At 44.8% G+C, this 72,089-nt stretch overlaps 1 protein-coding gene and 1 pseudogene across 1 annotated transcript; both read right to left on the bottom strand.

Moving 5' to 3' along the window:
• Positions 1–3,481: 3,481 nt before the first annotated feature.
• LOC140193137 (uncharacterized) lies at positions 3,482–24,874 on the bottom strand. The gene is made up of 2 exons (XM_072250548.1): positions 24,414–24,874; positions 3,482–12,872 (listed from the first exon to the last, which is right to left on the bottom strand). Exon 2 carries the CDS (start codon positions 12,171–12,173, stop codon positions 10,740–10,742), a length of 1,434 nt encoding a protein of 477 aa, XP_072106649.1. The 5' UTR covers positions 12,174–12,872; positions 24,414–24,874; the 3' UTR covers positions 3,482–10,739.
• A 4,546-nt stretch (positions 24,875–29,420) lies between these two features.
• On the bottom strand, positions 29,421–52,042 carry LOC140193138 (uncharacterized; annotated as a pseudogene).
• Positions 52,043–72,089: the final 20,047 nt, after the last annotated feature.

Raw genomic sequence — 72,089 nt, forward strand, 5'->3', positions numbered from 1 at the left:
AAATCTAGTACAATTAGTATCCTCAGTTCCAAAACGATTAAAAAGTGTTATTAAAAGGAAAGGTGATGTAACACAATGGCAAACATGCCTCTGTCCCAACTTTTGTTGAGTGTGTTGCAGCCATCAAATTCTAAATTTGTGTATGTTTACAAAATAGAATTAAGTTGGTCAGTAAAACTATTGAAAATCTTTTCTTTGTACTTTTGTCAATTATATAAAGGTTCACGTGAATTAACATATCACAGATTTTTGTTTTTATTGCATTTTGGAAAATATCCCAACTTTTCTGGAAATGGGGTTTGTACATCAGGTTCTAAGATATCGTGAACATAGTATGTCTCTAAAGTGACGCTGGGCACAGGGGTGTCTGTACATGAGGTGACTCACAGGAGTTTATGAAGTTGTGGTGATTGGGAGCGTGGAGGGGTGGGTTAGTGTGTGGAGGTGTTGATCAGCCTTACTGCGGGGTAAGTAACTGTTTTGGAGTCTGGTATTGCTGGTGTGTAGCATCCTCACTGGTGGGAGTGGGTCCAACAGTCCATGAGCAGGGTGGGTGGGATCCTTCATGATGTTACTGCACATTTCTGAGTACCTGCCCTTGTTGGTGGGTCGGCTGGAGCCAGCGATGGATTGGGCAGTTCTGACTTCCCGTTGTAGAGCTTTCCTATCCGCCGCAGTGCAGCTTCCGTACCGTGCAGTTAGGGTCTTGAGATATTTACAAGAAAATAATGAAATACAATAAAATTTATTTTAAACTACATAAACAAAGACTGACAAATAATCTGCAAAAGAACAGATTGTGCAAATAAATAATAATAACACTGAGACGTGAGTTGTCGAGCCCCTGAAAAGGAGTTTGAAGATTATGGAATCAGGTCAGAGTTGAGATGAGTGAAGTTAACAATGGTTCAGGAGCCTGATGGTTAAAGGTAATAACTGTTCCTGACATGGTGGTGTGGGGCAAAGGCTCCTGTACCCACTTCCAGATTGTAGCAGTGAGAAGAGAGCATGGCCTGGATGGTGGGGTCCTCGATGATAGAAGGTTCTTTTTGCTCGATGGGTGGAAGGGCTTCACGTGTGATGGACTGGGTGGTAGCCTCCTCTTTCTTTCTGTTAACACACATCAAAGTTGCTGGTGAACGCAGCAGGCCAGGCAGCATCTCTAGGAAGAGGTACAGTCGATGTTTCAGGCCAAGACCCTTCGTCAGGATGAAGTGTGTCGGCCCGAAACGTTGACTGTACCTCTTCCTAGAGATGCTGCCTGGCCTGCTGCGTTCACCAGCGACTTTGATGTGTGTTGCTTGAATTTCCAGCATCCGCAGAATTCCTCCTGTTTGCGTCTTTCTTTCCGTTCCTGGGCATTGGTGTTTCCATACCAGGCCATGATGCGATCAGTCTGGATGAGGAAGGGCTGTGGTCCACGTATGAGATGATTGGACTCGGCAGGATTATAGTTTGGCAGAGACTAGATGGACCAAAGGGCCTGTTTGTGACTCTAAATACAAGAGGAATGTGCAGAAAAGGCCAGGATCCTTAGTAGCAATGATGTACAGAGGGATTGTGGGGTGAAAACGGCAACACAAACGGGTAACCTGATGAAGTACGGTGTACTTGTCTTCTTCAGCTGGGCATCAGGGATAAAAGCTGGGGTCCCACTGCAGCTTTAGGGTTGGCCCCGATTGGAGTATTGTGGGGAGATCGAGTCGCTGCACTACAGGAAGGACGTGGGGGCTTTGGAGAGAGTGGAGAGGAGGATGATGAATGAGTTAACTGGACTGGAGTACATGAGATATAAGGGGAGGCTGGACCATCTCAGACTGTTTTGTCTGCAACCTCAGAGGTGGAAGGGCACCCTGATGGAAGTTTCTGATATCAAGAGAGCCGTAGATAGGGATGATCGAGTCTTTTTCTGCAGGGTAGAAACGTCAAATGCAAGAGGGTGTAAGGTTTAAGGTGAGAAAGGGAACATTTAAAGGAGACGTGCAAAGCTCATCCTCTCACACAGACCCCAGGGACAGGTTGCCTACTCCCGTGATCTATCAATGAACATTTCAGATTTGGGGTTCAAAGGATTAATTTTAAAAACACAAAGCAGTAAGCCATGGGGACTGGTTAGGGTGAAAGAGGGTGGTGGTTTTCCTGGGTTCAGGGCATCAAAGCCATTGGTCCCAGATATTCCCCATTTCCTGGGTCTCTGGGCCCTGTGAGATTTTAAACTGTTCCTCTCCCCAGCTCTTTTCAACATTGAACAATAAAGGAAACTGACTTCTCAAGGGCTCGGGGTTACTGCACCACAGGGTCCTCAAGCAGGGGGAAACATGATTGGAATGTGGTCTGAGAGCGGAGTGAGGGCCCATCTCATTCCTGTCCATTGACTGTCAGAGCTAGAGAGGGATGGGATTAAACATGGAAGGAAATTTACCCCATGGTGTGGGTGTGTGCATGTGTGGTACGGTGGGGTGGAGAAGGGAATCGTATGACATAGGAGCAGAATTAGGCCGTCAAGCCTGCTTTCCATTCCATCATGACTGATTTATTATCCCTCTCAAAGTCATTCTCCTGCCTTCTTCCAATAACCTTTGACCTCATAAATCAACCTCTGCTTTAAATATACCAGTGTCTTGGCCTCCACAGCGTCCGTGGCAATGAATTCCACAGATTCCCCATCCTCTGGCTAAATACTGTAAATTTCTTCTCATCTGTGTTAAAAGGTATATCCTTGTATTCTGAGTCCTTGTCCTCTGGTCCTAGACTCCCTTCTTATTCAAAACATCTTTCAATGTCCACTCTGTGAAGGTCTTTCAATATTCGATAGGTGTCATTGAGACATTCCGCACCCTCATCCCCATTATTCTAAATCAATTGTAATCGCTGACTTGGATTATAAAAAATTCCAACATGTCAGTTCACGGCCTCTCGTGGCAGAATGGTGCCACTCTCTGGGTGGTGGAGCAATGCCTTATATTCCTTCTGGGTAGCCTCCAACCTGGTGCGATGAATATTGATTTCTCCTTCAGTAAAAAAAAAACCCTTCCCCTTTCCTCCTCTTCTACTCTCTGGCTTCTTTTGTCTTCTCATCTGGTCTTCCTCGTCAGGTCCACTCTCCTCTCCTATCAGAGTTCTTCCTCTCCAGCTCTTTACCTTTCCCGCCCACCTGTCCTCACCTATTCCTTCCCCTCCCCCTCTCCACCTTTTTATTCTGGTGTCCTTCCCCTTCTTTCCAATCCTGAGGAAGGGTCCCAGCCCAAAACGACAAACGGTTCATTTTCATGGATGCTGCCCGACCTGCAGAGTTCATCCAGCTTTTTGTGTGTTATATAAAATTTGCTGTTTTGCATTTATTTCTCTCTCTCTCTCTCCCTCTCTCCCTCATCCCTCCCTCCCTCTACCCCCTCCCCCTCCTCTTTCCTTTTCAAACTTTTGTATCAGCCAAAGAGGTAGCAGCTGAAAGCAACAATTTAATATGATTTTTAATTCACTTAAGAAATAAAGTTAATCAAATAACTTGTACTTTTAACAAAAACCATTTCAGTTACGGCAACAATTTACATTCACCTGCATTTACAGGGGATTCTGACATAACACTGTAACAAGGAAATAGAGGCAAGGTGGCAATTGGTGCCTGCTCCACCTTTCAATAATATCATGCCTGATCAGCAAATTTGTGATGATGCCCAGATCGGGGGTCTAGTAGACAGCGAGGAAAGCTTTCAACGGGGTCGAGAGCAGTTGGGAAAATGGACTGAAAATTGGTAGATGGAATTTAATGCAGACAAATGTGAGGTGTTGTTCTCCGGGAGGACAAACTATGGTAGGACTTACACAGTGAATGGTAGGGCACCAGACAGTGTGGTAGAACAGAGGGATCTGAGAATACCATTTCACTGTAAGATGTAGCAGCAGAATTAAGTCATTCGGCCCAACGAGATTGCTCCAGCATTTGATCCTTGCTTATCTGTTATCACTCTCAACACCATTCTCCTGACTTCTCCCCATAACTCGACGTTGTTACGAATCAAGAACCTGTCAATCTCTGCCATAAATATACCCAGTGACTTGGCCTCCATAGCTGTCTGTGTCACACACAACACTCCAAATTATGCCCCACCAATGTCTTACACAAGTTCAATCTACAGATAGCCTTTGTCCATTTCAAAATTATCAAGGAGATGTGACTGCTGTAAACAGGGCAAAGATTGTTAAATTAATAACGCAGACACGAGGAAATCTGCAGATGCTGGAATTTCAAGCAACACACAAAAAATGCTGGTGGAATGCAGCAGGCCAGGCAGCATCTATAGGAAGAGGTACAGTCGACGTTTTACACACACACACAAAATGCTGGTGGAACGCAGCAGGCCAGGCAGCATAGAAACATAGAAAATAGGTGGAGTAGGCCATTCGGCCCTTCGAGCCTGCACCGCCATTCAGTATAATCATGGCTGATCATCCAACTCAGAACCCTGTACTGGCCTTCTCTCCATACCCCCTGATCCCTTTAGCCACAAGGACCATATCTAACGCCCTCTTAAATATAGCCAGTGAACTGGCCTCAACTGTTTCCTGTGGCAGAGAATTCCACAGATTCACCACTCTCTGTGTGAAGAAGTTTTTCCTAATCTCGGTCCTAAAAGGCTTCCCCTTTATCCTCAAACTGTGACCCCTCGTTCTGGACTTCCCCAACATCGGGAACAATTTTCCTGCATCTAGCCTGTCCAATCCCTTTAGAATTTTATACGTTTCAATAAGATCCCCCCCTCAATCTTCTAAATTCCAGAGAGTATAAGCCTAGTCGATCCAGTCTTTCACCATATGAAAGTCCTGCCATCCCAGGAATCTGGTGAACCTTCTTTGTACTCCCTCTATGGCAAGAATATCTTTCCTCAGATTAGGGAACCATCTATAGGAAGAGGTACAGTCAGCGTTTTACACACACAAAAAATGCTGGTGGAACGCAGCGGGCCAGGCAGCATCTATAGGAAGAGGTACAGCCGATATTTCGGGCCAAAACGTCGATTGTACCTCTTCCTATAGATGCTGCCTGGTCTGCTGCATTCCATCAGCATTTTTTGTGTGTGTTGGTTGTTAAACTAATGGTTGGATTGAGAGATAAAAAATTGATTTAAGATACAAGAGGTACTTGCAAAACATAAGATGGACAAGGGCAATATTTGCAAAGTCAGAGATTGCAATAGGAGCAGGGAAGGTTTAGCTTTTGCAGTTGAAGGGTTTGGCTGACAGACATGAACTGCCATACACTGATGAACATTATACACAATGTTTTTTAGTGACAAAACACACAAAGTTCAGTCCTTTTCACTGAGAAGTTTGCATAGGTTTGGCATGTCATCCAAAATTTTGACAAACTCATATACAATAGATGCACAGAGCATCTTGACTGGTTCCATCACCTCCTGGAATGGAAACACCAATTCCCAGGAATGGAAAAGTCTACAGAGTGTGGTCGATACAACCCAGTCACTCACAGGAAAAGCCCTCCTCATCATTGAGTATATCTACAAGGAGCAATGTAACAAGAAAGCAGCATCCAGCATTGAGGACCCCCACCACCCAGGCCATGCAACACTGCTCACTACTACCATCGGAGTAGGAGATACGCAGTCCTTCGGTTTTTGAAATTTGTTTTCATCAGTTCTCATCTATTTCTTTATTTTCCTGTAAATGCCTGCAAGAAAATAAACCCCACAGTACACTGCATGCAGACATATACAGTGGCATGCAAAAGTCTGGGCACCCCTGGTCGAAATTTCTGTTACTGTGGATAGTTCAGTGAGTCGAAGATGAACTGATCTCCAAAAGACATAAAGTTAAAGATGAAACATTCTTTTCAACATTTTAAGCAAGATTAGTGTATTATTTTTGTTTTGTACAATTTTAGAGTGAAAAAAAGGAAAGGAGCACCATGCAAAAGTTTGGGCACCCCAAGAGATTTGAGTTCTCAGATAACTTTTATCAAGTTCTCAAACCTTAAATAGCTTGTTAGGGCTATGGCTTGTTTACAATCATCATTAGGAAAGGCCAGGTGATGCAAATTTCAAGGCTTTATAAATACCCTGACTCCTCAAACCTTGTCCCAACAATCAGCAACCATGGGCTCCTCTAAGCACCTGCCTAGCACTCTGAAAATTAAAATAAGTGATGCCCACAAAGCAAGAGAAGAGTATAAGAAGATGGCAAAGTGTTTTCAGGTAGCTGTTTCCTCAGTTCATAACGTAATTAAGAAATGGCAGTTAACAGGAACGGTGGAGGTCAAGTTGAGGTTTGAAAGACCAAGAAAACTTTCCGAGAGAACTGCTTGTAGGATTGCTCGAAAGGCAAATCAAAACCCCTGTTTGCATGCAAAAGACCTTCAGGAAGATTTAGCAGACTCTGCAGTGGTGGTGCACTGTTCTACTGTACAGCGACACCTGCACAAATATGACCTTCATGGAAGAGTCATCAGAAGAAAACCTTTCCTGCATCCTCACCACAAAATTCAGTGTCAGAAGTTTGCAAAGGAACATCTAAACAAGCCTGATAGATTTTGGAAACCTGTGGACTGATGAAGTTAAAATAGAACTTTTTGGCCACAATGAGCAAAGGTACTGTATATTTGGAGAAAAAAGGGTGCAGAATTTCATGAAAAGAACACCTCTCCAACTGTTAAGCACGGGGGTGGATCGATCATGCTTTGGGCTTGTGTTGCAGCCAGTGGCACGGGGAACATTTACTGGTAGAGGGAAGAATGAATTCAATTAAATACCAGTAAATTCTGGAAGCAAACATCACACCGTCTGTAAAAAAAAAAGCTGAAGGTGAAAAGAGGATGGCTTCTACAACAGGATAATGAACCTTAACACACCTCAAAATCCACAATGGACTACCTCAAGAGGCGGAAGCTGAAGGTTTCGCCATGGCCCTCATAGTCTGCTGACCTAAACATCATCAAGAATCTGTGGATAGACCTCAAAAGAGCAGTGCATGCAAGACGGCCCAAGAATCTCATAGAACTAGAAGCCTTTTGCAAGGAAGAATGGGTGAAAATCCCCCAAACAAGAAATGAAAGACTCTTAGCTGGCTACAAAAAGCACTTACAAGCTGTGATACTTGCCAAAGGGGCTGATACTAAGTACTGGCCATGCAGGGTGCCCAAACTTTTGCTTCAGGCCCTTTTCCTTTTTTGTTATTTTGAAACTGTAAAAGATGGAAATAAAAAAGTAATCTTGCTTAAAATATTAAATAAATGTGTTCTCTTTAACTTTATGCTTTTTGGAAATCAAGTCATCTTTTACTCGCTTAGCTATTCACAGTAACAGAAATTTTGACAGGGGTGCCCAAAATTTTTCATGCCACTGTACATTCGTTGATAATGAATTTACTCTGACGTCAACTTTCTGGTGCATCTTTGGTTACCAAGGAGATAAGGGAGAAATACCTGGGCCTACTAACATAACAGAATTTGGGTTGTGTTTTCAGGTTTTAGGAAAGATGCTGTGCAGGTATTTTCAAATCTCAATTACTGTTTAATTCATTGCCTCAGACAACTGTGGTTGCTAAGTCATTGGGTGCATTTAGAGTAGCGGGTGATAGGCTTTTGATTGGCAAAGACATTAAATGTTACAGGGAGAAGGTAGGAGAATGTTGTAGAGAGGGATAGTAATTGTGGAGCAGACTAGATGGGCCAATTGGCCTTGTTCTGCACTTTTGGAACGGCCAAAAGGAATTGGAAAATCTTGGCTGTGATTTTTATTAGTTTTTCTAAGGCCTTTGACTGTGTTGGTCACGTTACTCAATGATTTTTTGAGTTCTGGAGCATCTTTAGACAGGATCCCAGTTATTTTCTTGGGCTCATTTCACAGATTTGAATCCCACACTGACAATTGAGGGCCAGTCTGAATCCACAAAACCCATTTTAAATTACGCCCAGAGAAAACAAATGAACCTGTCTAGTTTAATATTGTGATGGACACTTCATTACATATCCTGGATAATAAGCGTTGTGCATTTTACCCCGTCACACAGACACTAGTGAAACCACCTTGGTTTCCTTAGCTGTGTAAGTCTAGGGAAAACAACCTCGTGAGATTGAGGTGCACTGGATCCCACCCCAAACCTCGGTTTGTGTGGATGTTGTGTCATTTGCTACCCCGTTACAAATTAATGCCACGGAATAACAGATAGTATACTGCATACGATTAAAGGATTATATTTATGACTCTTAACTGAAGGGTTAGTAAAGAATAATATAAAGAAAAGGGCCCATTTTAACTAAACAGTCAAATGTGCAGAAGTTGGAGCTGATCTTGAACTTCTCTGTCACTCACACGCTGGGCCCTCGGTCAATGTGAACGCCCACACCACCTTCCGAACGTCGTTCACAATCCATCTCCAACAAACGGGTCTCCCACCGGATCGTACGCTATGACCAGTTCTACCCAGTGTCTTCTCTCTTCATCTCCTCTAGAACAAAAACCCCAAGCCCAACCTTATTGTACCTCACCAAGAAAACCTCTCGCTAATTGGATGGCACACATTCCACATCATCCCTTATCATCAACAATAACCCAAACAGGCTGAAATCAGAACAAACAGCTCTTAAAGAGCTGTGAAATGAAATACCTGCAGCATAACAGTAAGGATGTGGACCAGGCCATTACACGAGCTTTGCCACTTTGCCTCTCATCAATTATGTGGCATTACTGATTGAAACCCAGAAGGGGATGCAGAAGTTGAGAGATTTTGTTTAAAAACAGGTTGCAATATAAGGCCACTGCTTTATATGGCATTTCAGAATAAAATACTTATTTTTTCATAAGTTACGGAAGCAATAACTCTGTGCAGAGTTGGATTGTGTTGCTGTCAGTGGATGTGAGAAATATCTGGGAGCCTGTGATGACAGGAAGTGGAAGTTTGGGCAAGTGGTTTATCTTGAATGTAAGGATACAGTGTTCAGAGATTTGCAACCTTTTTGAGTTCTGTTAATCAATCCTCTATCCATGCCAATATATCACCCTCAATACCTATTTTATACAGACCTTTTCACCTGGCAACCTACCAAATACCTTCCTAATTGCAACCACACTCTTTGTGTGGAAGCTGCAGCAAAGTAAATGTTGACATAATGTCCAGGCAAGGATTATCGCAGATCGTGGGCAGTCAGCCCAGGCAAGAAAGGCCTTGGAAAAGCATAGTTCTCCTTTGCCCAGCAGGGGGACTGGGGCCATTTGGCGTCACAGTAGTGTAGTGGTTTGCTCAACACTTTACAGTTCTGGGAACCTGGGTTCAATTCCCACTGCTGTCTGTAAGGAGTTCGTATGTTCTCCACTTGACCACGTGGGTTTCCTCCGGGTGCTCTGGTTTCCTCCCACAGTCCAAAGACGTACAGGTTAACTGGTCATTCTAAACTGTCCCATGATTACACTCCAGTTAAATCGGTGGTGGCTGAGTGACATGTCTCAGAGGGTTTGTTCTAAATATCTCAATAGATAAAAAATATGGAGACAAGATAAGGATGGAACAGAGGAGGTAGGCCATGCACCCGAACCAGGGGACAATCACTTTACTCACTTCAAAGTTCCATCAGTTGTTAGCTTGTACTTTTTAGTGTGAACTATGACTGATCTTGCGAATAAAGAATTTGAACACACAGTTTTCCAGGAACGGTCAGAATCTGTAACCGTTTGTCAATTCTGTTTGAAAATGGCAATCTGTGTTCAAACCTCAAAACGGCGTGGTGACAGGGCCCAGGCTGTTCTCCCTGAGCGCCAGTAAACAGAGTCTGATTGAGGAACGCGTGCGAGTTGACAGAGCCCGGTTAATCGGTTTACTTAAATGAGGAAAGAGTGGTGGAGAGCTTTTGATTTGAACCTTGGCGAGAGTGAATTCCTGACTACTGATGGTTGAGGTGTAATGAGTACGTCATTCCAACAGGCCAGTGGCATTTCCAGGCCTGTAACACTGTAGTTGGTGCGTGGCCAAGTGGTTAAGGCGTTTGTCTAGTGATTTCAGGGTCGCTGGTTCGAGCCTTGGCTGAGGCAGCGTGTTGTGTCCTTGAGCAAGGTACTTAACCACACATTGCTCTGCGACGACAGTGGTGCCAAACTGTATGGGTCCTAATGCCCTTCCCTCGGACAACATCAGTGCCGTGGAGAGGGGAGACTTGTAGCATGGGCAATTGCCTGTCTTGCATACAATCTTGCCTAGACCTGCACCCCGGAAACCTTCCAAGGTGCAAATTTATGGTCCCATGAGACTAACGGATGCGTAAAATAAAACACTGTGGTATTGCAGGTGTAATACATGTTGTATTCAGTGCAGTAGGGTTTTGCTATAAATTTATGTATTAACAGCACAATAAATTGGGACAGTTCCCTGTACACATATGTTATTAGTGTTCAGCTTAATGTATATAACATCCTGAGAGGGTGGTTACGACCTGGAACAGGGGATAGTTGATAGAGACAGGAGCACAACAGGCAGGGTCAGCAGAGGCCCCAATCAGAAACGGTACGAAAACCGAGCTCAATCTGGCCCAGTTTGCATAAAATTGAGGATGTTTATTTGGCTGAGATCCAGAATGTTAAATTCAGGCCAAGTTGTAAAGACTGATAACAACAGCAGAAATAATCTCCAAGTACCCACAATAACGATGGTCCAGTGCTGGGAATGAGCAGCAACAGCGACTGCAGAATCCAAACTCCGCAGGCGTTTCAGCAGCTGTGATGCCAGACACGGCACAATTAATCCTTCTTCCCCGTGTGGACTTGCTGGTGTTCCTGCAGCTTGGAAAAGACTTTGAATCCCTTCCCACAATCGGAGCATGTGAATGGTCTCACTCTGGTGTGAACACGCTGATGCTTCAGCAGGTAAGAAGAGAGAGTGAATCCTTTACCGCACTCGGAGCAGGTGAACGGTCTCTCCCCGGTGTGGACCCGCTGGTGGGTGAGTAGGCTGGAGGACTCGGTGAAGCCCTTCCCACACTCGGTGCAGGTGAACGGCCGCTCGCCGGTGTGAATCCGCTGGTGCGTGAGCAGGTGGGATGACTGGATAAAACCCTTCCCGCACTCTGCACAGGTGAATGGCCTCTCTCCAGTGTGGACCCGCCGGTGTTTCAGCAGGTTGGAGGAGCGACTGAATCCCATCCCACAGTCGGAGCAGGTGAACGGCTTCTCCCCGGTGTGAATCCGCCGATGACTCAGCAGGTGTGATGACCGACTGAATCCCACACCACAGTCGGGGCAGGTGAACGGTCTCTCCCCAGTGTGAACTCGCTGGTGGGCTACCAAGATGGATGACGTGCTGAATCCCAATCCACACTCAGTACATGTGAAGGGCTTCTCCCCCGTGTGAATACGCTGGTGCGTCCGCAGGGAGGATGACTGAGTGAAGCCCTTCCCGCACTCGGAGCAGATGAACGGTCTCTCCCCTGTGTGGACCCTTTGGTGTCTCCTCAGTTTGGCCGAGTGAGCAAATCCCTTTCCACACTCAGAGCAGATGAATGGTTTCTCTGCTGTGTGGGTTCGCTGGTGTATCAGTAGTTGAGAGGAATCAGCCAGTGGTTTCCCACAGACAGAGCAGATGAATGGTCTGTCAGCAGTGTGAACTCGCTGGTGCATCATCAGATAGGTAGACTGGGTGAACCCTTTCCCACAGACGGAGCAGGTGAACGGCCTGTCCCCCGTGTGAATGTGCTGGTGCCTCAGGAGGTGGGATGACCGACTGAATCCCTTCCCGCACTCGGAGCAGGTGAAGGGCTTCTCTCCGGTGTGCACCCGCTGGTGAGTCACCAGGTTGGAGGACTCAATGAATCCCTTCCCACATTCGGAGCAGGTAAATGGCCTCTCCCTTGTGTGAATTTTTTGGTGCTTCTTCAGGTTAGCTGACTCCGTGAACCCCTTCCCACACTCTGAGCAGGTAAAGGGTCTCTCTCCGGTGTGAATTCGCTGATGTATACGTAGTTGAGAAGCTCTTGACAATTCCTTTCCACACTCAGAGCAGGTGAAAGGCATCTCAGCTGTGTGTTTTTGTTCGTGCGTTATCGGGACACCGGAATGCTTAAAGTTTTTTCCCACGTATGGAATGCTGTCACTGGTGTCAAGCAAGTGCTTTAAACAACGGTTACATCTGCAGCCCACTGACCAGACACACAATAGGTGACAGTGTCTCCCCTGCATGAAAGACAAGATTCCTGCTGGGATGGGAAATTCCTTTGTTTCCAACCATGAACAACGCGCACTGTGTTTCTGACTTCTCAAGTTGTTTGAGGGAACACCTGTTCACTCACTCTGAGACGGAAAGTAAATTTCATTATGGACTGGATGGGCCAGAGAGCATGTTTCTGCGCTGTAGCGATCTGTAGAGTTCCATTCTATAATATCCACCTGATTTTACCTCAGGCTGATCGATTATCACAATCTCACAACACACACAAAATGCTGGGGGAACTGAACAGGTCAGGTGACATCTATGGAAAGCAGTAAACAGTTGACGTTTTGGGAAGAGGTCCTTTGTCATGACATGAAAGGAAGGGGGAAGGAGCCAGAATAGGAAGGTGGGCTGAGGGGAAGGAGTTCAAGCTGGCGGGTGATCAGTGAAAATCTATCGCAAACACAATGTGTGTTTAGTTTCTTTCTACAGTGCTCCCTTCTCTGGATGTGTTTAAATCTCCTTCGACAGTGAGGAATCTGGAACAATCCTTCTTGTGTACGAGTCTCACCGTCTTGCCGGTCGCAATGAGGATTGAAATCTCTTCCCAGCAGAGGTATAGCAGGCAGGCATTTCCCCTCGCATGGTTCTCAGCTGCCGATACACAGAGTGACTGTCAGATCCTGCTGTGATCGAATTGCCATGTTCTGGTCAAGCCCATCAACACCCTGTAAAAGGAATTCACAAAAATTACCACCAGGGAAAAAATGCATAATCAGTAATTTGAGTTTCTTTGGTCAACTGTGACTGAATTGGTACCACCTTCAGCTCTGAATCAGAAGAACGGGCACGGTGTGGGTGTGGGTGTGGGTGGGTTCTAGTCCAGTGCTGAGCATAAATGAAGTCTAGAAGTCATAAGATACAGGAGAAGAATTAGGCCATTTGGCCCATCTAGTCTGCTTTGCCATTTCATCACGGCTGATCCAATTTTCCTCTCAACACCCAGCTCCTGACTTCCCCCCATATCTTTTCATGCCCTAACCATTCATGAATCTATCAAGCTCTGCCTTAAATGTACATAAAGACTTGGCCTCAACAGCTGCCTATGGCAAAGAATTCAACAGATTCACCTCCCTCTGGCTAAAGAAATTCCTCCTCATCTGAGGTCTAAAAGGATGTTCCTTTATTCTGAGACTCCGACCTCTGGTCTTGGACTCGTCCACCACTGGAAACGTCCTCTCCACATCCACTCCATCAGGCTTTTCATCATTCCAAAGGTTTCAATTAGGTCACTCCTCAATCTTCTTAATTCTAGTGAACACAGGGGCAGAGCCATCAAACGCTCTTCATCTGACAAGCCATTCAATCCTGGAATCACGTGTGAACCTCCTTTGTACCCTCCCCAGTTTCAGAATGGTTTCATTTCCAAGATGAGGGGCCCAAAACTACTCACCATACTCCAAGTGAGGCCTAACAGTGTTTTATGAAGTCTCAACATTACATCCCTGTTTTTATATTCCAGTCCTCTTGACATGAATGTTAACATCACATTTGCCTTCCTCACCACAGACTCAACCTGCAAATTAACCTTTAGGGAATCCTGCACAAGGATTGCAAGTCCCTTTGCACCTCAATTGTTTGCTTTTTCTCTCCATTTAGAAAATAATCTACACTTTCATTTCTTCTACCAAAGTGCATGACCGTACACTTCCTGGCACTGTATTCCATCTGCTATTTCTTTGTCCATTCTGCAAATGTGTCTGAATCCTTCTGTAGCCTCTCTACTTCCTCATCTTCACCTATCTTCGCATCAATTGCAAACCTTGCAACAAAGCCATCAATTTCTGTCATCCAAATCATTGACATATAACATAAAAAGAACTGGTCCCAAAACAGACCCCTGTGGAACACCATTAGTCACTGGCAGCCAACCAGAAAAGGCTCCCTTTATTGGCACCCTTTGCTTCCTGCCAGTCAGCCACTGTTATATCAATGCTAGAATCTTTCCTGTAATTCCATGGGCTCGTAGCTTGTTAAGCAGCCTCATTTGTGGCACCTTATCAAAATCCTTCTGAAAATCCAAGTACACAACATCAACTAATTGTCCTTTATCTATCCTGCTTGTTGTTTCTTCAAAGAATTCCAACAGATTTGTGAGGCAAGATTTTCCCTTGAGGAAACCATGCTGACTACGGCCTATTTTAACATGTGCCTCCAAGTACTTTGAAACCACATCCTTAACAATTGACTCCAACATCTTCTCAACCACTGAGGTCAGACAAACTGGCCTATGATTTTGTTTCTTCTGCCTCTCTCCCTTCTTGAAGAGTGAGTGACATTTGCAATTTTCCAGTCTTCCAGAACCATTCCAGAGTCTAGTGATTCTTGAAAGATCATTACTAATACCTCCACAATCTCTTCTGCCACCTCTTTCAGAACGCTGGGGTATAGACCGCCTGGTCTAGGTGACATTGATAAAGTTTAAGGGAACTAGGGGATTCTCAGATTCCTGTAAATAATGGGTTAAGTACCGACTATGTCTGTGACTGCAATGTTTGAATAATGTCTCACAGCTGCTTCTCTGGAGCAAGATAAGAGTTAAAGTTTACACAGATCTCCTGATTCTTCACACCTTTTGGTTTTGACAAAAGGCGGTACCTGATGGAAATTAGACAGGACATTCCTTTCTTAGGCTACGTCCACACTACGCCGGATAATTTTGAAAACGCCGGTTTCGAGTAAAAACAACAGGCGTCCACACTAAGTGTTTTTCAAAATATCTCCGTCCACATTAGGCGGATATTTGGGTGAATCTCCTCCTACTGGGCATGCACAGGACACACAGAGAAAACAGTGAAGAGGAAACGATATACTTCGTGCGAGTTTGTCCAGTTACAGAGTAGAAAAACTTTAAAGGAATTGCTCTAGGCTGTCGTGCAGGAGGACTTAAAACTTAAAAAAAACAAATACTGGAGCGTATGGAGGCAACCGACAGGGAGTTCACGGACAGTATGACCCAGCTGACGACGAACATTGAAAAACTGACTAACTCTGTTGCATTAATAAAGCACCCTGTTAAATGTATAAAACGTCTTCATCAGCGTTATCTTGTATTTCCATACAATGTTACATTAGGCTGTTACACATCTATTGTCAGAGAAGTACTTGCATAAATAGGTAAACCACCTTCATACAAGCAAGGACAGAAAACAGGGCGAAGTGAGTATACTTATTCACTTCTTCACTTCGTTGTTAAAACAACGAACATCTGTTCCGGCACGTCATGACAGCGTTTTTAAATAGTCAAAAAAGCTCACTTTACAATTTAACTCCCACAGCGTTCACACCGACTGTGCGTTATAACAGCAGTACGGCAGTGCTTGTGCAGTACCAAGCAGAAGCAGAAAAAAGCATTGTTGTTGTGTTATCATGACAACGTTTTTAAATCTCTCCGGTTACCCCGTACACACTACGCCGGATATTGAGCGTTTTCAGATTTATTCACTCTGGACAGTGTTTTCGAAAATCTCCGTTTTCAGGGGCTGAAAACGCTGGCTCAGTGTGGACGGGAGGGCAAAACGAAGAGAAAAAGCTTTGTTTTCAAAATTATCCAGCGTAGTGTGGACGTACCCTTAATTAAAGTGGTTGGAGTGTCTATCAAACTGATTGTTCTTTTGTATCGGTGGCCTTATATCTAACAATTCTAACGAGAATCTAACAATTCTGGCATCAGGCAGTGAACTTGTTGAATCACTGGAGGGATGAGAACTCTTCTCTCCTGATGTCAGGACCAAGTTCACTCACCGGCTGAGCTCGAAGAAATAAACGGGTGGAAAGATAAGTAACGATCTTTTTGTGCTGTCGTTATTTGATCCGGCAAATTTACGTTTACAACATATCTACCTTGAGATCTTTCAGTTTTCCAAGAACCTTCTCCTTAGTAATGGTCACTTCACACAAGTAATGACCACTGATACCTGGAACTTTCACCATGCTAGTGTATTCCACAGTGAAGACCAATGCAAAATACTTATTCAGTTCATCTGCTATTTTGTTGTCTCCCATTACTATCTCTCCAACATCGTTTTCCAGCAGTCTGATAGCCACTCTCACCTCTTTTTTATATTTTATATATCTGTAGAAGCTTTTGGTATCCTCTTTAATATTATTGGCTAGCTTACTTTTATATTCCATCTTTATCTTCTTCATGATCTTTTAGTTGCCTTCTATTGGTTTTTAAAAGCTTCCCAAGCCTCTTACTTCCCAGTAATTTCTGCTCTATTATATGCCATCACTTTGGCTTTTACATTGGCTTTAGCTTCTCTGAGTGGTCATGGTGGTGCCATCTTGCCTTCAGAATACTTCTTCTACTGTGAAATGAAAAAATTCTGTGCCTTGCAAATTGCCTCGAGAAATTCCAGTCATTGCTGCTCTGCCATCATCCCTGCCAGTGTTCTTTACCAATCAGTTCTAGTTATCTCCTCTCTCCTGCCTCTGTAATTCCATTTACTCCACTGTAATACTGATATATTTGACTTTAGCTTCTCCTTGTCAAATTTCAGGGTGAATTCGATCAGATTATGACCACTTTCTCCGAAGGGTTCCTTTACCTTAAGCTCGCTAATCAATTCTGGTTCATTACACAACACCCAATCCAGAATTGCCAGTCCCCTACTGGGCTCAACCACAAGCTGCTCTAAGATGCCATCTCATAGGCATTCTAGAAATTTTCCCTCTTGGGATCCAGCACCAGCCTGATTTTCCCAATCTACCTGCATATTGAAGTCCCCCATGATTATTGTAATATTGTCCTTTTTGCATGCATTTTCTATCTCCTGTTGTAATTTGTAGACCACAAAATTTGGGGGTCTTTTTACCCTTGCAGTTCCTTAGCTCCATTCACAACAATTCAACACCTTCCCAACCTGTGTCATCTCTTTCTAATGAGGACCTAATGAAGTAGCCAGCGTGTATCTAAGATGGCCTGTTCTATAAGAACGACAGACTTTTGACCTCACTATCTACTTCCTTTTGACCTTGCACCTTACTGTCTATCTGCTCTGTGTTTTCTCTGTTGCTGCTGTACTTTATTGCTTCACCTTGTACTGCCTCAACACACTGTGTAATGACTGATCTGTACGAACGGTAATGCAAAAGCTTTTCCCGGCACCTCAGTATGTGTAACATTGCAGTGTGGGGGGAGGAGCTCAGAGAGTGGATCAGAGTATTAGGAAGATTGCTGGTTTTTATTACAAGAGGCATGGGAAAGGACGGGAACATTCAGATGGTATGTTATAGAACGTAGGTGAGCATATATCGTCAATACCATGGACGGGCTTAACGACAGTATTTAAAGAAAGCATTTGTGTTGTTAAAGAAGGTTCACAAGGTCGATATTTGGGACAACAGAGTTGACATATAATCAGCTTGATCTTATCACACTGAAATGAAGAAGGAGAGGGGATCTGACTGAAACATTCCCAGGGTAGTTAAAGGGGTGGATGATGAGGGGATGTTTGAGGCATGGATTCAGAATAAGTGGTCGTCCGTTTAGGAAGGGGGCAGGGCTTTCCTCAGAAGGTTGTGACATTTTGGAATTCTGTACCCCAGGGAACTGAAAGCTTTTAGTGCAGAGATGGACAGATACCTGAACTGTAACTGGTAAGGCGAGAAGCCAGGATTTGCTCAATCACAATCTCACAGTTCAATTCCCACCGCTGTCTGTAAGGAGTTTGTATATTCTCCCCGTGATCGTCTGGGTTTTCTCCGGATGCTGCGGTTTTCTCCCACAGTCCAAAGACTCACTGGTTGGTAAGTTAATTGGTCATTATAAATTGTCTCATGATTATGCTAGAATTAAATTGATGGATAGTTAGGTGGCGTGGCTCAAAGGTCCAAAAGGGACTATTCTGTGCTGTATCTCAATTAAGTAAATTATCCTGGTTCAACTGACACAATCCATCAGCCAACATACTGTCATAGAACCACAGGATCAGGAGAAGTTTAATTTAATTCTTTTTTAAGATCTGCAGATGTTGGAAATCAGAAACAAAAACAGAAAATGCTGATGGGCAGGTCAGCCACACAGTGGGAAGAGAAACGGAATCGATGTTTCATCCTTAATTAGAACTACAAAGAAGACAAATGAAGCTTGTTTAGCCGTAGGGGGAGGAAGTGTCTCTGACAGGGTAAAACCAAGGTTACCATGGCGATACAGTGTACCCCTGCTTTAGAGGAGCTGCATTCCAATAAAAACATCCACATTACAATGGTGCTGTCACAATCACTCCCAAATATCATGCATCAGTGCGATACCAAGGAGGTACGGGTTAGCAGGTTAATTGGTCACATCAGTGTAGCTGGGTGGTGCGGGCCCTGACTACTTCTCACAGAGATTCTGCTTTTGTGCGTTACTGTTTATTATGTTGTCAAACCTGTTGGCCAGATTTATTTATTTATTTAGAGACAACTTGGAACCGGCCCTTCTGACCCAAACAGCCATGCTGCACAGCAACCCACCTATTTAACCCAAGACTGGGCATGACATCTAAAACTTTGACAAACTCCTATAGATGTGTGGTGGAGAGTATATTGCCTGGTTGCATCACAGCCTGGTATGGAAACACCAATGCCCTTGAACAGAAAATCCAACAAAATGTAATGAAACTGTCCATTCTATCACAGGTAAAGCCCTCCCCACCAGTAAACACATCAACGCTAAGCTTTGTCGCAGGAAAGCAGCGCCCATCATCAGGGTCTCATACCACCCAGTTCATCTGCCATCAGGAAGAAGGCACAGCAGCCTCAAGGCCCACACCAGCAAGCTCTTGAACCAAAGGGGATAACTTCACTCATTGAAATGTTCCCACAACCTATGGACTCAGTTTCAAGGACTCTTGTTTGCATGTTCCCAAAACTTATTGCTTAATTATTTAATTATTATTATTATTATTATTATTATTTATTTCCATTTGCATCTGCCGGTTTCTTGTTTTCTGCACACTGGTTCAATGCCCAAGTGACTTGGTCTCTCTTTTGAGCCTGTTATGGTGCTTATTCCATTACGGATCTATTGGGTATGCCTGCAAGAAAATGAATCTCGAGGTTGTATGTGGTGACACAAATGAACTTTCATAATACTTTTACTTTGAACTTTGAATGGATGCCGGTGCATATGTAACGTTGTTCCATTGCTGGGGTCCATGTAAAGTCCATCAGCAGAGACATTGATTGGAGTTAAACAATTTGTAGTTTAGTTACTTTTTGGTCTATTCATGTTTTTAATTTCTAATTGGATGGAAATTTGATACTGTCTACCCGATATCAATAATTTTGTTTTACATTAATTCCATAAAGTGAGTTTTAATGGAGTCTCAAATATTTGGCAGAGATGAATTTCTGAATTCCATTGCAGGGTGAATTTTCTTTATGTGAGTTGCTGTGACACAGAGGGACCCTGCAAGCTGTAGACAAGGTCATCTGGCCAAGAGGTGAATGGGAGCAGTCAGACAGCAGGAACAAACAAAAGAATGTGAGGATCTACTGTGATGAGGTGTTCTGAGAGACTGGTCATAGCCAGAAATCAACTCCTGCTGAAGAAAGGAGCAGGACCCACAGCAATTTGCTTATTGCCACCATACACCTACAGCAGATGCAATCTGACAGGCTTTCCATCCTTGGATCACCTGGACAAAAGTACTACCTCAGTCAGGCTGCTGCTTATTGTTACAGCTCAGCGTTCAACACCATCATACCCTTAGTTGTAATCTAAAGCTCCAAAGCACGGACCTATGTACCTCCCTCCACAACTGGACCCTTAACCTCCAGATCGGGGGACAACAGTCTGTGCAGATTGGAAATAACATCTCCTCCTCGCTGACAATCAATGATGTGAGCTTAGCCCACTGCTCTACTCCTCTGCACCCATGACTGAGTGGCTAGGCACAGCTAGCTCAAGCTCCAGCTATACTTTTGCCGATGACACAACTATTGTTGACAGAATTTTAGATGGTGGTGAGGAGGTGTACAGGAGTAAGATAGATCAGCTGTTTGAGTGGTATTACAATAACGACCTTACACTCAATGTCAGTAAGACAGAAAAGTTGATAGTGAACTTCAGGTTGGAGAGTTGAGGGAACTCACACCAGTCCGCATCGAGGAATCAGCAGTAGAAAGGGTGAGCAGTTTCAAGTTCCTGGGTGTCAACATCACTGAAGACCTACTGCATGCTGGGCCCAGCATATTGGTACAATTATAACAACACACATCAAAGTTGCTGGTAAACGCAGCAGGCCAGGCAGCATCTCTAGGAAGAGGTGCAGTCGACGTTTCAGGCCAAGACCTTTCGTCAGGACTAACTGAAGGAAGAGTGAGTAAGGGATTTGAAAGTTGGAGGGGGAGGGGGAGATCCAAAATGATAGGAGAAGACAGGAGGGGGAGGGATGGAGCCAAGAGCTGGACAGGTGATTGGCAAAAGGGATACGAGAGGATCATGGAACAGGAGGTCCGGGAAGAAAGACAAGTGGCGGGGGGGGGGGGGCCCAGAGGATGGGCAAGGGGTACATTCAGAGGGACAGAGGGAGAAAAAGGAGAGTGAGAGAAAGAATGTGTGTATAAAAATAAGTAACAGATGGGGTATGAGGGGGAGGTGGGGCATTAGCGGAAGTTAGAGAAGTCGATGTTCATGCCATCAGGTTGGAGGCTACCCAGACGGAATATAAGGTGTTGTTCCTCCAACCTGAGTGTGGCTTCATCTTTACAGTAGAGGAGGCCGTGGATAGACATGTCAGAATGGGAATGGGATGTGGAATTAAAACGTGTGGCCACTGGGAGATCCTGCTTTCTCTGGCGGACAGAGCGTAGATGTTCAGCAAAGCGGTCTCCCAGTCTGCGTTGGGTCTCGCCAATATATAAAAGGCCACATCGGGAGCACCGGACGCAGTATATCACCCCAGCCGACTCACAGGTGAAGTGTTGCCTCACCTGGAAGGACTGTTTGGGGCCCTGAATGGTGGTAAGGGAGGAAGTATAAGGGCATGTGTAGCACTTGTTCCACTTACACGGATAAGTGCCAGGAGGGAGATCAGTGGGGAGGGATGGGGGGGACGAATGGACAAGGGAGTTGCGTAGGGAGCGATCCCTGCGGAATGCAGAGAGAGGGGGGGAGGGAAAGATGTGCTTAGTGGTGGGATCCCATTGGAGGTGGTGGAAGTTACGGAGAATAATATGTTGGACCCGGAGGCTGGTGGGGTGGTAGGTGAGGACCAGGGGAACTCTATTCCTAGTGGGGTGGCGGGAGGATGGGGTGAGAGCAGATGTACGTGAAATGGGGGAGATGTGTTTAAGAGCAGAGTTGATAGTGGAGGAAAGGAAGCCCCTCTCTTTAAAAAAGGAAGACATCTCCCTCGTCCTAGAATGAAAAGCCTCATCCTGAGAGCAGATGCGGCGGAGACGGAGGAATTGCGAGAAGGGGGTGGCGTTTTTGCAAGAGACAGGGTGAGAAGAGGAATAGTCCAGATAGCTGTGAGAGTCAGTAGGCTTATAGTAGACATCAGTGGATAATCTGTCTCCAGAGACAGAGACAAAAAGATCTAGAAAGGGGAGCACATCTTTCCCTCCCCCCCTCTCTCTGCATTCCGCAGGGATCACTCCCTATGCAACTCCTTTGTCCATTCGTCCCCCCCATCCCTCCCCACTGATCTCCCTCCTGGCACTTATCCATGTAAGCGGAACAAGTGCTACACATGCCCTTACACTTCCTCCCTTACCACCACTCAGGGCCCCAAACAGTCCTTCCAGGTGAGGCAACACTTCACCTGTGAGTCGGCTGGGGTGATATACTGCGTCCGGTGCTCCCGACGTGGCCTTTTATATATTGGCGAGACCCAACGCAGACTGGGAGACCGCTTTGCTGAACATCTACGCTCTGTCCGCCAGAGAAAGCAGGATCTCCCAGTGGCCACACATTTTAATTCCACATCCCATTCCCATTCTGACATGTCTATCCACGGCCTCCTCTACTGTAAAGATGAAGCCACACTCAGGTTGGAGGAACAACACCTTATATTCCGTCTGGGTAGCCTCCACCCTGATGCCACGAACATCGACTTCTCTAACTTCCGCTAATGCCCCACCTCCCCCTCGTACCCCATCTGTTACTTATTTTTATACATACATTCTTTCTTTCTCTCTCTCCTTTTTCTCCCTCTGTCCCTCTGAATATACCCCTTGCCCATCCTCTGGGTCCCCCCCCTTTTCTTTCTCCCCGGACCTCCTGTCCCATGATCCTCTCGTATCCCCTTTGCCTATCACCTGTCCAGCTCTTGGCTCCATCCCTCCCCCTCCTGTCTTCTCCTATCATTTTGGATCTCCCCCTCCCCCTCCAACTTTCAAATCCCTTACTCACTCTTCCTTCAGTTAGTCCTGGTGAAGGATCTCAGCCTGAAACGTCGACTGCACCTCTTCCTAGAGATGCTGCCTGGCCTGCTGCGTTCACCAGCAACTTTGATGTGTGTTGCTTGAATTTCCAGCATCTGCAGAATTCCTGTTGTTTGGTACAATTATAAACAAGGCATGATAGTGGCTATATTTCATTAGGAGTTTGAGGAGATTTGGTATGTCACCAAAGATTTGCATACATCTCTACAGATGTCCTGTGGACAGCATTTTAACTGGTTGCATCACTGTCTGGCATGAAGGGGCCACTGCACAGGATCGGAAAAAACTACAGAAAGTCACAAACTCAGCCAGCTGCATCATGGGCTCTTGCCTCCTCAGCATCAAGGACATCCTCAAAATGTGATACCTCAGAAAGGTGACACATCCCCCCCCAAGGACCTGCCCTCTTTTCCTTGAGGAGGAGGTACAGCAGACATTCCACCTCTCCCAGAAGTTCCGGGACTGTCCCCCCCACATATTGATAGCGGCTCCCTGACGCCCGCAAATTATATACAATATCCCGGAAATCGATTTTTTTGAGAGCGAGCGAGCGGGAGGAGGGAGGGAGGGGGAGGGGGAGAGGGAGATAAAAAGAATGAGTGAATCCTGATTGGTCTCTCCTTGTGTTAAGTAGACCTATCAGTTTTCTCTGTGGGCAGGCTTTACAGACGACCTCTCTCTCTCTTTCATTGTCCATCAGTTCAGTTTAGGGTCCTGTAGCACCATGGCAGAGTGTTCCAAAAAAAGAAAATATAAAACGTACTTCACCCCAGACTACACTAAAATGTACCCCTGCCTAATAGGGGTCAAAAATAAGGACAGTGTTGCTCGCTGCACTGCTTGCAACAGTGACTTTTCTATTGCCCATGGTGGGTTAAGATTGTAAAATACATGTTGAGGTGAGTTTAACATGTGTCATTCGTTCATTAGCATAGCTAATGTTATTTAAACTAGCTGGCTGGCTGCTAAGGAGCTGCGCTATTGATGCCCTACGTGATGAGGCCAAACTCCCTGTGGACTTGATTAAAGTTGTAATAGAATAAAAAAAAACGACTCTACGATAATATAATTTTGAATCTTGTGAATCTGATGTCTTGCAAAATTAACAAATTCATTGACACAGACTGTTGAGACTTACGGCAAAATGCTCAAATCTGCCAAGCAAGCCACATCACAGTACAAGGAAAGTTTGCAAAAGAAATAGAAGCGCTATTGGCATTAGCATTTAGCTATTAGCATTGAGACTTCCAACAAAATACTCAACAAGGAATATATGTGTGTGTGTGTGTGTGTGTGTGTGTGTAAATAGTTTCAATATGTGATCAAATAAATTGTTGCGTTCTTTCATAATCAAATGCCCTGTATACAGGGGGCAGGGGTGGTGGTGCTACCTCCCTGAAATGAGTTTTTGCAGGGTGGGATGTCTGTGAACGGACAATGAACCCATGAAAAAAGTACCTTATTTTTGCTTTCTTTTACACTACTTATGTATATTTACTGCAAAAGAGAGCCTATATCGATCGATCTAATATAAATAATTTCCAGTTCTACGGCGAATCCACTGACTGGAAAACGACCTAATGCACCATTATTACGATCCATTATTTTGTGTGCTTCTCTGGAATTCCAGCATCTGCAGAATCTCCTGTGTTTATTCAAGGGAAACCGGGTTTGACAGAGGAGTCGGCGCCGACAGGATCGATGAGGACGGGCAGGGAAGGAGAGGAGCAGAGAGTGGGGAGTGGGAGGATCGGGGAGAGAGAGCTGGGATGGCGAGTGACCGCGGCTGTTTGTCTACGGCGGCCTGCGGTGTTTCTGGAGCTGGCACTGACCTTTCCCCAGCCGGGGCCGGTGAGGGGAGGACCAGGCCCAGGCCCAGGCCCAGCCTCGGCGTCGATTTACCTCACAAGCAGCGCTCGTCTCCTCAGGGCTTCTCACTCCGCCGCAGCACCGCCCGTGTTCGGTGCGCCTGCGCGGCCTGGGAACTGGCGGTGGTGGCGCCCGCGGTGACCGCTGCCTCCTCCTCCCCCCCGGCTCCTCTCTCCCACCTCCAGGCCTCGGGAGCCTCCAGCTGGCCTGGCCCGGAGAGCGGGAGCACGGGCGCCGATCCGAGGACCAGGCAGCGGCGATGGGTCATTTTTACCCGAGGGAGTATCGACCTGGTGGTTTCAGTGTCGGCATCTCTGCAGAAACTGACTCACCCTGTTGTATCTCCAAATCAAAGTAAATTCACTGTTTAATGTCACTTTCAGTGCACTGGTGTAAAGGAGAACGAAATAATTGTCACTCCCGATCTGATGCAGCGCAAGAAAGATAAAGACTAGAATCACGAGAAAACAGAATAAATATAAATACATCAGGTACTAAGATATCATGAACATAGTATGTCTCTGAAGTGACGCTGGGCACAGGGGTGTCTGTACATGAGGTGACTCTAACAGGAGTTTATGAAGTTGTGGTGATTGGGAGCGTGGAGGGGTGGGTTAGTGTGTGGAGGTGTTGATCAGCCTTACTGCGGGGTAAGTAACTGTTTTGGAGTCTGCTGGTCCTGATGTGGTGTGAAAAAGACAGCATGGCCTAGATGGTGGGGGTCCTGGGGGAGGGGTTATGAAAAATTCCAGATAAACAAAAACTGACAAATCTGCAAAAGAAGAACAAATTGTGCAAATAAAAAATAATAATACTGAGAAATTGAGTTGTAGAGCCCTTAAAAAGGAGTTTGAAGATTATGGAATCAGTTCAGAGTTGAGATGAGTGAAGTTATCATCAATGGTTCAGGAGCCTGATGGTTGAAGGTAATAACTGTTCCTGACATGGTGGTGTGGGGCAAAGGCTCCTGTGCCCACTTCCAGATCGTAGCAGTGAGAAGAGAACATGGCCTGGATGGTGGGGTCCTCGATGATAGAAGCTTCTTTTTGCTCGATGGGTGGAAGGGCTTCAATTGTGATGGACTGGGTGGTAACCTCCTCTTTCTTTCCGTTCCTGGGCATTGGTATTTCCATACCAGGCCATGATGAAATCAGTCTGGGTACTCTCTGCTGTACAACTGTAAACTATTGTTGAAGATTTAGTTGATGGGCAATATCTACACAAAGCTCAGAAAGTGGAGGGTATCTGCCATCTTCTCTGTCCCATTTGCAGTTTCCAGCCTTTTCTGTTTTTGATTTTCTGCAGTTAACCACGGACTTGGGCCGAGCACATTCATGTATCATAAACAGAAGGAAGATGTCCAGTGACCTTGATTTCTTCACTTTAAGGAGGTTCAGCTTGTCACCGAAAATTCTGGTCATGTTGAGTGAGAGAAGAGGGTAACAAGTGCACTGATGACACAGTAGCTGCTCCACAGGTGCTTAGGGTCCCGATAGCAGGAGTCATTGTAATATCAAGCACAGGCTCGACAGCCCTTGCTTGGGTAAAGTATCAATTTTATCATAATATAGATCAGTTTCAAATCTAGCTGGAAAAACAGCAGGTAGAGTTTAATCCTGGCAACTGTGACATGATGTAATTTAGGAAGTCAGATAATTTGTCTGTCATTTATGGATGACACCAGGATTGGGGGGGGGGACTTAGTGGGTAGTGAGGAAGGCTATCAAAAAGCAGACAGCAGGATCCAAACTGGCTGTAAAAATGGCAGATGGAAATTAATGCAGAGAACTATGGGCTGTTGTACTTTGGGAGGACAAACCAGGGTAGGCGACTGAGGAGTACAGCAGAACAGAGGGATCAGGAATATAGATCTATAATTCCTTGAAAGTGGCATCCCTGGTATACAGGGTGGTAAAAACAGATTTTGCACATTAGCTTTCATAAATCAAAGTATTAAGTACAGGAAATGCTGGAGGAACTCAGCAGGTCAGAGACCATCAATGGAAACGAAGGGTTTTGGCCAGAAGCATAAACTATTTGTTCATTTCTATAGATCAGTGATTCACGACCTTTTTTATGCCATAGGCCCTACCATTAACCAAGGGGGTCTGCAGAACCCAGACTGGGAACCCCTGCCATCGATACTCCCCGACCTGCTGAGTTCCTCCAGCATTTTGTGTGTGTTGCTTTGGATTTCCAGAGTTTCTTGTATGGAGTACAGAAGTTGCTGTGTTATTTTGAAGTTGTACAAGATAAAGGTGAGGTCTAATCAGGATATTATGTGTACTTCTGGTCATCTACCTTCAGGAAAGGTATCATAAGACTGAAAAAGTACAGAGAAATTTTACAAGGACATTGCTGGAGCTTGAGTGCCTGAGTTATGAGAAATGGTTGAATAGATGAGGACTTCACTCCCTGGAGCGCAGGAACACGAGGGGAGATTTGATTACAAAATTATGATCGATTTAGATAGCTAAACACAAGCAAGCTTTTCCACTGGGAGTAGGAGAGACTAGAACTAGAGGTTAAGGGTGAAAGGTGAAATAATTAAGGGAAACCTGAGGGGGAGCTTCTTCACTCAGAGGGTAGTGTGAGTGTGGAAGGGGCTGCCAATGGATGTGGTGGATGCAGGTTTGATTTCAACATTTAAGAGAAATTTGGATAGGTATATGGAAGGGAGGGAGATGAAGGGCTGTGGTCGTGGTGTGGGTTGATTGGACTCAGCAGGATTATAGTTTGGCAGAGACTAGATTGGCCAAAGGGCCTGTTTCTGTGACTCTAAATACAAGAGGAATGTACAGAAAAGGCCAGGATCCTTAGTAGCAATGATGTACAGAAGGATTGTGGGGTGAAAACGGCAACACAAACGGGTAACCTGATAAAGTACGGTGTTCTTGTCTTCTTCAGCTGGGCATCAGGGATAAAAGCTGGGGTCCCACTGCAGCTTTAGGGTTGGCCCCGATTGGAGTATTGTGTGGAGATCGAGTCGCTGCACTACAGGAAGGACGTGGGGGCTTTGGAGAGAGTGGAGAGGAGGATGATGAATGAGTTAACTGGACTGGAGTACATGAGATATAAGGGGAGGCTGGACCATCTCAGACTGTTTTGTCTGCAACCTCAGAGGTGGAAGGGCACCCTGATGGAAGTTTCTGAAATCAAGGGAGCCGTAGATAGGGATGATCGAGTCTTTTTCTGCAGGGTAGAAACGTCAAATGCAAGAGGGTGTAAGGTTTAAGGTGAGAAAGGGAACATTTAAAGGAGACGTGCAAAGCTCATCCTTTCACACAGACCCCAGGGACAGGTTGCCTACTCCCGTGATCTATCAATGAACATTTCAGATTTGGGGTTCAAAGGATTAATTTTAAAAACACAAAGCAGTAAACCATGGGGACTGGTTAGGGTGAAAGAGAGGGTGGTGGTTTTCCTGGGTTCAGGGCATCAAAGACATTGGTCCCAGATATTCCCCATTTCCTGGGTCTCTGGGCCCTGTGGGATTTTAAACTGTTCCTCTCCCCAGCTCTTTTCAACATTGAACAATAAAGGAAACTGACTTCTCAAGGGCTCGGGGTTACTGCACCACAGGGTCCTCAAGCAGGGGGAAACATGATTGGAATGTGGTCTGAGAGCGGAGTGAGGGCCCATCTCATTCCTGTCCATTGACTGTCAGAGCTAGAGAGGGATGGGATTAAACATTGAAGGAAATTTACCCCATGGTGTGGGTGTGTGCATGTGGGGTACGGTGGGGTGGAGAAGGGAATCGTACGACATAGCAGCAGAATTAGGCCGTCGAGCCTGCTTTCCATTCCATTGGACTAGGTGAGAGTAAGAGTTCGGCATGGACTAGAAGGGCCGAGATGGCCTGTTTCCATGCTGTAATTGTTATATGGTTATCATGACTGATTTATTATCCCTCTCAACGTCATTCTCCTGCCTTCTTCCCATGACCTTTGACCTCATAAATCAACCTCCGCTTTAAGTATACCAGTGTCTTGGCCTCCACAGCGTCTGTGGCAATGAATTCCACAGATTCCCCATCCTCTGGCTAAATACTGTAAATTTCTTCTCATCTGTGTTAAAAGGTATATCCTTGTATTCTGAATCCTTGTCCTCTAGTCCTAGACTCCCTTCCTATTCAAAACATCCTTCAATGTCCACTCTATGAAGCTCTTTCAATATTTGATAGGTGTCATTGAGACATTCTGCACCCCCATCCCCATTATTCTAAATCAATTGTAATAACTGACTTGGATTATAAAAAATTCCAACATGTCAGTTCACGGCCTCTCGTGGCACAATGGTGCCACTCTCTGGGTGATGGAGCAATGCCTTATATTCCTTCTGGGTAGCCTCCAACCTGGTGCGATGAATATTGATTTCTCCTTCAGTAAAAAAAACCCTTCCCCTTTCCTCCTCTTCTACTCTCTGGCTTCTTTCGTCTTCTCATCTGGTCTTCCTCGTCAGGTCCACTCTCCTCTCCTATCAGAGTTCTTCCTCTCCAGCCCTTTACCTTTCCTGCCCACCTGTCCTCACCTATTCCTTCCCCTCCCCCCTCCACCTTTTTATTCTGGTGTCCTTCCCCTTCTTTCCAATCCTGAGGAAGGGTCCCGGCCCGAAACGTCAAACGGTTCATTTTCATGGATGCTGCCCGACCTGCAGAGTTCATCCAGCTTTTTGTGTGTGTTATATAAAATTTGTTGTTTTGCACTCTCTCATTCTCTCACACTCCACCTTTCTTTCTCTCTCTCTCCATCCCTCTCTCTCCCCCCCACCATCCCCAGACAGATCACATTGAACTGCAAAGTCCATTTAGCAGCTGTAATCCTGCCCGGTGATATTCTCTGATCATTAAAATCTGTGACTCACTTGACGTCTTCTAAAACCTTTCCAAAGAGGTAGAAGCCGAAAGTAACAATTTAATACGCTTTTTAATTCATTTAAGAAATAAATTTAATGAAATAACATGTACTTTTGACAAAAACAATCTCAGTTACAGCAACAATTTACATTTGCGTGCATCTACAGGGGTTTCTGACATAATACTGTAACAAGGAAATAGAGGCAAGGTGGCAATTGGTGCCTGCTCCACCTTTCAATAATATCATGCCTGATCAGCAAATTTGTGATGATGCCCAGATTGGGGGTCTAGTAGACAGCGAGGAAAGCTTTCAACGGGGTCGAGAGCAGTTGGGAAAATGGACTGAAAATTGGTAGATGGAATTTAATGCAGACAAATGTGAGGTGTTGTTCTCCGGGAGGACAAACTATGGTAGGACTTACACAGTGAATGGTAGGGCACCAGACAGTGTGGTAGAACAGAGGGATCTGAGAATACCATTTCACTGTAAGATGTAGCAGCAGAATTAAGTCATTCGGCCCAACGAGATTGCTCCAGCATTTGATCCTTGCTTATCTGTTATCACTCTCAACACCATTCTCCTGACTTCTCCCCATAACTCGACGTTGTTACGAATCAAGAACCTGTCAATCTCTGCCATAAATATACCCAGTGACTTGGCCTCCATAGCTGTCTGTGTCACACACAACACTCCAAATTATGCCCCACCAATGTCTTACACAAGTTCAATCTACAGATAGCCTTTGTCCATTTCAAAATTATCAAGGAGATGTGACTGCTGTAAACAGGGCAAAGATTGTTAAATTAATAACGCAGACACGAGGAAATCTGCAGATGCTGGAATTTCAAGCAACACACAAAAAATGCTGGTGGAATGCAGCAGGCCAGGCAGCATCTATAGGAAGAGGTACAGTCGACGTTTTACACACACACACAAAATGCTGGTGGAACGCAGCAGGCCAGGCAGCATAGAAACATAGAAAATAGGTGGAGTAGGCCATTCGGCCCTTCGAGCCTGCACCGCCATTCAGTATAATCATGGCTGATCATCCAACTCAGAACCCTGTACTGGCCTTCTCTCCATACCCCCTGATGCCTTTAGCCACAAGGACCATATCTAACGCCCTCTTAAATATAGCCAGTGAACTGGCCTCAACTGTTTCCTGTGGCAGAGAATTCCACAGATTCACCACTCTCTGTGTGAAGAAGTTTTTCCTAATCTCGGTCCTAAAAGGCTTCCCCTTTATCCTCAAACTGTGACCCCTCGTTCTGGACTTCCCCAACATCGGGAACAATCTTCCTGCATCTAGCCTGTCCAATCCTTTTAGAATTTTATACATTTCAATAAGATCCCCCCTCAATCTTCTAAATTCCAGAGAGTATAAGCCTAGTCGATCCAGTCTTCCACCATATGAAAGTCCTGCCATCCCAGGAATCTGGTGAACCTTCTTTGTACTCCCTCTATGGCAAGAATATCTTTCCTCAGATTAGGGAACCATCTATAGGAAGAGGTACAGTCAGCGTTTTACACACACAAAAAATGCTGGTGGAACGCAGCGGGCCAGGCAGCATCTATAGGAAGAGGTACAGCCGATATTTCGGGCCAAAACGTCGATTGTACCTCTTCCTATAGATGCTGCCTGGTCTGCTGCATTCCATCAGCATTTTTTGTGTGTGTTGGTTGTTAAACTAATGGTTGGATTGAGAGATAAAAAATTGATTTAAGATACAAGAGGTACTTGCAAAACATAAGATGGACAAGGGCAATATTTGCAAAGTCAGAGATTGCAATAGGAGCAGGGAAGGTTTAGCTTTTGCAGTTGAAGGGTTTGGCTGACAGACATGAACTGCCATACACTGATGAACATTATACACAATGTTTTTTAGTGACAAAACACACAAAGTTCAGTCCTTTTCACTGAGAAGTTTGCATAGGTTTGGCATGTCATCCAAAATTTTGACAAACTCATATACAACAGATGCACAGAGCATCCTGACTGGTTCCATCACCTCCTGGAATGGAAACACCAATTCCCAGGAATGGAAAAGTCTACAGAGTGTGGTCGATACAACCCAGTCACTCACAGGAAAAGCCCTCCTCATCATTGAGTATATCTACAAGGAGCAATGTAACAAGAAAGCAGCATCCAGCATTGAGGACCCACACCACCCAGGCCATGCAACACTGCTCACTACTACCATCGGAGTGGGAGATACACAGTCCTTCAGTCCCACATCACCAGGTTCAGGAATAGTTATTGCTTTACAGCCACGAGACCCCTGAACCAACATAGATAACTTCACTCACTACATCACTGAACTGATTACACAATCTGCATACTTTAAACCCCACAGTTGTATACTGCATGGAGACATATACATTTGATGATAATAAATTTACTCTGACTCAGTCCACTTTCTGGTGCATCTTTGGTTACCAAAGGAAATAAGGGAGAAATACCCGGGCCTACTGACATAACAGATTTTGGGTTGTGTTTTCAGGTTTTAGGAAAGATGCTGTGCAGGTCTTTTCAAACCTCGATTACTGCCTCAGATAACTGTGGTTGCTAAGTCATTGGGTGCATTTAGAGTAGCGGGTGATAGGCTTTTGATTAGCAAAGACATTAAATGTTACAGGGAGAAGGTAGGAGAATGTTGTAGAGAGGGATAGTAATTGTGGAGCAGACTAGATGGGCCAATTGGCCTTGTTCTGCACTTCTGGAACGGCCAAAAGGAATCTGAAAATCTTGGCTGTGATTTTTGTTAGTTTTTCTAAGGCCTTTGACTGTATTGGTCACGTTACTCAATGAGTTTTTGAGTTCTGAAGAATCTGTAGACGGGATTCCAGTTATTTTCTTGGGCTCATTTCACAGATTTGAATCCCATGCTGACAACTGAGGGCCAGTCTGAATCCACAAAACCCATTCGAATTAAGACCAGAGGAGAAAACAAATAAACCACAACCTCTGTTTAGTTTAATATTGTGGTGGACACTTCAATACGTATCCTGGATAATAAGGGTTGTGCATTTTACCCTGTCACACAGACACTAGTGAAACCATCTTGGTTTCCTTAGCTGTGTAAGCCTAGGGAAAACAACCTCATGCGATTGAGTTGCACTGGATCCCACCCCAAACCTCGGTTTGTGTGGATGCTGTGTCATTTGCTACCCCGTTACAAATTAATGCCACGAAATAACAGATAGTACACTGCATACGATTAAAGGATTATATTTATGACTCTTAACTGAAGGGTTAGTAAAGAATAATATAAAGAACAGGGCCCATTTTAACTAAACAGTCAAATGTGCAGAAGTTGGAGCTGATCTTGAACTTCTCTGTCACTCACATGCTGGGCCCTCGGTCAATGTGAACGCCCACACCACCTTCCGAACGTCGCTCACAATCCATCTCCAACAAACGGGTCTCCCACCGGATCGTACGCTATGACCAGTTCTACCCAGTGTCTTCTCTCTTCATCTCCTCCAGAACAAAAACCCCAAGCCCAACCTTATTGTACCTCACCAAGAAAACCTCTCGCTAATTGGATGGCACACATTCCACATCATCCCTTATCATCAACAATAACCCAAACAGGCTGAAATCAGAACAAACAGCTCTTAAAGAGCTGTGAAATGAAATACCTGCAGCATAACAGTAAGGATGTGGACCAGGCCATTACACGAGCTTTGCCACTTTGCCTCTCACCAATTATGTGGCATTATTGATTGAAACCCAGAAGGGGATGCAGATGTTGAGAGATTTTGTTTAAAAACAGGTTGCAATATAAGGCCACTGCTTTATATGGCATTTCAGAATAAAATACTTATTTTTTCATAAGTTACGGAAGCAATAACTCTGTGCAGAGTTGGATTGTGTTGCTGTCAGTGGATGTGAGAAGTATCTGGGAGCCTGTGATGACAGGAAGTGGAAGTTTGGGCAAGTGGTTTATCTTGAATGTAAGGATACAGCGTTCAGAGATTTGCAACCTTTTTGAGTTCTGTTAATCAATCCTCTATCCATGCCAATATATCACCCTCAATACCTATTTTATACAGACCTTTTCACCTGGCAACCTACCAAATACCTTCCTAATTGCAACCACACTCTTTGTGTGGAAGCTGCAGCAAAGTAAATGTTGACATAATGTCCAGGCAAGGATTATCGCAGATCGTGGGCAGTCAGCCCAGGCAAGAAAGGCCTTGGAAAAGCATAGTTCTCCTTTGCCCAGCGGGGGGGACTGGGGCCATTTGGCGTCACAGTAGTGTAGTGGTTTGCTCAACACTTTACAGTTCTGGGAACCTGGGTTCAATTCCCACTGCTGTCTGTAAGGAGTTCATATGTTCTCCACTTGACCACGTGGGTTTCCTCCGGGTGCTCTGGCTTCCTCCCACAGTCCAAAGACGTACAGGTTAATTGGTCATTCTAAACTGTCCCATGATTACACTCCAGTTAAATCGGTGGTGGCTGAGTGACATGTCTCAGAGGGTTTGTTCTAAATATCTCAATAGATAAAAAATACGGAGACAAGATAAGGATGTAACAGAGGAGGTAGGCCATGCACCCGAACCAGGGGACAATCACTTTACTCACTTCAAAGTTCCATCAGTTGCTAGCTTGTACTTTTTAGTGTGAACTATGACTGATCTTGCGAATAAAGAATTTGAACACACAGTTTTCCAGGAACGGTCAGAATCTGTAACCGTTTGTCAATTCTGTTTGAAAATGGCATTCTGTGTTCAAACCTCAAAACAGTGTGGTGACAGGGCCCAGGCTGTTCTCCCTGAGCGCCAGTAAACAGAGTCTGATTGAGGAACGCGTGCGAGTTGACAGAGCCTGGTTAATCGGTTTACTTAAATGAGGAAAGAGTGGTGGAGAGCTTTTGATTTGAACCTTGGCGAGGGTGAATTCCTGACTGCTGATGGTTGAGGTGTAATGAGTACGTCATTCCAACAGGCCAGTGGCATTTCCAGGCCTGTAACACTGTAGTTGGTGCGTGGCCAAGTGGTTAAGGCGTTTGTCTAGTGATTTCAAGGTCGCTGGTTCGAGCCTTGGCTGAGGCAGCGTGTTGTGTCCTTGAGCAAGGTACTTAATCACACATTGCTCTGCGACGACAGTGGTGCCAAACTGTATGGGTCCTAATGCCCTTCCCTCGGACAACATCAGTGCCGTGGAGAGGGGAGACTTGTAGCATGGGCAATTGCCTGTCTTGCATGCAATCTTGCCTAGATCTGCACCCCGGAAACCTTCCAAGGTGCAAATTTATGGTCTCATGAGACTAACGGATGCGTAAAATAAAACACTGTGGTATTGCAGGTGTAATAGATGTTGTATTCAGTGCAGTAGGGTCTTGCTATAATTTTATGTATTAACAGCACAGTAAATTGGGACAGTTCCCTGTACACATATGTTATTAGTGTTCAGCTTAATGTATATAACATCCTGAGAGGGTGGTTACGACCTGGAACAGGGGATAGTTGATAGAGACAGGAGCACAACAGGCAGGGTCAGCAGAGGCCCCAATCAGAAACCGTACGAAAACCGAGCTCAATCTGGCCCAGTTTGCATAAAATTGAGGATGTTTATTTGGCTGAGATCCAGAATGTTAAATTCAGGCCGAGTTGTAAAGACTGATAACAACAGCAGAAATAATCTCCAAGTACCCACAATAACGATGGTCCAGTGCTGGGAATGAGCAGCAACAGCGACTACAGAATCCAAACTCCGCAGGCGTTTCAGCAGCTGTGATGCCAGACACGGCACAATTAATCCTTCTTCCCCGTGTGGACTTGCTGGTGTTCCTGCAGCTTGGAAAAGACTTTGAATCCCTTCCCACAATCGGAGCATGTGAATGGTCTCACTCTGGTGTGAACACGCTGATGCTTCAGCAGGTAAGAAGAGAGAGTGAATCCTTTACCGCACTCGGAGCAGGTGAACGGTCTCTCCCCGGTGTGGACCCGCTGGTGGGTGAGTAGGCTGGAGGACTCGGTGAAGCCCTTCCCACACTCGGTGCAGGTGAACGGCCGCTCGCCGGTGTGAATCCGCTGGTGCGTGAGCAGGTGGGATGACTGGATAAAACCCTTCCCGCACTCTGCACAGGTGAATGGCCTCTCCCCAGTGTGGACCCGCCGGTGTTTCAGCAGGTTGGAGGAGCGACTGAATCCCATCCCACAGTCGGAGCAGGTGAACGGCTTCTCCCCGGTGTGAATCCGCCGATGACTCAGCAGGTGTGATGACCGACTGAATCCCACACCACAGTCGGGGCAGGTGAACGGTCTCTCCCCAGTGTGAACTCGCTGGTGGGCTACCAAGATGGATGACGTGCTGAATCCCAATCCACACTCGGTACATGTGAATGGCTTCTCCCCCGTGTGAATACGCTGGTGCGTCCGCAGGGAGGATGACTGAGTGAAGCCCTTCCCGCACTCGGAGCAGATGAACGGTCTCTCCCCTGTGTGGACCCTTTGGTGTCTCCTCAGTTTGGCCGAGTGAGCAAATCCCTTTCCACACTCAGAGCAGATGAATGGTTTCTCTGCTGTGTGGGTTCGCTGGTGTATCAGTAGTTGAGAGGAATCAGCCAGTGGTTTCCCACAGACAGAGCAGATGAATGGTCTGTCAGCAGTGTGAACTCGCTGGTGCATCATCAGATAGGTAGACTGGGTGAACCCTTTCCCACGGAGCAGGTGAACGGCTTGTCCCCCGTGTGAATGTGCTGGTGCCTCAGGAGGTGGGATGACCGACTGAATCCCTTCCCGCACTCGGAGCAGGTGAAGGGCTTCTCTCCGGTGTGCACCCGCTGGTGAGTCACCAGGTTACATAACCGTCTGAATCCCTTCCCACACTCGGAGCAGGGGAAGGGCTTCTCTCCGGTATGCACCCGCTGGTGAGTCACCAGGTTACATAACCGTCTGAATCCCTTCCCACACTCGGAGCAGGGGAAGGGCTTCTCTCCGGTGTGCACCCGCTGGTGAGTCACCAGGTTACATAACCGTCTGAATCCCTTCCCACATTCGAAGCAGGTGAAGGGCCTCTCGCTTGAGTGAACTTTTTGGTGCCTTTTCAGGTTAGCTGACTCCGTGAACCCTTTCCCACACTCTGAGCAGGTAAAGGGTTTCTCTCTGGTGTGAATTCGCTGATGTATACGTAGTTGAGAAGCTCTCGATAATTCCTTTCCACACTCAGAGCAGGTGAATGGCATCTGAGCTGTGTGTTTTTGTTTGTGCGTTATCAGGACACCGGAATGCTTAAAGTTTCCTCCCACATGAGGAACTTGAAATGACGTCAGTGATGTGAAGTGTTTTGAACAATGGTTATGTCTGCAGCCCACTGACCAGACACACAATAGTCAACAGTCTCTCCCCCGTACTGTTCTGTAGCTTTCTGTTCTATAATATCCACCTGATTTTACTTCGGGCTGATCGATTATCACAATCTCTCACAAAAGTTTTCGGGAAGAGACTTTTTACTGTGCTGCCTCTCTGGATGTGTTTATATCTTCATCAACAGTGAGGAATCTGGAACAATCCTTCTTGTGTCTCAGTCTCACAGACTTGCCGGTCACAATGAGGATTGAAATCTCTTCCCAGCAGAGGTATAGCAGGCAGGCATTTCCCCTCGCATGGTTCTCAGCTGCCGATACACAGAGTGACTGTCAGATCCTGCTGTGATCGAATTGCCGTGTTCTGGTCAAGCCCTTCAGCACCCTGCCAAAGGAATTCGCAAAAGTTACACCAGAAAAGGGAAAAGATGCATTATGAGTAATTTGAGTTTCTGTGACTGAACTGGTACCACTCTCAGCTCTGATTGAGAAGATGTGGTCTGGTGGGAGTGTGGGTGAGTTCTAGTCCACTGCTCTATTGGGAGTTTACCATCCAAGGATATGCATTGTATCAAAAAGACAGGCAGGTGGGCAGAGGGGGTGGGGTGGCTCTGTTGGTATAAGAAATGAAATCAAATCCTTAGAAAGGGGTGACGTAGGATCAGAAGATGTAGAATTCTTGTGGGTAGAGTTAAGAAACTGCAAGGGTAAAATGACCCTGATGTGAGTTAGATACAGGCCCCCGAACAGTAGTCAAGATGTGGGATATAAATTTCAATGGGAAATACAAAAGGCATGTAATAAGAGCAATGTTACGATTGTCATGGTGGATTTCAGTATGAAGGTAGATTGGGAAAATCAGGTTGGTGCTGGATCTCAAGAGAGAGAATGTGTAGAATGCCTACAAGATGGCTTTTTTAAGCAGCGTATATTGAGCCCACTTATGGAAAGCCAATTCTGGATTGGATGTTGTGTAAAGAGCCAGATCTGAATTGGGAACTTAAGGTAAAGGAACTACAGGGGCACAATTCCGAGCATCCTGACTGGCTGCATCACTGCCTGGTATGGGAACTGTACCTCCCTTAATCGCAGAAACCTGCAGAGAGTGATGTGGACAGCCCAGCGCATCTGTAGATGTGAACTTCCCACTATTCAGGACATTTACAAAGACAGGTGTATAAAAAAGGCCCGAAGGATCATTGGGGACACAAGTCACCCCAACCACAAACTCTTCCAGCTGCTACCATCCGGGAAACGGTACTGCAGCATAAAAACCAGGACCAACAGGCTCTGGGACAGCTTCTTCCACCAGGCCACCAGAATGATTAATTCACACTGATACAATTGTATTTCTATGTTATATTGACTGTCCTGTTGTACGTACTGTTTATTATAAATTACTATAAATAGCACATTTAGACAGAGATGTAATCCTCCATCACACACTCCTCATGTATGTGAAGGATGTAAGTAATAAAGTCAATTTAATTCAATACTTAGGAGGTAATGATCATAATTCACCCTGCCGTCTGAGAGGAAAAAGATAAAATCGGATGTATCAGTATTACAGTGGAGTAAAGGGAGTTATAGAGGCATGAGAAAGCAGCTGGCTAAAGTTGATTGGAAGGGGACACTAGCAGGGATGACGGCAGAACAGCAATGGCTGGAGTTTCTGGAGGCAATTCAGAAGGCACAGGGTGGATACATCCAAAAGAAAAATAAGTATTCTAAAGGGAGGATGAGGCAACCATGACTGATAAAGGATCAAATTTAGCGTTAAAGCAAAAGAGAGGGCATATGTAAGGGGTTTCTTCTTTCATGTTATTTGCTAAGGCTAATAAAATGGCTTCTTTGTTATATTATAATAAAATGGCTTCTCTGTAATGTTAACTGCTGAGTTAACGGTAGCAGCTTGTTTGGGTTATAATTACTGATAGCGGGAATTGTATTCATTTGCTAACCAATTGGGATAGATGTTATTCTTTCTTGTGTGTCTGTAAGCTATTGTTTTTGCGGGCTTTGGGGAGAAGGTGCGATGGGGACAGAGAGAGGAGACGCGATGAGAGAGATGCTGTAAGCTGGGTGAGGGATCGGTCCCAAGAGGGAGTCCGAGGCCCAGGGCTTTTCTGGAGGAGAACCAAAGAGGAAGGACGTGCTGGACGCGTTCTGGTCGACCACCATGGTTGGTCCCTGGTGGTGGGTCGAGGAGGTCGGAGGAGATCGAATGGTGGAAAGAAAACTCTGTTAATTGAGCTCCAACGGTTGTGCACGAAGTGGTTGAACTGTGATAAGTTTGGCGCCTTTTACTTTCCTTTTATATTGTATCTCTATTAATTACATAGTTCTAGTAAGATCTATAAAGTGTAATCATTTAATCGCATATGGCGTACTGTCTGTTAATTGGCGGTGTGGGGTACATCACACAGCATCCACACAGACCTGATCTCCCCGTTTGGCGGGGCTGAAGGCTGCTCCCCCTAGATGAAAGCGAGCTGAGCGAGCCTGAGGCTTACCAGGAGGCTACACATATATTAGCAAATATTAGTGGAGGTTAGAGATTGGGAAGCATTTAAAAACCAACAGAAGGTAACAACAGTGGACATGGGACCGTCGAAAATGCTGCTGGAGAGGTAATGATGGAGGACAAAGAAATGGGGATGAACTTAATCAGTATCTTGCATCAGTCTTCTCTATGGAAGACACTAGCATTATGCCAGAAACTCGAGTCTATCGGGGGCAGAACTGAGTGGAGTTGCTATTACAAATGAGGTGGTGCTTGGAAAGCTGAAAGGTCAGAGGGTAGAGGTCACCTGGACCAGATGGATGACACTGCAAGTTCTGAAAGAGGGAGATGAAGAGATTGTGGAGACATTAGTAATGGTCTCTCAAGAATCACTAGAGTCTAGAATGGTTCTGGAGGACAGGAAAACTGCAAATGTCACTCTACTCTTTACAAAAGGAGTGAGGCAGAAGAAAGGAAATTATAGGCCAGTTTGCCTGGTTAGGAAGATGTTGAAGTCCATTATTAAGGATGAGCTTTTGGTGTACATGGTAAAATAGGCCATTGTCAGCATGGTTTCTTCAAGGGAAAATCCTGTCTGACAAACCTGTTAGAATTCTTTGAGGAAATAACAGGCGGAGTAGACAAAGGAGAGTCATTGGAGGTTGTTTACTTGGATTTTTCAGAAGGCCTTTGACAAGGTGTTGCACGTGACACTGCTTAGCAAGATCAGGGCCATAGTATTATAGAAAAGAGACTAGCATAGACAGCAGATTGGCTGACTGGCAGGCGGGACGGGGTGGGAATACAGGGGACGGTATCGGGGCCGATTCTGGTTACAGGTGAATTATCTGGATGACAGAATTGATGGCTGTGCGGCAAAGTTTGTGGACTATAGAAAAGATAGGTGGAGGGGCAGGTTGCGTTGGGGAAGCTGGGAGTCTGTTGAAAGACTTGGACAGATCGGAGGATTGGACAAAGAAGTGATAGATGGAACACAGTGGAGGGACGTGTATGGTCATACACTTTGGTAGAAGGAATAAAAGCGTAGACTGCTTCCAAACACAGAGAAAATTCAAAAATCAGAGGTGCAAAGGGACTTGGGTGCAGGATTCCCGAAAGGTTAACTTGCAGATTGAGTCTGGGATTTTTGGCTTTTCCCCGTGTTTGGAATATGGTTTGAACACCTCACCATTTAATACCTGGATGATCATTTTCAGCGCAATGAGTCCCATTTTTAACTTGAACGTAAAGACGTGCATTTATGCGGCACCTAAACACTTCTCACAGTGATTTGGCTTTAGTGAGATACTGTGAAGGACACTGTTTATTGCACTGTCAAAGCTATCACACAGATGACACATATAAATTCTGCACCTTTCAGGCAAGTTCTGGAGACACAAGACTGCGGATGCTGGAATCCAGAGGGAAAAAGTGGGTCTGCTAGAGGGAGGCAGCACCAGACGAGGGAAATGGACTGTCGAACGTTGACTGCCCGAGCCACCAAGTTCCTCCAGCAGCTAATTGTTTGTTCAAGTAAATCCTGGACTTGCATGGAACTGCTTTATGTCTGGAATTAGCTGAGTGATAGATGCCAGTGCACGTGCTACACTGTTCGATTGTTGAGGTCCACAGAAAGTCCATCAGCAGAGACATTGATCGGTAATTATTCTTGGTCTATTAACGTTTTCAAGTTTTAATTGGAAGGAATTTAGATAATGTGTACCCTACATTATTAATTTTGTTTTACATTTATTCCGTGAGGTGAGCTTTAATGGCAAGTCTCAAATATTTGGCAGCAATGAATTTCTGAATTCCATTGCAGGGTGAATTTTCTTTATGTGAGTTGCTGTGACACAGAGGGACCCTGCAAGCTGTAGACAAGGTCATCTGGCCAAGAGGTGAATGGGAGCAGTCAGACAGCAGGAACAGACAAAAGAATGTGTGGGTTGTGAAAGGCAGAGCAAAAGGACAAGCCTCCCACTCTCCGGGGTGAGTAGAACAGAATTTCATTGGCATTGCTGAAGGCAACGAGATTGCAGAGAAAACAACCCAAGCTGATATTGCAGATGTATAACCAAAGCAGACCGAGAAATCAAGTGACCCGAAATTAGACCATAAGACATGGCAGCAGAATTAGGCCATCTGGCCCATCGAGTCTGCTCCACCATTCAATCATGGCTGATCCTTTTTCTCTCCTCCTCAACCCCATTTCCCGGCACCTTTGATGCTGTGGCCAGTCAAGAACCTATAGAGCTTTGCCTTAAATATACCCAACGACCTGCCTGTGGCAACAAATTCCACATATTCACCACCCTCTGGCTGAAGAAATTTCTCCGCATCTCTATGTTAAATGGACACCCCTCTATCCGGAGGCTACACTCTCTTGTCCTAGACTCCCCCACCACGGGAAGCATCCTTTCCACATCTACTCTGTCTAGGCCCGTCAACATTCAAAAGGTTTCAATGAGATCAGCACCCCCCCCCCAATCCTTCTAAATTCCAGCAAGTACAGACCCAGTTCCTCGTATAAATAACCCTTTCATTCCTAGAATCATCCTTGTGAACCTCCCTTGGACCCTCTCCAACGTCAGCACATCTCTTCTAAGAAGAGGAGCCCAAAACTGTACACAATACTCAAGGTGAGGCCTCACCAGTGCCCTAAAGCCTCAGCATCACATCCTTGCTCTTGTATTCTAGACCTCCTGAAACATTGCATTTGCTTTCCTCACCACCGACTCCACCTGCAAGTTAACCTTCAGGGTGTTCTGCACAAGGACTCCCAAGTCCCTCCGCATCTCAGATTTTTGGATTTTCTCCCCGTTTAGAAAATAGACTGCACATTGATTTCTTCTACCAAAGTGTATGACCATGCCTTTTCCAACATTGTATTTCATTTGCCACTCCCCCTACCTGCCCCTCCACCAATCTTCCTATCATCTGCAAACTTGGCAACAAAGCCATCCATTTTATCATCTCAATCAGGGGTGGCCAAACTCTTACATCCCATGTGTCAATTTTTTCACGCACAAGTTTAGATGTGCCATACAACTCTCGTACCCCCATTCAATTCTTGTAAAAATATGTTAATATAGACATATTTAGCATTTTTACATGATATGTTGATTTAATGCAAAAACAAGATAAACATTACTTACCTTAATGAGACCTTTAACAAATATATTTTGTCTTTTCGATTTCTTCCTTTTTCTTAATCACATATTCGCTCCGTAACTCAGACCCAAGCTCTAGCTTCAGTTTTCCTTCTATTTCAATCTGATGCTGCGTTTTATAGTGTCTATTAAGATCATGCCTTCTATTATGTGAGAAAGTGTTTTCACAAACAATGCACAACTGTTTTCCTGACAGACCCGCTATAAATAAGAACTTATTTTCCACTTTCCCACTGTTCATTGAATTCACGCTTACTGTCACTTTCAGCTTTTCTTTTGCACTGTGATGGGTAACTGAATGTAAAGACAAGGCTTAATTGCAGATGTTGACAAAGGATGAACAAAGCACAGCTCCACAGCACACAAGTGTCAATTGTAAACTGACTGGCAAAAACCTGCGGCACATCGCTGGTGCAGACGCCTGGCACCTCAGGATCAAACAAGTATCAAACATGTATTGAACAGTTATGGAACGACTGCAGAACAAACGTCCTTCTTTCCTAGCTTGACTCATTGAACATTTTTTAAAATTGAAAACAGATTAATGTGAAAGAAGATAACATTTGCCAAAAGATGTGCACGAAATAATAAAATCACTAAAAATAATTACTAAGTTTTAGATTTATTCTCAGTAAAACCCATTTCTAGCTCTAAGCTACTTGAATTCCTGTTATAGATTTTTTTCTACAAATTGGTTTTTGGTTAATACTTTTTGCATGAGTAGGCTTATTTTTATTATTATCACTGGGGTGCAATGTGCCTCTTCTAATCATCCTATGTGCCACTTTTGGCACATGCGCCATAGGTTGGCCATCCCTGATCTAAATCATTTCTATACCGCATAAAATGAAGTGGTCCCAACACTGACCCCTGTGGAACACCACTAGTCACTGGCAACCAACCAGACAAGTCCTTTTATTCCCACTCGCTGCCTTCTTCCTTTTTTTAAAATTTTTTATTTGGATAAGGTATTCGCAAGTATTACACAAACTCTTTTACATATAAAAACCTTTTCCATTTTTTATATCTATATATATTTACACATTCACAAGTACACGTTCATATTTGCTGCTACCCACAGACACACATACTTATCTACCTCATTTTATCATTTTTTCCCAAATCTTTTTCTTTATTTGTATTAATTCCATGTTTTCCAGAAATAGTGAATATTCGAACCAAGGGAGCTTACGTTAACCCTGTTACTATATTGATGGGGAAAGCAGCATGAACCTTTAGAAGAGTCATCTAAACTCTGCCCGCATTGGGGTTAAAAATTCAATCCATTTAGTTCAAATTTGATTAAAAATTTTCTTTTTGAATTCTCAGAGAGTAAGTCATCTTTTCTATTTTAAATATTTCCAAAATAATTTAATACCAATCTTCTAATGTAGGTGATGTTGGATTTAGCCACTTTCTGATGATTGATTTCTTACTTGCCGCTAAAAGGGCCTGCAGCAGCTTTATATCTTTCTTCTGTTCCAAAAACAATACATGATCCCAAATAGAGAGTCTCCAAGTTCAGAGTATCTGAGTTTTAAATACCTTAACTAATGTTCTGTGAATACCCTTTCAATATAAACTTAATTTAGGGCAATCCCAAAAAATATGGAAATGATTTGCCTCCTTGGAGCCCCACCTTCTCCAACACGTCACGTTTGTGTCTTTATATTTTTCCTGATATGGGGTCTTGAAGTATCCTATAATATTTTTCCAACAATGTTCTCTCCAAGTCAAAGAGTTAGTCGAAGACCACTGAAAGCTGCATATTTTCCCCCAAGCCTCCTCTGAAAGTGCCAACCCCGCTTCTTTCTCCCACTTCTCTTTAATATACAGTGTATTTACATTTTTGGCATGAGAGAGGGCATTATATAATCGAGAAACTGATTTACTGTAAGCCGAATTCAGAATCTTGAAAAATTCTCATTCTACTGTTGATAAGTCTGTGTATCTACAACTCTGGTTAATGTCGTACTTGAAGATACCTAAAAAAATCATTGTGCTCTCGGCCGTATTTATCTTGCAGGGATTTAAAACTTTGTAATGCACTTTTATGTGTGAATGAGAGGTAGGTTGTAAGACCTTTCTTTATTCATAGTTCAAATCTTTTACCTCCTCTGCTGGAAAGGAATTCGGTATCATAAGCATACCGTCTGAAAAGTTTTAACATGTTGTAGATTCCACATGAATTAGTCACTTTCTGCCATACTTTTAGTGTGAGATTTATCCAGCTGTTTTTAATCTTTTCTAATTGGGCCATCAATCTTTTGTACACAATTGAGGCCTGTAGAGCAAAACTGTCAGTCAATCCAAATTCCATTTCCTTTCATCTAGCCTTATATTCCCTATTGCACCAATATAACAGAGGGGTTATCTGTGAAGCATGAAAATAATTTCTCAAACAAGGAAGTGCCATACCTCCTCCTTCATTTCCTAACTGTAAAGTGTTAAATCGGATTCTAGGTTTCTTCCCTTGCCAGATAAAGCGGGAAATCCATTTGTCCCATTCCCTGAATTGATTATCATCCACCTCCACAGGTAAAGTCTGGAAAAAGTAAAGTAACCGAGGGAGAATATTCATTTTTATGGTATTTATCCTTGAATTTAAACTTAAAAAGAGGGTAAGATTCCCTCTATGTACATCTGCTTTTATCTCTGAAATTAATGGCCCATAATTTACCTGTGACAACGTTGAAAGCTCTTTTGGCAGCGTTATTTCTAAATATTTTAATGATTTAGCTTCCCACTTAAGATCATATTTATCCTGCAGTTTTTTAGATGCTGTATAATTTAGGGACATAACCTGTGTCTTCTTTACATTAATTTTATAACCTGATGTTTTCCCGAACTCACCCAACAGTGTAAACAATCCTATGAATGATTTTTCTGGTTCAAATAGATTAAAATGTCATCTGCAAATAGCGCCACCTTCTGTTCAATCCCTGCCACCTTGATACCTTTTACAATTTCGCTCTGTCTTATTAGTTGGACAAGAGGTTCAATATGTAGTGAAAAGAAGAGAGGGGAAATTGGGCATCCCTGTCTAGTTCCTCTGAAATAAAAGAGTCAGAGAGGTCCCCATTTATCTTAATTCGAGCCGTAGGGCTGTCATATAAAGTCTGAATCACTTTAATAAACCTTTCTTGAAAGCCGAATCCTGCTTAGACCAGACTGGATTCATCCGGCAAAGACAAATTCAGGACAACATAAGGAGAACTTTACACATACTAGAACAGGTTACTATAGGAATACCCATCTAACTGAATCAAAAGCTTTCTCGGTATCTAATCCCACTACCATTGTCTCTGTCCAGTTCTTAGTAACCTGTTCTAGTATGTGTAAAGTTCTCCTTATGTTGTCCTGAATTTGTCTTTGCCGGATGAATCCAGTCTGGTCTAAGTGGATGAGGCCAGGTAGAAGCTTTTCCACGAGCTAATATAGATGTAAATAATTTATAATCCAAATTAAGATCACTGACTGGCCGGTAATTACCACATTCTAGTTTATCTTTACCCTCTTTAGGAATAACTGAGATAATCACCTCTCTCCAGGAAGGTGGAATTTCTCCTCTCTGTAAGATCCAATTAAAGGTGTTAAGTAATAGTGGAGCTAACTGTGACTTCAGTGATTTGTACCACTCTGAGGTAAACCCGTCAGAGCCTGGAGACTTTCCGGCCTTTAATCTAGAGATGGCCACATTCCGTTCTTTGGCAGTTACTGTTTCTAATAGGCATTCATTTTGTAAACCTGTGAGCTTGGGTAGTTCTAAAGAATTCAGGAAAGTGTCGAAATACTTATTGGAGGCCCGGGGTGGAGAGTACAGCTCTCGATAATATGTTTCAAAACTCTCTTGAATTTTCCCTATTGTACTCTCAACAAGCTTTGTTTTTGGATTCTTTATTTTATGAATTGTATTCTCTGCTTGTTGTTTATGTAACTTATAAGCTAATAGTCGAGCTAATTTACCTCCTACTTCATAATTCTTTTGTCTCAGGTAAAGAAAATTTCTTTGAGTTTCCAATGTGTAAATATTGTCAATTTCACTTTGCAATTTCTTAACTTCCTGTTTTAAATTAGAATTAATTTTGTTGCTATCTACGACTTGAAGTTGTTTTAATTTTCCTTGAAGGTCTGCTAATTTTTGTCACTGCCTTCTTCCAATCAGCCAATACTCTAACCATGTTAGTAACTTTCCTGTAATCCCATGGGCTCTCAACTTGATAAGCAGCCTCATGTGTGGCACCTTGTGAAAGGCTTTTGAAAGTCCAAATATACAACATCCATTGCATCGTCTTTATCTTTCCTACTTGTAATCTCCTCAAAGAATTCCAACAGATTCGTCCGGCAGGATTTTCCCTGAAGGAAACCACGTCGACTTTGTCCTATCTTGTCCTGTGTCATCAAGTACTCCATCACCTCGTCCTTAACAATTGACTCTCACATCTTCCCAGTCACTGAGGTCCGGCTAACATGTCTACAATTACCTTTCTGCTGCTTTCCTCCTTTCTTAAAGAGTGGAGTGACATTTGCAAATTTCCAGTCCTCCAGCACCATGCCAGAGTCCAATAATTTTTGAAAGATCATTTCTAATGCCACCTCAATCTCAAATGCTACCTCTTTCAGAACCCTAGGGTGTGGTTCATCTGGTCCGGGTGACTTATGTACTTTTAGGTCTTTCAGGTTTTTGAGCACCTTCTCCCTTGTAATAGTAACTGCACCCACTTCTCTTCCTTCACACACTACAATATCTGGCACACTGCTCGTGTCTTCCACAGTGAGGAGTGATGCAAAATACTCATTTAGTTTATCTGCCATCTTCTTGGCCCCCGTTACTATTTCACCTGCCTCATTTTCTAGCGGTCCTATATCCACTCTAATTTCTCTTTTATTTTTAACATACTTGAGAAAGCTTTTACTCTGCAGTTTGCTAGCTGGCTTTCATATTTCATCTTTTCCCTTCTAATAATTCTTTTAGTTGCTCTCTGTAGGTTTTTAAAAACCTTCTGAACCTCAAGTTTTTGCTTTTCTGTATGCTCTCTCTTTTGTTTTTACATTAGCTTTGGCTTCCCTTGTCAGCCACGGTTGTACTATTTTGCCATTTGAGTATTTCTTTACTTTTGGAATACACATGTCCTGCACCTTCCTCAGAAATGCATGTCATTGCTGCTATGCTGACATCCCCTGCCAGCATCTCCCTCCAATTTACTTTGGCCAACTCCTCTCTCATACCACTGTAATTTCCCTTACTCCACTGAAATACTGCTACATCAGACTTTACTTTCCCCTATAAAATTTCAAGTTGAACTCAATCATATTGTGATCACTGGCTCCTAAGGGTTCTTTTAAGGGCTCCCTAATCGCCTCCAGTTCATTACATAACACCCAATTGAGTCTATCTGATCCCCTAGTAGGCTTAACGACAAACTGCTCTAAAAAGCCATCTCTTAGGCACTTAGCAAACTCACTCTCTTGAGACCAACCTGATTTTCCCAATCGACCTGCATGTTAAAATCTCCCATGACTATCATAACATTGCCCTTTTGATTAGCCTTTTCTATTTCCTGTTGCAATCTGTGGCCCACCTCCCAGCTACTGTTGGGAGGCCTGTATATAACCGCCATCAGGGTCCTTTTACCCTTGCAGTTTCTTAACTCAACCCACAAGAATTCAACATCTTCCAATCCTATGTCACATCTTTCTACTGACTTGATGCCATTCTTTACCTGCAGAGCCACACCACCCCCTCTGCCTACCTTCTTATCCCACCACTGAACCTTGGACATTCAGCTCCCAACTACAACCATCCTTCAGCCACGATTCAGTGGTGGCCACAACATCATACCTGGATATCATTTAATCCATTATTGAGTCCATATCACTAACTCCTTGTGGCCACTTTCTCCTGTTCTGACCCATCGTCTGTACTGTCACAGTGAGGTCCAAGAAGTTTAAAGATGGTATAGGCATGTCTCTGCCTTCAGGAGTTAAAAGTGAATTCTACAACTTGATTTTTTAAAAAATCTGTATGAGTCATCCACCTGCAATATTAGCTCAGCTTATTTTACTTCCCAGCCAGAGAGGATGGCAGGTTCTGCTGCTCTTCATTTCACACTTTTTCACATTCTTCTGTCGGTGTTTAGACTCTCAAACTGCTTCCACTCACGTCTCGACCAGGTAACCTTATCCACAGCTTGTCTCCATGCTCACCCCGACTTTACTGTACCAGACACACCACCTGCCCTCCCTGCAGCGGGACCAGCTTCTCTTAACAATCATTTTAGCTCTGACGGCTGTCCGACCCGCATTGTTGACCCTGCCTCTCTTCCCAGTAGTGCAGTCAACCAGCAGAGTAGTCCCAGCATTTCCTATTGATTAAATGTGCCAGATATTGTAGTGTGTGAAGGAAGAGAAAGGTTTTAGATTTTTAGATCATTGGGATCTCTTCTGGGGAAGGTGGGACCTGTACAGATTGGATGGGTAGCACCTGAACTCGAGGGGGAGCAATATCCTTGCAGGTAGGTTTGCCAGCATGGTTTGGGAGGGTTTAAACTAATTTGCTACGGGGATGGGCCCCAGAGCGATACAGCAGTTAAAGAAGTGCATGGAGTAAAGCCAGATCTAACATACAGAGAGGCTTTGAGGAAAGAGAAGCAGAATAAACAGTGTAAAGACAGTAAGGTAGAAGGGCTGAAATGTATGTACCTCAATGCAAGAAGCATCAGGGCCAAAGGTGATGAACTGAGATCTTAGATACATACATGGAATTATGATGTAGTGGCCATTACAGAGACTTGGCTGGCACCAGGGCAGGAATGGATTCTCAATATTCCTGGATTTCAGTGCTTTAAAAGGGATAGAGAGGGCAGAAAAAGGGGAGGAGGGGTGGCATTACTGGTCAGGGATACTATTACAGCTACAGAAAGGGTGGGTAATGTCGCAGGATCCTCTTTTGAGTCAATATGGGTGGAAGTCAGGAATAGGAAGGAAGCAGTTACTCTACTGGGGGTATTCTTTAGGCCCCCTGGTAGCAGCAGAGATACAGAGGAGCAGATTGGGAGGCAGATTTTGGAAAGGTACAAAAATAACAGGGTTGTTATCATGGGTGACTTTAACTTCCCTAATATTGATTGGCACCTGATTAGTTCCGAGGGTTTAGATGGGGCAGAATTTGTTAAGTGTGTCCAGGATGGATTCCTGTCACAGTATGTGGACAGGCCGACCAGGGGGAATACCATACTAGATCTAGTACTAGGTAATGAACCGGGTCAGGTCACAGATCTCTCAGTGGGTGAGCATCTGGGGGATAGTGACCACCGTTCCCTGGCCTTTATAATTATCATGGAAAAGGACAGAATCAAAGAGGACAGGAAAATTTTTAATTGGGGAAAGGCAAATTAAGAGGCTATAAGGCTAGAAATTGCGGGTGTGAATTGGGATGATGTTTTTGCAGGGAAATGTACTATGGACATGTGGTCGATGTTTAGAGATCTCTTGCGGGATGTAAGGGATAAATTTGTCCCGGTGAGGAAGATAAAGTGTGGTAGGGTGAAGGAACCATGGGTGACAAGTGAGGTGGAAAATCTAGTCAGGAGGAAGAAGGCAGCATACATGAGGTTTAGGAAGCAAGGATCAGCTGGGTCTATTGAGGAATATAGGGAAGCAAGAAAGGAGCTTAAGAAGGGGCCATGAGAAGGCCTTGGCGAGTAGGGTAAGGAAAACCCCAAGGCATTCTTCAATTATGTGAAGAAAAAAAGGATGACTGGACTGAAGGTAGGACCGATTAGAGATAAAGGTGGGAAGATGTGCCTAGAGGCTGTGGAAGTGAGCGAGGTCCTCAGTGAATACTTCTCTTTGGTATTCACCAATGAGAGGGAACTTGATGATGGTGAGGACAATATGAGTGAGGTTGATGTTTTGGAGCATACTGATATTAAGGGAGAGGAGGTGTTGGAGTTGTTAAAATACATTAGGACAGATAAGTCCCCGGGTCCTGACTGAATATTCCCCAGGCTGCTCCACGAGGCGAGAGAAGAGATTGCTGAGCCTTTGGCTAGGATCTTTATGTCCTCGTTGTCCACGGGAATGGTACCGGAGGATTGGAGGGAGGCGAATGTTGTTCCCTTGTTCAAAAAAGGTAGTAGGGATAGTCCGGGTAATTATAGACCAGTGAGCCTTACGTCTGTGGTGGGAAAGCTGTTGGAAAAGATTCTTAGAGATAGGATCTATAGGTATTTAGAGAATCATGGTCTGATCAGGGACAGTCAGCATGGCTTTGTGAAGGGCAGATCGTGTCTAACAAGCCTGATAGAGTTCTTTGAGGAGGTGACCAAGCATATAGATGAGGGTAGTGCAGTGGATGTGACCTATATGGATTTTGGTAAGGCATTTGACAAGGTTCCACACAGTTGGCTTATTCAGAAAGTTAGAAGGCATGGGATCCAGGGAAGTTTGGCCAGGTGGATTCAGAATTAGCTTGCCTGCAGAAGGCAGAGGGTGGTGGAGGAGGGAGTACATTCAGATTGGAGGATTGTGACTAGTGGTGTCCCACAAGGATCTGTTCTGGGACCTCTACTTTTCGTGATTTTTATTAACAACCTGGATGTGGGGGTAGAAGGGTGGGTTGGCAAGTTTGCAGACGACACAAAGGTTGGTGGTGTTGTAGATAGTGTAGAGGATTGTCAAAGATTGCAGAGAGACATTAATAGGATGCAGAAGTGGGCTGAGAAGTGGCAGATGGTGTTCAACCTGGAGAAGTGTGAGGTGGTACACTTTGGAAGGACAAACTCCAAGGCAGAGTACAAAGTAAATGGCAGGATACTTGGTAGTGTGGAGGAGCAGAGGGATCTCAGGATACATGTCCACAGATCCTTGAAAGTTGTCTCACAGGTGGATAGGGTAGTTAAGAAAGCTTATGGGGTGTTAGCTTTCATAAGTCGAGGGATAGAGTATAAGAGTCGCGATGTAATGATGCAGCTCTATAAAACTCTGGTTAGGCCACACTTGGAGTATTGTGTCCAGTTCTGGTCACCTCACTATAGGAAGGATGTGGAAGCATTGGAAAGGGTACAGAAGAGATTTACCAGGATGCTGCCTGGTTTAGAAAGTATGCATTATGATCAGAGATTAAGGGAGCTAGGGCTTTACTCTTTGGAGAGAAGGAGGATGAGCGGAGACATGATAGAGGTGTACAAGATATTAAGAGGAATAGATAGAGTGGATAGCCAGCGCCTCTTCCCCAGGGCACCACTGCTCAGTACAAGAGGACATGGCTTTAAGGTAAGGGGTGGGAAGTTCAAGGGGGATATTAGAGGAAAGTTTTTTACTCAGAGAGTGGTTGGTGCGTGGAATGCACTGCCTGAGTCAGTGGTGGAGGCAGATACACTAGTGAAGTTTAAGAGACTACTAGATAGGTTTAAGGTGGGGGCTTATATGGGAGGCAGGGTTTGAGGGTTGGAACAACTTTGTGGGCCGAAGGGCCTGTACTGTGCTGTACTATTCTACGTTCTATGTAAACCAGCCCCCTTCCCACTTTCCTGCCCGACAGCCCAGCAACGCGCCAGCAACCTCCACCTCCCGGCACCGGCGCCCACAGGGCCGGAAGTGCGATGCTTCCCCCCACCCCCTGTCCCAAGCTGAGCGATACTTCCCGGGTGCAGAAACCGTTTCCGTCCCGACTGAAAACCTATTGCTCACCTCAGCAAGAGCCTCCGGCAGAGTCCAGCCGCGAATTCTTTCCGCCGTCATTTCCGGTATGAGGTGCGTGCGCATGCGAATTGGGAGCGGCGTGCGACCTGGATTGAGCGCTTTCTCTCCCGCAATGATCTGTGGGTACGAGTGACCACCATGAAATTCTTTTTCTTCTCCGGCTAACCCTGAAACCTTGAAAGAAAAGAAAGGCAGCACGATCATCAACCCCCAAATTCCCCTCCCGCAAAAAAAAAAACAACTGACTAAAAGGAACAGGCACGTCAAGATCCAAATCCCTCCTCCCGCACAATAAAAAAGAACAAAACGGATCAACCATTTCTATTTTATTGAATTCTAAACTCTTCACAGCTTCAGATTTTATCACTTTTTGTAACTGCGGCAATGAAGGAACACAGGGACCAATTTATGTCTAGCAACAATCTGAAACGCAGCATCCATCATCAAGGACCCCCACCACCCAGGACATGCTCTCTTCTGGCTGCTGCCATCAGGAAGAAGGTAAAGTTGCCTCAGGACTCACACCTCCAGGTTCAGGAACAGTTATGACCCCTCAACCATCAGGCTGTTGAACCACAGGGGATAACTTCACTAACTTCACTTGCCCTATCACTGAAACGTTCCCACAACCAATGAACTCACTTTCAAGGACCCATCATCTCATGTTCTCGTTATGTATTTATTATTTATTATTATTATTATTATTGCCCTTTTTGTATTGGCACAGTTTGTTCTCTTCAGCGCTCTGGCTGAATGCCCTCATAAAGTGGCTTTTTATTGATTCTGTTATGGTTATAATTCTATAGATTACTGAGTATGCTCACAGGATCTCAGGGTTGTATATGGTGACATGTATGTACTTTGAAAATAAATTTCCTTTGAACTTTTGATATTATTTGTGATGTTGATCTACAGAGATCGGATCCGTAGATTTTCCAGACATTGTCCGGTATCTTTTATATTGAAAAATAGTCTTTGGAAATACTTAGCAACAGTTATGAAGAGGGAAATGATCATCCTTTCAGATCAATGTCCCTTCAGCAACGGATCTTTAACGTTCTCCTGAGGTGATAACCGCAGGCTCCCTGCTAGGGCTAGGCCACGACTCATCCTCTGGCGTGCTTCATTGACATCCCCATAGCTGCTTCTAACCAACGTGGCACCCAGTCGTCCTGTGATATTTGCTGAATCCTCTGGTACAAACATAGGTATTCGTTGGGGCTTTTGACATCCTTTCACTGTCTCCTCTGTCAAAGCCCAGCAGACCTTCCCAACTCATGCCTGAAGTAGCACACTTCCCTGGAGAGGATGTGCAGTAATTGTGGGGCAGCTACAGACTTGGTGGAAGCAGAGATTGATGAGAGTGAAGGCAGTTTATTGACACAGATCTTTAGAGCCCAGGAATGGAATGTTTTCTGTGGGTAATATTAATAGATTAATTAAAGAAAAGAAAGATTTTGGCACATTGGCCTTCATAAATGAATGTGTTTGGTTACAGGAGATGGGATGGTATAAGATATTAAGATGTTCTAAATTGGATAAGACTAGTTTGGATTATTCTGTGTATTTGGGTGTCACCTACCTGTAGGCAAGATGTAGACAAGGTTGAAATAGTGCAGGGAAAATTTGCAAGCTGTTGCCTGGTCTGGAGGACCTGTGTTATAAGGAAAATTTAGAATTTAGAATGCAGAAGACTGAGAGGAGATTTTTTTGATTGAGTTACACAAAATACAAATTGATGAGGGGTAAATGCAAGCTGGCTTTTTCCAGTGATGGAAGGAGGCAGTTTAAATGATTGGGTATGGACTAGATGGGCCGAATAGCCTGCTTTCTGTGCTGTACTTCTCAAATTACCCAAGGGTGGTAACATTCAATCCAGTGCACAAACATCTTCACTTCATTAAAGTGTTGGCCGATCTGTATAAGTAGGAATATCAGTGAACATTTTATCTCTAACTAATTAATTTGATTCCAATTAATTAAAGAGGATTCAGGAGCACACAGCAGCTGACAGTGTCTATCCCTTTGTCGCTTGTTTCTATAATGGGATAGACACCGCAAAATGAGGCACACCAGCTGGCACAACGTTTCACAGTGCCAGAGATCACTGATCGAGTTTCAGTTCCCACTGTTGTCTGTACGTTCTTCCATTCTCCCTGTGACCATGTGGGTTTCCTCTGGGTGCTCTGGTTTCCTCCCACATTCCAAAGATGTACGGGTTAGGGTGAGTAAATTGTGGTTGCTATGTTGGTGACTCTTTTGGGGTTCCCCAGCACATCCTTGGACTGTGTTGGTCTTTGACATATTTCACTCTATGTAAAGCTCATCTTTAAATAGGATTTTATCTTTATTTGGAAAAAAAAGTATCATAAAAGGCTGAAGTGGACAAATAAGGGCAACAAGTTAGTAGCAAGGAGACGAAGAGAGAAAGACTGGAAATGGATTTGAGTTTATTATTGTCACAGGTACTGAGATACGATGAAAAACTTGTCTTGCAGACTGTCGGTACTGGGACTTCCTTACTGTAAAAGGACAAATTGGATAGAGTTTGTTAAATGTGACTTGGTCCAACCAAGCAGAGTTCACTGCCAAGAAGGCCCACCAGCGCCTTTACTTCCTGAGCAAACTAAAGAAATTTGGCCTGTCCCCCAAAACCCTTACTAATTTTTATAGATGCACTGTAGAAAGCATTCTTCGAGGGTGCATCACAACTTGGTATGGAAGTTATCCTGTCCAAGACCGAAAGAAGCTGCAGAAGATCGTGAACACGGCGCAGCACATCACACAAACCAATCTTCCGTCCGTGGACTCACTTTACACCGCACGCTGTCGGAGCAGTGCTGCCAGGATGGTCAAGGACACGACTCACCCAGCCAACACACCTTTCATCCCTCTTCCCTCCGGGAGAAGGCTCAGGAGCTTGAAGACTCGTACGGCCAGATTTGGGAACAGCTTCTTTCCAACTGTGATAAGACTGCTGAACGGATCCTGACCCGGATCTGGGCCGTACCCTCCAAATATCCGGACCTGCTGCTCGGTTTTTTTGCACCACCTTACTTCCCATTTTTCTATTTTCTATTTATGATTTATAATTTAAATTTTTACTATTTACTATCGATTTGTACTCCATGGAGCGCGAAGCGCAGAATCAAATAGCGCTGTGATGATTGTACGCTCTCGTGTCAATTGTTTGGCGACAATAAAGTAAAATGTGTTCAGGAAAATGTTGGGGGTATTTAAAGCGGACTTTGATAGGTTCTTGATTAGTAAGGGTGTCAAACGTTGCAGTGTTTGTGGGGTTGAGCCGTGACTGAACAGCAGAGCAGACTCGGTGGGCCGAATTGCCTAATTCTGCTCTGACGTCTCAGGGTCAAAAGTGTGACACCTAAGTAGTTTTGTGTGAAGGTAGGAGAACTGTGCCGGGAATGTGGAGGGAGAAAAGCAAAGGAAAGCAACGAGCAGAGAAACGCGGCAGTAGGAGGCGCCAATGAACCGCGGTCAGCGCACCTCCTCGCCGCTCCTCAAAACCCAGCGCCACTGAGAGGGGGCTCAGGACTCGAGCAGCACCCACCCGCCCCTCGCCTGCAACCTCCCACCTGGCGCTTGAGCAAGCGATCCCAGTGGCAATGTGAGCACTCAGCATGAATCATTGCTTGGAACCTCCTCCGCACGCCGCTTTGAACCCCGGCCTTGTCTCCACCCCCGCCGCCCTCTCCGCGCACGGCTGGGCCGGAGGAAGCGAGCGGACAGCCGCTGACTCCGCGGCTGGCACAGCGACAGGTGCGGAGAGGGTTGTCGAGAACTGGTCAGGGGGCCAGAGGGGAGAGAGAGAGAACTTCAGTGAGTGTGCAGAGCTCTGTTAAATGGAAAACAGTGTGTGGAAGTTTAAAAACCATCATTTTTAGCAGGAAAATATTTTTTAATAGGCAGACTGCAGAGCCCTGAGATGGAAAAGCATTTCAGAATCGGGTGCTTTATCATTGGAATTAGTTATCATTGTCACAGTGAAAAGCTTGTCTTGCATACTGTTCATACGATTAATTCATCACACAGAGCATCCAGGGAGAGCAGGCTAAAGCATAACAATACAGAATAAAGAAAAAGCGCAGATAAACAATAAGGTGCAATATCATAACTGGGTAGATTGTAGGGCAAGAGTCCATCTTATTGTACCAGGGAACCTTGATACCCCTCTACAGATGCTGAACCATTTTGTTCCCCCTTGTTCTATTCGACCTGCTGCTTATTGACTGATGTAAAGATTGCACATGAGGATGATCAAATGTTCCGGTACAGCCATGGGCCCTAATGTGATCCATAGTTTGTCATGATCGACACAGCCAAAGGCCTTGCTGGAGTTCATACAGCACGTATAGACGTCCTTCCGGTATTCTTTTGTCTTCTCGAGAATCCATCTCACATCTACAATGATGTCTCTTGATCACCTTCCTTCCCTGAAACCTGCTTGCGCTTCAGGAAGCTCCTGCTCTAAATAAGGTTGAAGTCTTTTCTGAATGATCTTCAGTAAAATCTTACTGGCGTGAGGAATGAGGGTGATTGTATGATAATTTCCACACTGTCAGATCACTTTGGTTAAAAGCGTGGATTTCCTCTGTCACTTGGCCATGACATTGTCTTCCAAGATCAGCTGATAGACAAAGAGATTGAGGCGTGAGATATGTTGGCAGAATTATTAATAACCTGCATTATGCCGATGACACAACAATACTGGCTGGAGTCGAAAAAGACCTGAAGCAACTGCTAACCAACATCAAGGAACATTCAACTGACATTTTCAACTTACTTGGATCAATGATTAACACTGAAGCGGTAAGCAGCCAAGAAATCCGATGAAGAATCACCCATGAAGGATTTAGAGAAGATCCTTGGGGACAGGGATCTATCTCTACGTACAAAGATTCCACTTGTGCAGGTGATGGTGTCTCAACAACGTTGTATGATGTGAAAGTTGGAAGGTAAAGAAGGATAGGAAGTGTTTGATGTCTTTGAACTGTGGTGCTGGAGAAAAATACTTCACATCTTGTGGACCTCTCATAGAACAAACAATCAGTCCCCAGCGAGATCAAAACCAAGTCTCTCTCTCTGGAGGCTCAAATGACAAGTCTCTGCCTATCGTACTTTGGGCACATCATGCAAAGAAACAGCTCCCTGGAAAAGGGTATCATGCTCGGGAAGGTGGAAAGACAACAGAAGAGTGGAGGGTTACCAATCAGATAGATGGACACAGTAAGGATAGCTATGAACACAACATTATCTACAATGAGCCTTTGCAAGGATCAAAACTCATTTAGGGCAACTATCCATAGGGTCACCATGAGTCGATAATGACTCGATGGCACTTAACAACATCAACAACAGCAGGGTAGAAGCTATCCTTGAACCTGGTGGGATACGCTTTTAGACTTTTGTACTATCTGCCTAGTGGGAGAGGGGAGAGGAGAGAATGCCTGGGGTGGCTGGGGTCTTTCATTATGCTGGCTGTTTTACTGAGGGTCCATTTTCTCACTGAATATGACATGGAATTTGTTGTTTCATGACAGCAGTACAATGCAAAACAAAGAAGTTACAATAAGTTACAAAAATAAGTAAGTAGTGCAAAAGAAAGATAGCGAGGCAGTGTTCATGGGCTCACAGTCTTCTCAGAAATCTGAAGGCAGAGGGGGAGAAACTCTTCCTAAAATGTTGAGTGTGTGTCTTCAGGCTCCAGTCCCTCCTCCTCAAATTGTAAACGGCTAGCATGTTGGTACTGTAAGTGATGAAGAAAGCTGACACTGTTGTGAGAGGGATTGAATATAAAAGGGAGAGATTAGATACAGCATTGCTGAGATCTTTACAGATCAATCTGTAAATATTGTTCTTCTTATTTAAGTTATTAATGTACTGGAAACATTTCTGAGAAGATTTACTGGGCCCAGAGCTGGTTTGGGTATCCAGTCTTTATGAGTTTAAAGATACAAGAGGATTAAAAGATTAAGGAGTTTGAGGAGATTTGGTTTGTCACCTAAAACACCGGAAAACTTCTACAGACGTACCATGGAAAGCATTCTGACTGGCTGCAACACCTTCAGGTATGGGGGAAGGGGAGGGCTACTGCACAGGATCGAAGAAAACTGCAGAGTGAAAAAAATTACTCAGCTCCATCTTGGGTATTAGCCTCTGTAGTATCCAAGACATCTTCAAAGAACGGTGCCTCAGAAAGGCGGCGTCCATTATTAAGGACTCCCACCAGCCAGGACATGCCCTCTTCTCATTGTTACCATTGGGAAGGAGGTACAGAAGCCTGAAGGCACACACTGAACGATTCAGGAACAGCAAACATGAGGGAATCTGCAGATGCTGGAATTTCAAGCAACACACATAAAAGTTGCTGGTGAACGCAGCAGGCCAGGCAGCATCTCTAGGAAGAGGTACAGTCGATGTTTCGGGCCAAGACCCTTCATCAGGACTAACTGAAAGAAGAGATAGTAAGAGATTTGAAAGTGGAAGGGGGAGGGGAGATCCGAAATGATAGGAGAAGACAGGAGGGGGAGGGATGGAGCCAAGAGCTGGACAGGTGATTGGCAAAAGGGATATGAGAGGATCATGGGACAGGAGACCCAGGGAAAAAGAAAAGGGGGAGGGGGGGAAAACCCAGAGGATGGGCAAGGGGTATAGTGAGGGGAATAGAGGGAGAAAAAGGAGAGAGAAAAAGAATGTGTGTATATAAACAAATAATGGATGGGGTATGAGGGGGAGGTGGGGCATTCTGATATGTCTATCCCACGTCCCATTCCCATTCTGGTATGTCTATTAAAGCAGGATCTCCCAGTGGCCACACATTTTAATTCCACGTCCCATTCCCATTCCGATATGTCTATCCATGGCCTCCTCTACTGTAAAGATGAAGCCACACTCAGGTAGGAAAAATATATAATATATAGGTATTATATATTCCTATATAATAATAGGAATTATTATATATAATTCCTATATATAAGGAATTACATAGGATAATATATAATCCTCCATCCCTCCCTGTCCGTCCTTGGCCACTCAGATGCAGAAAGATCCTTCATTGCTGTTTCCGTAACAGTTTTGTTTGACCACTCAGCGTTGTTAGCTCCAAGCCGAACCCCCAAACCTGAGGGATGGGTGGACCACTCTTAGTCTGACCTCTACCCTTTGACCTGTCTGGTACGGGTGACCCTAAAGCCCTGACTCCAGCCAACATTGCTCTCCGGGTCATTGAGGCACACAACCCTCTAAACCACAAGTATGTTTTGCTCTTGAAGAATATATATTTGTACTTATTTGTTTGTTTATTTGCAATTTGTCTTCTTTTGCATGTTGTTTACCGTTCTTATGCCATGTGTAATTTTTCATTGATTCTATTAGATTCCTCGTTCTACCATGAATGCCAGCAAGAAAATGAATCCCAGGGTTGTAAGTGGTGACATGTATGAACTTTGCTAATAAATTTACTTTGAACTTTGAGATTAATCCTGTTCCCAATTAACATATTCATAGCTCCATAACCTTTGATTCATCTAATATTGAAAATCCACTCAAACACTTTAGTTTCCTCAGACTTTCAGGGTTAATAATTTCAAAAAAATCATCGCCAACTGAGTGAAGAAATGTACCTTCATTTCACATCTAAATAGCTTACCTTTAATTCTGAGATTGTGATTCTGGATTTTCAGCTCTATAGACGGGAAGCATCATCCCCTTTGTGAGGTTTAGTTTTCATGTTGTGTGTCACAATGAGGCCACTTCTCATTTTCCTGCGGCCCAAAGGATAGAGACCTAGCCTGCTTAATTTCTTTACATATGGCGGCCTCATCACCCTTAGAACTAATCTGTTAAATCCTTACTACACTCACTGAATAGTAAGTTTGACCACAAACACGAGGAAATCTGCAGATGCTGGAAATTCAAGCAACACACATCAAAGTTGCTGGTGAACGCAGCAGGCCAGGCAGCATCTCTAGGAAGAGGTACAGTCGACGTTTCGGGCCGAGACCCTTCTTTGTTTTAGTTGGGTGAGGTGAGTGAGGATGTGTGTTGGTCACAGTTGGCCATGGGTGTTGTGCTCTAGCTGTGTAGATACACAAGCCCGGACAGTGTGATACGGAGAGCTAGCTGCTGCCCATGTAGCACGCTCCCCCTCCCCACTCATCTGATGAATACAAAGGAATGGTAGAGACTAATACAGTTTGGTATCAGCAGTGTCCCAGGAGTTGCCAGTCAGCATTGAACTCAATGTAGGACTGCTTTAGGGACTCCAGCTCCAGATTTTTCCCTCGGGGTTTACTCCCGAAGCCTTCTCCATGAATGGGTATAGCCGCAAGACAGCGGAGGTTTGAGGTCAGAGTTTTCCTTCTCCGAGATGAGCTGCCAACGAGCCCCATCTGTGTTAATTATACAGAACAAAGAACAGTACAACACAGTGTGCTGGTGCATTGGCCCAGGACATTGTGCCAACCTTTATTAATCTATTCCATGATCAATCTAACTCTTGCCCCCCCACACAGCCCGTAACCCTCCATTGACATCTTCCCAACCTCCCGTCACTCACCATTATGTGAACGTCCTGTGGTATTGGGCACTGCTGCCCTGTGAAAATGGTGCTGGCTGCTCATAACCTTGTACACCTCTGTCAACTTGTCTCTTGTCCTCCTTCACTGCAAAGGGAAAAGCCCTGGCTCACTTATCCCACTTTCCTCCTAAGACGTGCTCTCTAATCCAGGCAGCATCTTGATTAATCTGCTCTGCACCCTTTCTAAAGCTTCCACACCCTTCTGTAATGAGGTGCCCTGAACGACACACCATATTCCAATGTGGTCTAGCCGGTGTTTTATAGAGCTGCAACATCATGGTTCTTGAAGTCAATTCCCCGTTTGATGAAGGCCAACTCACCGTATGCCTTATTAACCAATCTATCAATCTGCGCTGCAACTTTGCAGGATCTATGAACTTGGACCCCAAGATTCCTCCATCCCACTGCACTGCTAAGAATTCTGCCATTAACCCTGTATCCTGCTTTCAGATCTGTATTCTGCCTTCAAGTTCAGACTTCTAAACTATATAACTTCACACTTTTACGTCGACTAAAACCGCATATAGTTCAGGCTTTGAGTCACCAATGTTTTGCAAAACTAGTTAAAATTTGCAAAACTTCTATCTTTACCTTCTACTCAAATCTTCTTGCAATAAAGACCAAGATGCTAATTGCCTGCTGCTGTTGGCTGTTGGATGTGTGACTTGTGTACAGAGCATCAGGTGTTCCTTCTATTGAATATTACTGGATCTTTTACCATAAAAAATTACTCAGCATTTCATTTTTCTACATCTGTTTGAAGCCTCTGAGCATCCGCTTTACTAACTTCTTCCCACTTATGCACAAGAGATTCTGCCGGTGCTGGAAATCCAAAGCAACAAGCATAAAATGGTGCAGAAACTGAGCAGGTCAGGCAGCATCTGTAGAGAGGAACGAACAGTCGATGTTTTGGACCAAGAACCTTCATCGGAACAGAAAGGAAGGGGGCAGAAGCCAGAGTAAACCAGTTAGGAGAGGGGAAACAGTACAAGTTAGAAGGTGATAGGTGAAACCAGTTGGCCGGGGGGGGGGGGTGGGGGGGGAGATAGGTGAGTGGGGGTAGGAAGGATGAAGTGAGAAGCTAGGCTGTGATAGGTGAAAACGGTAAATGGCTGATGAAGATATAATCTGATAGGAGAAGAGGGTGGTATGTGGGAGAAAGACAAGGAGGAGGGACACCAGAGAGCTGATAAGCAGGTGAGGAGGAGAAATCAATGTTCATGCCATCAGGTTGGAGGCTACCCAGTTGGAAAATGAGGCGTTGCTCCTCCAACCTGAGTGTGGCCTCAAAGTGGCTGTAGACTTGACATGTCAGAATGGGAGAGGGAAGTGGAATTAAAATGGGTGGCCATGGGTGGAGGGAAGGTGCAATTGGACTAAGCTTCTCGCTTAGCTTCTTCTCATCAGCAAATTTGGAGATTTACTGCATTTGGTTCCCTCAGCCCGATCGTGGAATCAGTTTTAATCGCAGACGATGATCTTTGTGGTCCACCTCTAGTCTAAGTACGCTGATCTGAGAAGAGCCTGTTCACTCCTCCTCTTTCTATCTATCCCACCCAATTTCACCTGCTCTAATCATTTTTAGTGACCCATCTGTGTGGGACCTTGTGAAAAGCCTCTGAAAATCCAAATGACGACAGCTGCTGCTTTGTCAATACATCTTCAAAGAACTACAAAAGTGAATTCCCTGTCACTAAACCATGATGACTCTTCAGTCATATTCTTTGATAAGTGTCTTGATATGATGGCATATATGGTCAGAGGGAGGAGAACATGGTGGCGCGACGCGGCACACGCAGCCTCTCCAGTGAAATGATATCGTATTTGTTAAATAGGGGCCATGCACAATCCTGATTTGATGGAGACGGATGTGAAAAGCACAGAGGAACATCTGGAAAAACTTCTGCAATGCCCGGTTCCCTGCTGCTGCTGCTACTGCGTGATCGAGAATCTCCAGAGGGGAAGGCCCCAAATCCTCAGCTTTCCTTGTTGCTGGCGGCCGGGGATGGGGTGGTAGCACTCGGCAGAGATGGTGCTCGGTGCTCGGTGTCGGAGGGCTGATCGAAGGCTCAAAGCTTTCGGACGGACTGAGAATTGGACTGTGGTTGGGTGCTTCCAGGATGCTGCATTGGCAAGTTTGCGGCACTGGAAGCTCATGGCAGGGAGAGTTTTCTTCCTTCTACTGTCTGCATGAGATGTTGGGACTTTTGAGAGACCTTGAGACTTTTTTTACCGTGCTCATGGCCTGTTCTTCTATCAAATAACGGTATTGCTTGTACTGTTGTAACTCTATGTTATAATTATGTGGTCTTTGTTGGTTTTTCAGTCTTGGTCTGTCTTGTGTTTCCGTGATATCATACTGGAGGAATATTGTATCATTTCTTAATGCATGCATTACTAAATGACAATAAAAGAGGACTGCGTGTCCTCATAATCTAATCTAATACTTGTTAATTATCTTTTATAATACATTAGAGCATGTTTCCTACCACGGATCTAACTTTCATTCACTGTTTTCCCTCTTCCTCATTTCTTAAGTAGCTAAATACATGGCTGCCTGCACGAACTATTTCAGAATTTTGTCGGGTGACGATCAGAAGATCCATTTTCCCAAGTCTATCTTTTTCAAAACTCTGGGAAGGAGATCCTTGAGATATATTGTTTTTATGCTTATTGTCCCATTAATATTTTTACTTGTGTCAGGCACACATTAGTCTTTTTCTTTTTGCACGCCTATGACAGCTCTTTCAATACAGATATTGCGGTCAGCATAACTGTATTGGACTGCCAGCTGGCTCTTTGTTCTGTCTGGACTCCAGACACCAAGCACAGTGTGGGGGAACCTGTAACCCTTGGGCTGAGACAGGTCAGGATGCAGCCTCATCAGTTGGTTTAGAGAGGTAGCCTAAATGTTCTTCAAAAGGCGGTGGCCCAGGAAGGCAGCATCCATCATTAAGGACAGTCACCCTCATGATATGCTCTCTCCTGATTACTATCACCAGGGAGATAAAGGAAGACGCACATTCAACATTTTAGGGACAGCTCTTCCATCAGATTTCTGAAAGGTCCATGTACCCGAGAACACTAACTCACTATTCCTCTTTCACACTATTTGTTTTATTTCTTATTGTAATTTAAAGTAACTTTTGAATGTCACAAACAAGAGAAAGTCTACAGATGCTGGAAGTCCGAGTAAGACACACTAAAAGCTGGAGGAACTCAGCAGGCCAGGCAGCCTCAATGGAAAGGACAAAGCAGTCGACGTTTCGGGCCGAGACCCTTCAGCGGGAAGGACGAGAAGTCAGAGTGAGAAGGTGGGGGGGGGGGAGGAAGGAGTACAAGGTGGCAGGTGATGGGTGAAACTGGGAGTGGGAAAGGGTGAAGTAAAGAGCTGGGAAGCTGATTGGTGAAAGAGATAAAGGGCTGGAGAAGGGGGAATCTGATAGGAGAGGGTAGAATGCCATGGAAGAAAGGGAAGAGTGAGTAGCACCAGGGGCTGGGGGGGGGGGGTTGATGAGCAGGTAAGGAGATAAGGTGAGAGAGGGAAATGGGAATGGGGAATGGTGAGGGGGGAGGTACATTTACTGGAAGTCAGAGAAATCGATGTTCATGCCATTGGGTTGGAGGCTACCCAGATGGAATATAAAATGTTGTTCCTCACACCTGACTGTGGCCTCATCATAGTGGTAGAAGAGGCCATAGACTGACATGTTAGAATAGGAATGGGAAATAGTATTAAAATGGGTGGCCACTGGGAGATCTCGCTTCTTCTGGCAGACGGAGCATAGGCACTCGGCAAAGCGGTCTCCCAATCTATACTGGGTCTCACCGATATACAGGAAGCCACACTGGGAGCACCGGATAGAGTAGTCGACCCCAACAGACTCACAGGTGAAGAGTCGCCTCACCTGGAAGGACTGTTTGGGCCCTGAATGGTAGTGATGGAGAGTGTGGGGGCAAATGTGGCACTTGTTCCACTTGCAAGGGTAAGTGCCAGGAGGGAGATCAGTGGGGAGGGACAAATTTCCAGAACTAAAGAGATGTCCTTCTTCTTCAAAGAAAGGGGCTTCCCTTCCTCCACCTACATCTCTTCCATTTCACACACATCTGCCCTCACCCCATCCTCCTGCCACATCACCAGGGATAGGGTTCCTCTTGTCCTCACCTATCCCCACTCCATCCTCCATGTCCAGCACATAATTCTCCATAACTTCCACCACCTCCAACAGGATCCCACCACCAAGCACATCTTTCCCTCCCTCCCCCCTTTCGGCTTTCTGCAGGGATCGCTCTCCATGCGACTCTCTTGTCCATTCATCCCTCCCCACTGATCTCACTCCCTCCTGGCACATCCTTGCAAGCTGAACAAGTGCCATACCTGCCCCTACACCTCCTCCCTCACTGCCATTCACAACCCCAAACAGTCCTTCCAGGGGAGACAACACTTCACCTGTGAGTCTATTGGGGAGGGGGGGGGGGTCATATACTGTATCCAGTGCTCCTGGTGTGGCCCCCCATATACCGGTGAGAACCAAAGTAGATTAGGAGACCACTTCGCCAAGCACTTACGCTCCATCCGCCAGAAAAAGTCTGCTCCATCTCCCAGGGGCCACCCATTTTAAATCCACTTCCCATTCCCATTCCAACATGTCAGTCCACAGCCTCCTTTACTGCCTCAATTTCTTGAACTTACAGTAATGTGCCCCCTTCACCATTCCCCATTCCCATTTCCCTTTCTCACTTTATCTCCTTGCTCATCACCTCCCTCTGTGTTCCTCCCCCTTCCCTTTCTTCCATGGCCTTCCTCTATCAGACTCCCCCTTCTCCAGCCCTTTATTTCTTTCACCAATCGACTTCCCAGATCTTTGCTCCACCTCTTCCTCTCCTCTCCACCCCTCCGCCTTCTTACTCTGACCTCATCTTATTTCTCCAATCCTGATGAGGGGTCTCAGCCCGAAACGCCGATTGTACTCTTTTCCTTAGATGATGCCTGGGCTGCTGAGTTCCTCCAGCATTTTGTGTGTGTTGTGAGAGAAAGAAAGAAGAGTTAAGATTGAACTTCATAATCACTGCAGATGATGTATATGATATCAAACAGCCAACTTTTTATGAAGTTTTTTTTCAAGTAGATGATGTTCTAACTCCACCTAGTAGTTTTCAGATCTACTGTAATGCGCTGTGTCTAAAATAACGATGAGTTGAAGGACAAGAGGGGATAGAGAGATAATTAATTTGGTGCTGACAACAAACTTCCCTTCAGTGTCAGCAACACAAATTAATTAGTGGTAATTTCAGAAAGGGTGAGGAGGCAGTATGGTGCACAAGTTGTTGTCTCCATCTTCAGTGCCGAGGTTAAGAGTGATGAGAGCCCCAGGTTTCAAAGTTCAAAGTAAATTTTATTACCAGAGTACAGATACGTCATCATTAACAACCCTGAGATTCACTTTCCTGCAGGAATACTCAGCAAATGTAGCAGGATCTGTGAAAGATCACCCAGAGTACAGAAAGCAACAAACTGTGCAAATGTAAATATAAATAAATAGCAATAAATAAAGAGAATTTGAGATAATGAGATAAAGAGTCCCTAAAAGTAAGATGACAAACAAGAGAAAGTCTGCAGATGCGGGAAATCCAATCAACACACACAAAATGCTGAAGGGAACTTCTTAAAAAATACTAAACGCTTTTTTAAGTATATAAAGGGTAAAAGAGAGTTGAAGGTAGATATAGGACCAATACAAAATGATGCTGGAGATATTGTAATGAGAGATGCAGAGATGGCAGAGAACTGAATGCGTATTTTGCAACAGTCTTCACAGTGCAAGATGTCTGCAGTATACCGGACATTCAAGAGTGTCAGGGAAGTGAAGATTGTGCAGTGAAAATTATGACTGAGAAGGTGCTCAGGAAGCTTAATGGTCTGAGGGTGAATAAATCTCCTGGACCTGATGGAATGCACCCTTGGGTTCTGAAGGAAGTAGCTGGAGAGATTGCAGAGGCATTAACAATGATCTTTCAAGAATTGATAGATTCTGACATTGTACCAGATGACTGGAAAATTGCAAATGTTACTCCGCTATTTAAGAAGGGTGGGAGGCAGCAGAAAGGAAACTATAGACCTGTTAGCCTGACAGCAGTTGTTGGGAAGTTATTGGAATCGATTGTTAGGGATGAGATTACGGAATACCTGGAAGCACATGACAAGATAGGCCAGAGCTAGCATGGTTTCCTGAAAGGAAGATCCTGCCTGACAAACCTACTGCAATTCTTTGAGGAAATTACAAGCAGGGTAGACAAAGGAGATGCACATGAGGCTGCTTATGAAGATAAGGGCCCATGGAATCACAAGGAAGTTACTAGCGTGGGTGCAGCATTGGCTGGTCGGCAGAAAACAGAGAGTGGGAATATTCTGGCTGGCTGCCAGTTACCAGTGGAGTTCCACAGGGCTTGGTGTTGGGACCATTACTTTTTACGATGTATGTCAATGATTTAGACTATGGTATTAAGGGATTTGTGGCTAAATTTGCCGATGATACAAAGATAGGTGGAGGAACGGGTAGTGTTGAGGAAACAGAGAGTCTGTAGAGAGACTTGGATAGTTCAGGGGAATGGGCAAAGAACTGGCAAATGAAATACAATGTTGGAAATTGTATGGTCATGCACTTTGGTGGAAGAAATAAACAGGCAGACTATTACTTAGATGGGGAGAGAATTCAAAATGCAGAGATGCAAAGAAACTTGGGAGTCCTTGTGCAAGATACTCTAAAGGTTAACCTGCAGGCTGAGTCAGTTGTGAAGAAGGCAAATGCAATGTAGGCATTCATTTCTAGAGGTATAGAATATAACAGCAGGGATGTGATGTTGAGGCTCTATAAGGCACTCATGTGACCACACTTGGAGTATTGTGTGCAGCCTTGGGCTCCTTATTTTAGAAAGAATATACTGACATTGGAGAGGGTTCAGAGAAGATTCACGAGAATGATTCCAGGAATGAAAGGGTTACCGTATGAGGAACGTCTGGCAGCTCTTGGGCTGTATTCCCTGCAGTTCAGGAGAATGAGGGGAGGGGGATCTCATAGAAACATTCCAAATGTTAAAAGGCCTGAACAGATTAGATATGATAAAGTTATTTCCCATGGTCGGGGAGTCTAGGACAAGAGGGCATGAATTCAGTATTGAAGGACCCCCATTTAGAACTGAGAGGTGGAGAAATTACTTTAGTCAGAGGGTGGCGAATCTGTGCAATTTGTTGCCACGAGCAGCTGTGGAGGCCAAGTCATTGCGTGCGTTTAAGGCAGAGATAGATAGGCTCTTGATTAGCCAGGGCATCAAACGGTATGGGGTGAAGACAGAGGAGTGGGGATACTGGAAGAATCAGATCAGCCCACGATTGAATGGTGGAGCAGAGTCAATGGGCCAAATGGCCTACTTCTGCTCCTATATCTTATGGTCTAAGTGAGATCATTGGTTGTGGGAACAATTTAATGATGGGATAAGTGAGTTAAGTTATCCCCTTTTACTCAAGAGCCAGATAGTTGAGGGGTAGTAACTGTTCTTGAACCTGATGGTGCAAGTCCTGGGGCTATTGTACCTTTTACCTAATGGCAGCAGTGAGAAGAGAGCATGGCCTGGGTGATAGGGATCTCTGACGATGGATGCTGCTTACCCACGGCAACGTTTCACGTAGATGTGTTCAATGGTTGGGAGGGCTTTACTCATGATGTACTGGGCCGAATCCACTACCTTTTGTAGGATTTTCTGTTCAGACACGTTGTTGTTTCCATCTCAGGCTATGGTGCAACCAGTAAATATAGTCTCCACTACACATCTGTAGAAGTTTTAGATGTCATGTCGAATCTCCTAAGGAGGTAGAGGCACTGCTGTGCTTTCTTCACAGCTGCATTTATGCACTGGGTCCAGGACAGGTCCTCTGAAATAGAAACACTCAGGAATTTATCTCTGATCCTCAGTGAGGACTGGCCTGTGGTTTTCTGATCCTCAGTGAGGACTGGCCTGTGGTTCTCCGATCCTCAATGAGGACTCTGATCCTCAATGAGGACTGGCCTGTGGTCCTCTGATCCTCAGTGAGGACTGGCCTGTGGTTCTCCGATCCTCAATGAGGACTCTGATCCTCAATGAGGACTGGCCTGTGGTTTTCTGATCCTCAATGAGGACTGGCCCATGGTCCTCTGATCCTCAATGAGGACTGGCCTGTGGTTTTCTGATCCTCAATGAGGACTGGCCCCTGGTCCTTGGGTTTCCCTCTCCTGAAGTCTATTATCAGTTCCTTGGTTTTGCTGACATTGAGTGAGAGGTTGTTGTTGCGGCACCACTCAGCCAGGCTTTCAAGCTCCTTCCTGTGTGCTGATTCATCACCACCTTGATATAGCCCACAACAGTGGTGTCGACAGCAAACTTGAATCGGAGCTGTGCTCAGCTGCACAGCCATTGGTGCAAAGTGAGTAGAGCAGGAAGCCAAGCACGCAGCCCTAGGAGTGAACATCAGTGAACAGCCTAAAGGCAGACGTCATGATTTTAGGAGCAGATTCTTCCTTTCTGCTAATAAGGTGTATGAAATATCCATGAGCTCATGATCACTGCCTCCCTGTTCCTCTTTTGCACTGGTTATTGATTTTTTGTTTTGTGTGTACTGCGGTCTTAATGACAGCGTACATCCCAGTCAATGCCTCAGTAAAGCAGACCCCACCTGCCTCTAACAGTCTCTTCTCTCCCCTCTCCCATCGGGCAGAGGATATAAAAATCTGGAAGCACATTCCGCCAGGTTCAAGGACAGCTTTTATAAGTCTATTAATGATTCCCGAGTACGATAAGGTGGAATCTTGACCTCAGAACCTACCTTGTTATGATCCTGCACTTGATTGTTTCCCTGCAATGCACTCTCTCTGCAGCTGTTACACTTTACTCTCCATTCTTATTGTTTTACCTTTTTCCACCACAATGCACTGTGTAATGAATTGATCTGTGTGAACAGTATGCAAGGCAAGCTTTTCACGGTGACAATAATAAACCAATTCCAAAACATTAACTGGAATTCATAAAGAGATGGGGAACACGTATTTCTACCGGTTGAGGAGACTGAAGCTGTAAGTTAAAAGTTAAAGCTGCCCCGAGCCTTGTGGTCCATCAGGCCGGTGCTTATACCAGTTTCTGTGGCGTTAAGAGGAGGTTAAATATTAAATCAGAACAATATTGGTTTAAGATGGTGCCACCGAAGACATGCAACAGCTTACTGGTGGTTCAAAAGCAAAGGAATTTGACTAAGAACATTTATAACAACACTTTTTAAAAAGTAAATTGTGGTACACTTTCACCGCAAACAATGAAGAGGCAAGTGAGGGCAAAGGGAACTCAAGAGACGTGCGCTGCTGACGTTGACGCACTTGGAGCTGGAACTGTGCTGGTTGGAGTGGACGATTCGGAGGGGAGAAGACGGGATGGAGGGGTTCTGATGTCTGTCCAGCTGGCCTGACTGTGAGGTTGGATTTCTCTCAGCATTGTGCCAATTTGGAGCGGTCGAGAACGGCTTCCGCAGCAGTGAAATCCAGATCTGAAATGAACCATTGGATGGCGTGTTCCAGGCCCGGGCCCTAATGCAAGCTTTGGACAACCTCAGCGCCAGTCCAGATAGTCTGGGGCTCCTCTCTCTGCGACGCTGAGGCTGTCCTCGGCTGCTGTGCTTCATGTCTGCGAGCTCTGTGGCAATTTGCCCCGCTAAGATGATTAACTGAAAACCAAGGCTTTGGGCCTAGTCAGGGCTGCTCCGGGAATTTGGATCCAAGGACTCAATTTGGTTCGGAACGCTGTTGTTGTTGCTCGCTGCTGTTGTTGGCATGATTTGTTTTGTTTTCCTCCCCCCCCCTTTCTCTGTGGGCACTGGGGATCGGTCTTATTGTTTTTAAAATTGATTCCGGTCCCTTCCTTTGCGGCTGCCTGCAAACAAATCTCGAGGTTGTATATTTTATACATTCTTTGATAATAAATACTTTGAATCTTGAATCTATAGTTCTCGCGACAATAACTAGAAAAGATGAGTGTCAGTTTTAAATTCTGAGACAGATTTTTTTTGATGAGTAAAGGTTTTGGGATCCTAAGATTAAAGCAATTTACACCACATGCTGGTAAAAAAGGAACAGTTTAAGCTAATCCCATTTCCCGATTTCTGGTTCACGTTTTGTGGTTTACAACACATCTGGGGCCCATTTGAGTGCTTTAAGTAAAATGAGAATTTCTGCCTTTAGCACTTGAAGCAGGGGTCTGCCGACCTCCACCCTTTTTTTAAGTAGAAAATCAAGGTTATAGAGTTCTCTGCTGAAGGGAACAAAACTTCTCCCTGTTAAATTGTCGTGTTATAACCTCCTCCAGACATGCTTTAAGAACCTCAGACCACCTGATCTCTCCTCACAGCCATGCGGCATCCTGTGTCTTCTGCGCTGACGCCAAGTGCCATTGCATCACTTCTGTACAGCAATGACCAGAAATGTCTACTCTTCTTCAAATGAATCCCAGTGAAGACTCTATTCAGCCTGAGCCCATGATCTCCTTTCTCCTAAACTGAGGCTATGAGCAGGTAACTCTTGCCCATCCCTCTTGACTTCACTACCATCTTATCTTTGGGTCTTCCAAAATCCCTGCCTCCCTTCTCAGTATCCTTCAGTGCAATGTCCACTCCATTGCTTTGACCACTCTCATTAGGAACAGGCATGGGCCGCTGGGTCCCTTGATCCTATTCTGCCGTTTAATAGGATCAGGGCTGATCAGATTATCACCTCACCTCTACATTCCAACATACCCACAGTAACTTTACAGCAATTGCCATCGGGGAGACGCTGCAAGTCCATTGCCGACAGGACTACACGTCATTTCTGACGCTTTCCAGTCTGTCTTCTTCAACAAAACTCACTCAGGTGTAATACCCTAACAATCCCTGCACAAAATCCGTTAAAAGGTCTTCCCTGCCGTCCTTGTTCTGTTGATAATTATTTAGTCTGTTCATATTTTCACATTTATTTAAATTTGATTATTGACATTTGCGTACGTGATCGTCTTGCTAATTGTTGATTGCTCATGTCTCTTTGCACTACTGCATTGCCTTGCAAATTGTTGGCTACTCTTGTGTTGTCTGTGATGGTATTGTCCTGTGTTTTATGCTTGGCACCAAACCTCAATTAATTCTGGTCTGTTTTCAGACTGACAATAATGTGACTCTGATCCATTTACCTTAAAGAATATTCAAAGACCCTGCATGCCTGCCCTTTGAGGGTTCCAAGGCCTCAAGATCTCAAGGCACTTTGAGAGTTCCAGATTCTCTTGCAGGAGAAACCTCTCCACAACCATCCTATCTGGATTCCTCAGATCTTGTGTTTAAGTAAAGCCCTTTCCATTCCGCAGATACAGCCCTCCCATCGCTGAAACAGCACTGAACCTTTCTCACATTGAGCCAACTTTTACTTCAACTTGACACGTCCCCCC

Source organism: Mobula birostris, unplaced genomic scaffold (assembly GCF_030028105.1).
Source record: "Mobula birostris isolate sMobBir1 unplaced genomic scaffold, sMobBir1.hap1 scaffold_396, whole genome shotgun sequence".
NCBI lineage: Eukaryota > Metazoa > Chordata > Chondrichthyes > Myliobatiformes > Myliobatidae > Mobula > Mobula birostris.

Excerpts from the sequence above, each read along its gene's own strand:
- LOC140193137 (XM_072250548.1), bottom strand. The coding sequence starts at position 12,173 with ATGCAGGGGAGACACTGTCACCTATTGTGTGTCTGGTCAGTGGGCTGC.